Source organism: Chiloscyllium plagiosum, unplaced genomic scaffold (genome assembly GCF_037043375.1).
Source record: "Chiloscyllium plagiosum isolate Xiang-an unplaced genomic scaffold, Cpla_swu_hap1 HiC_scaffold_18, whole genome shotgun sequence".
Classification (NCBI taxonomy): domain Eukaryota; kingdom Metazoa; phylum Chordata; class Chondrichthyes; order Orectolobiformes; family Hemiscylliidae; genus Chiloscyllium; species Chiloscyllium plagiosum.
In genome coordinates, this window is record NW_028270156.1 from 35,298,349 (window position 1) to 35,370,437 (window position 72,089).

Here is a 72,089-nt window from a genome sequence, read left to right on the forward strand (position 1 = left end):
ATGCTCTGGGCCTGCTTCCCCAACATCGGCCGCTGCTCTTCGTCTGCTTCCCCCACATCGGCCGCTGCTCTAGGTCTGTTACCCCCACATCAACCGCAGCTCTGGGACAGTTTCCCCCACATTGGCCGCTGCTCTGGGACTATTATTCCCACATCGTCCGCTGCTCTGGGTCTGTTACACCCACATCAGCTGCTGCTCTGGAACTGTTACCCCCAAATCGGCTGCTGCTCTGGGACTGTTACCCCCACATCGAACACTGCTCTGTGTCTGTTTCCTCCCACATCGGCCACTGCTCTGGGATTGCTTCCCCCACACTATCCACTGCTGTGGGACTGCTTCCCCAACATCGGCCGCTGCTCCGGGTCTGTTTCCCCCACATCGTCCGCTGCTCTGGGACTGTTACCCCCACATCAGCCGTTGTTCTGTGTCTGTTTCCCCCACGTCGGCCGCTGCTTTGGGACTGTTACCCCCACATCAGCCGCTGCTGTGGGACTATTACACCCACATCAGCCACTCCTCTGCAACTGTTTCCCCCACATTGTCCGCTGCTCTGGGACTGCTTCCCCCACAGTGGCTGCTGCTCTGGGGCTTTTAGCCCCACATCAGCCGCTGCTCTTGGTCTGTTTCCCCCACATTGGCCGCTGCGCTGGAACTCTTACACCCATGTCGGCCGCTACTCTTGGTCTGTTACCCCCACATCGTCCGCTGCTCTGGGCCTGTTTCCCCCACATCGGCCGCTGCTCTGGGATTGCTTACCCCATCTTGTCCGCTGCTCTGGGACTGCTTCCCCCACATCGGCCACTGCTCTGGGACTGTTACCCCCACATCGTCTGTTGCCCTGGGACTGTTACCCCCACATCGACCGCTGCTCTGGGACTGCTTCCCCCACATCGGCCACTGCTCTGGGACTGTTTCCCCCACATTGTCCGCTGCTCTGGGACTGTTATCCCCACATCAGCCGCTGCTCTGGGACAGTTCCCCCCACATCAGCCGCTGCTCTAGGACTGTTACACCCATCTCAGCCGCTGTTCTGAGTCTGTGTCCGCCACATCAGCTGCAGCTCTGGGTCTGTTTCCCCCACATCGGCCACTGCTCTGTGACTGTTTCCCCCACATTGGCTGCTGCTCTGGGACTGTTTGCCCCACATCGGCCGCTGCGCTGGAACTGTTACACCCATGTCGGCCGCTGGTCTTGGTCTGTTATCCCCACATCGTCCGCTGCTCTGGGCCTGTTTCCCCTACATCGGCTGCTCCTCTGGGATTGCTTTCCCCACATTGTCCGCTGCACTGGGACTGTTGTCCCCACATCGGCTGCTGCCCGGGGTCTGTTTCCCCCACATCGGCCGCTGCTCTGGGACTGTTTCCCCCACATCGGCCACAGCTCTGGGACTGTTTCCCCCACATCGGCCGCTGCTCTAGGACTGTTACACGCATACCAGCCGCTGTTCTGGGTCTGTGTTCCCCCGCATCAGCTGCAGCTCTGGGTCTGTTTCCCCCACATTGGCCGCTGCTCTGGGTGTGTTACACACACATCAGCTGCTGCTCTGGGACTGTTATCCCCACATCGGCCGCTGCTCTGGGACTGTTACCCCCACATTGACCGCTGCTCTGGGACTGTTACCATCACGTCGGCCGCTGCTCTGGGACTGTTACCCCCACATTGGCCGCTGTTCTGGGTCTGTTTTCCCCACATCGGCCACTGGTATGGGACTGTTACGCCCACATCGGCTTCTGCTCTGGGACTGTTACCCCCACATCGGCCGCTGCTCTTGGTCTGTTTCCCCCACATCGGCTGCTGCTCTGGGAGTGTTACCCCCACATCAGCTGCTGCTCTGGGTCTGTTTCCCCAACATCGGCCGCTGCTCTGGGACTGTTACCCCCACATTGTCCGCTGCTGTGGGACTGTTTCCCCCACATTGCTGCTGTGGGACTGTTACACCCACACCGGCCAGTGCTCTTGGATTGCTGCCCCCACAACGGCTGCTGCTCTGTGTCTGTTTCCCCCACATCGGCTGCTGCTCAGGGACTGTTACCCACTACATCAACCGCAGCTCTCGGACTGTTACCCCCACATCAGCCGCTGCTGTGGGACTATTACACCAACATCAGCCGCTGCTCTGGGACTGTTACCCCTACATCGGCCATTAGTCTGGGTCTACTACACCTCCTCCCACCCTGCCCCCTGTAAAAACGCCATCCCATATTCCCAATTCCTTCGTCTCAGCCGCATAGCTCCCAGGAGGACCAGTTCCAAATCCGTACAACCCAGATGGCCTCCTTCTTCAAGGACCGCAATTTCCCCCCAGACGTGGTCGACGATGCCCTCCACCGCATCTCTTCCACTTCCCGCTCCTCCGCCCTTGAGCCCCGCCCCTCCATCCGCCACCAGGACAGAACCCCACCAACTGGTCCTCACCTACCACCCCCCCAACATCCATGTACAGCGTATCATCCGCCGTCATTTCCGCCACCTCCAAACGGACCCCACCACTAGGGATATATTTCCCTCCCCTCCCCTATCAGCGTTCCGAAAAGACCACTCCCTCCGTGACTCCCTCGTCAGGTCCACACCCCCCACCAACCCAACCTCCACTCCCGGTACCTTCCCCGGCAACCGCAAGATATGTGGTAGATATATGTTGCATATGACAGCTCAACAGACAATTAAATTTCTCCTTGTCTAACCTAAATGACTCAACTTTATGAATTTCACTTCAACCCATAACTACCCAAGAATCTTTATAATTTGGAACGAGTTCAAGGATTGGATTATAGATGATTTGGACGAGCATTTTGTGAATGTGGTTGGCAATAACAAACATTGCATGTATTTTAAAAATTCTTGCTTCTTTGATGTTGCTTTTCTGGGTGTTTCCATGAGAAGCAGGTGACAGTTTCCATGAGAGACAGAGAGAGAGTGAGAGATAGATAGAGAGAGAGAGACAGAGAGAGAGAGAGAGAGGTGGAAAATTGCTTCCCTTTCAGTAATCCCCAAAATGTCTCAGATCCTCCCTTGAAATTCTAGTTTCAAGGTATATTTCCAAGTGCTAATTTCCAAGAGGGCAGTCAATACTAGCCATGGAGTCAGTGCCAAGTACTTTGCAATTTTTTACATCTCCCTGAGATTTTTCTAGGTTTCAATGGGGTCTGACTTGTTGGAGGCTCTTTCAGTAAACAGCCTGAGGGCAATTCATTTCTTTTGACAACTGACCTTGAGGTGACTTTGTATTTCTGAAGAGTTTGCCTTGGTCTCTGTCCAATTTGCAGCAGTGCCAACCAGCTGAAGTTTTTAAAAACACATTTTCAATGATAAAAGACTGTGGCCCAATGACAATGCTGAAAACAAACATGATGCTAACTGGTTTCAGATTAACTTGTATGGTGTCTTTCAGCTCAATGCACAGTTTTCATTGCGGAGGCTCAGAAAATCTTAGGAAGACAATTCTTTGCTTAACTGAGACATCTTGCCGACTATGTAGTCTATAGGTTTGGAAAGGGCGATTAGATAATTTAGGTAAGTTTGATTTTGTTGCATATGCACAATCAACAATTTGAAATGAACTTCTTCAAACAGTTTAGTTCAGATGCTTTGGGTTGAGAATAATGTGAGGAATGTCAGATCAGCCTGTTCTTATTAAATGGCAGAGCAGGCTCTAAGGGCCAAATGGCCTACTCCTGTTCCTATTTCTTATGATGTACAACCATACAAAGCAATATACTTAATTAATAACTAAGAAATCTTTAACGGACTAATGAAATATAAAAGCAGTTACACTCATAACAAGCACATACTTTAAATTGGATAGCCAATCCAGAACTTGGCTCACAGACAGGAAATCTCTTTCAACTCAAGGGCAGTGCTTTTCCCACAGTTGTTTTCTAACAGTACTTTTCAAATACAGACAGTTAACTTAATTAATAATAATTAATCATAGAAATGGATAAAAGTATAGACTATTTTTAGCTGCTGATTATTACTTACTCATACTTCAGACACAGTACAACTGAGGTGATTTTTCTAAACAATAATCAGTTGCTGGTTGATTGCTATTGAATAACTGTAATTGTTATGTTACAGTGTTATCATACTATAGCTTCATTGCTTTGTTAGATTTGTGGTAGATATATGTTGCAAGAACCTCTAAAAATGGTCAAGTTAAGCAAAATAAATCTATAACACAGATCTGCATACAAATCTTCTCTCAAGGACTTAGAAAAAGGGGTTAAATTATTGATAGATACCTAGAATATTCTACTGTAGCAGTAACTTAGATTTAAACTGGATTCTTTAATGGAAATAAGATGGGATTTGCTTTTCTTACAGAAAGCATTTAACATTGTTTTATTGACTGTTTCCATCTTACTTTGAAGTTTATCTTCATTTCTTTAATAAACCTCTGTATTAGTTACCATTTGGCAGTACAGAGCTTGATCTTGCTGAAAAAAATGACACATTTTGTGAAAATCGTTCATTGTGCTCTCAATGGGACAATTCACATTGAGACAATACCAAAGAAAAATAAAACCTATATATACATTACAGCATGAAAGGAGAGTGCTGATTAGTTGGTTAATAAACCCTTACTTGGCCATGGTGATTACATCAGTTAATGATGATAACTAGGCAGGTTGACCTTGATTAGACAAGGCAGAGCGCTGAAAAATGAACAAGAAATGGCTGTCACCAGTTTTGTTGAGTGGAGACATGTTGAAATATGGGGATTAGTATTTTTAAGCTACATGAAAGGATAAAAACATGTTTATAAATTTAAAATTTTACAAAAGTTTAGGGAAAAATTTAGATTATGGCTAAGTTAAAGAAGTTGTCATGTATGTTTCAAAGCTCACAAGTTGTCAGAAGTTTCATTTTTTAAAGTATTTTTCTGTTTTGAAAAGTTCAAGTTTTTATTTCACTGCGGAAGCAGAACTTTTCTTCAATAGATCTTTCAATAGTTAGGGAATTCACCTGAAGAGAGAAAAGTATGAGGTAATTTATTGGTGATCTGTGAAGCATATGTGCATATTTCTGTCACTGACTGTATATTTGTCTATTTTTTCAAACTGTGTTCAATATAGAACATGGGCTGAATAAAGTTGAAATTACTGAAGCTGATTAATCTACTGAACTGCTAAAACTATTTTCACATTGTTGCCACAGTGAAATTTTGGTTGTTCTAAATTGGTGGCAGTCTTTAGTACTGGACATAAAAAGCTCTCATAGGTAAGGAGTTTTCTATCCGGCTTCAAGAAGCCAGTGATTTGACTTGAATTTCATTATTTAGGTAATTTAGTGGTTCTGGAATATGCAAGAAACACAATAAAAAAGAAATTCTGCTACTGTAGAATAGCCATCTTGTGGTTGACTTTTTTAATAAAAATTGCAGGAAGCTGTGTGCCATAAACTGGCATTAATTGCCCATGATTGGGTTTGCCTTCTTTTGAAATGGTCTTAAGTTAATTTTCTCCAGAAGCAGCTGTATGTTTTGTTTGTACTTTCTATTGTAAAATAAACTCTGATTAATGACTCAACAAATTTTGGATTTAAAATTTAAAGTGAGTGTTTGACATTATCTTTGGATCCATAGGTGTTGACATGGTTAGTGAATTCAATGTAAAATTAGGGGTTTTACCAGCAGATGGATAAAGGTAAAGAGGCACTTGTGCAGTAATATTGACCAGGATAATAGTAATTTAACATCCTTTATGAAATGAGCATGTACTTTTTCATCTAGAACTTTGGATATATATATGATTTGTGTGCTTTTAACTGTTCTGGTGTTACTAACACCTAGTTGCAGTTGTACCTACATCTGAAATGCTCTCATGTCATGAAATAATTTTTAAAAATACACGAGATGGTTCAATTTTAAATGTGATGCAAAACATAGAGACTTTGGAAGAAACTTGTACAAACCTTGAAGGAGTAAGAGCAAAGGCAAGAAGGCACTTGGTACGCTTTCCTTTGGTGGGCAGTGCATTGAGTATAGGAGTTCATGTTGTGGCTGTACAGGACATTGATTAGGCCACTTTTGGAATACCACATTCAATTCTGGTGTGTCTGCTATAGGAAGGATGTTGTGAAACTTGAAAATACTCAGCAAAGATTTACAAGGATGTTGCCAGGGTTGGAGGGTTTGAGCCATAGGGAGAGGCTGAATAGGCTGGGGCTAGTTCCACGGAGTGTCAGAGGCTAAGGGTGACCTTGTAGAGGTTTATAAAATCATGAGGGACACAGGGTGAATAACCAAGGTCTTTTCCTCAAGATAGTGAAGTCCAAAACTAGAGGTCATAAGTTTAAAGTGAGCGGGGAAAGATTTAAAAGGGACCTAAGGGGTTACTTTATCGCATAGAGGGTGGTGCATGTCTGGAATGAGCTATCAAAGGAAGTGGTGGAGGCTGGTACAATTACAACATTTAAAAGGCATTTGGATGGGTATATGAATAGGAAAGGTTTACAGGGATATGCACCAAATGCTGGCCAATAGGACTAGATTAGATTAGGCGATCTGATCAGCATGGACGAGTTAGACTGAAGGATCTGTTTCCATGCTGTACAGCTCTATGACTCTACTGGCTCCCCACAATGGAACACCTGGTTGGTCCTTTTGACGACATCCCACTGAGCTTGAATCTAGCCTCCATGACTCATCATAGTGGACTGCTGAATTCCTAAGCATGTTTGTCCCACTTGGCAATGTGCTGGGATTAGAAAGCTACTGGCCATCTGATTGACTGGCTGTCCTTTTTGACAAGCCATTCACCAAGAGGAAGCAGAAGAAATTACTTCAACCACCAAATAGCCAGACCATCAGATAAGCTTTTTAAAGATGATGGCTCACTTTTCAGGCAGAGATCAAACTTAACACCGCTGGGAAAGATTCTGTCTTGCATTTTGGTTTCTATGTTTAACCTGTCTCTGTGGCTATTTCACACACTGTATACTATCAGGCATTCTGTTTATTTGTTTATTGAGTATGAGTGTTGCTGGATTGTCCCTAAATTGTTTTGCAGAGATAATGGTGAGCTGCATCCTTGAAGAGCACACTCCTATCGTGTAACTGTAACTATGATATTATTTATTAGGAAGTGAGTTTCAATATATTGACCCATCAACAATGAAGGATTTTGAGATATATTCCAACTCAGGATGGTGCATTAATTGAAAATAAACTTTGAGGTGATGTATTCCCTTCACCTTTTCTTGGTAGAAAACGCAGCTTTAGAAGGTGTTTTCAAACATTATGTTAGACAAACACTGCATGTTGCTGCCACTGTGGAGGAAGTGAATATGTAAATATTCCATGCGGAGAAAGCACCTTGTACAGACTATTGCATTATAGTACCAGCCAGCCTTAAGATTTATAAATCTAGTTGAATTAATTGTGTATTTATTTTCTTTTAGTCCAGATATTGAAAGGTTGTAGCATTATAAATCCAGAGTCCTCCAAAGAAAACAGACCTCACTTCTTCAAACTATCTTGATACTTGAAGTTTCTCATTCCATGGGCCATTCTTGCATACCTCTTCTGTACTCTCTCAATTCATTCACATCCTTCTAAAGTATGGTTTCCTGAACTGTACATAATTTTCCAGCTGAGGTCTAATTATTGACCTCTATGAATTTAGCATAACCTCCCTGCTCCCTATGGCCCTATTAATGAAGCCTGGAATACTAAATGCTTTATTAATGCTCTCTGTACATGTCCTGCTACCTTGAATGACTTATGCTTGTATTACCCAGTCTATTTGCTTTTGCACACACTTTACATTATTAGCCTTTTTTTCCTGTTGTCTCTCCATAGTCCAAGTGTATCAGCTCACAAGTCTCTTCATTGACCTTCAACTGCCACCTATGCTTTTACTCCACCAACTTTTCAAATTCTGCACTGCCTTCCTCACTATTTACAATGTGTCCCAAGTTCTGTATTATCTGCAAATTTTGAAATAGTCCCCCACAAGCTAAGACCTAGATCATGAATATGTATCAGGAAAAGCAAGAATCCCATTACTGATCCCTAGAGATCTCTGCTACAAACCTTACTCCAAACTGAACAGTACCCTCCGGTGGTATGCTTTACCTTACCTTGGGCAGCTTTGCCTCCTTAGCAGCACTTTGAAGTCCTTGCAGTACTTCTCACTTGCTGTTTAGTGAAGGCACAAAGCCATGTAGCCTGTTATACTGGTTAGCAGTCAACACTCAAAGAGGTGGATCTGTTGCTGAACACCACAATGTCACATCCACCTCACCACTGTACCGTGTGCCAGCCACGTATATATACTAACACACTGCATGTACTGCATGCAAATGTCCATGTCTCAAAGTCTAAAGGGGATAGTCCTCAGTCAATATTACAGACACACACTTCAGGCAAGGGACCCAGCACAGTATGTCAAGGGCAGTTCAGGAGCTTGGGCATGGTGAGTTTTCCACACAAGCCAGTAAGGGTCAGGAGGTCTATGTGTCTACAGTCTGGGAAGTGAGTAGCGATTAGCTTTGTGGGTCCAGTTCAACCAGGCAGTTGCTGGAAGATGTCAGGGGGCTGTCCAGATATCAGGCAGTGGCATATTCACTTGATGAGTCTGGGGCTGTGGGGAGAAGATGTGTCCGTGGGTGTATGCATCCATGGGTCTGTGTCTGTGGGTCTCTGTGTATGTGTTGAACAATTAAATGAAATCAGGAAATGGAAAACTGTGAGGTTGACAGGGGAGGTGACCAGGAAGGAGGTGCTTATGTTTATGTTTATGTTTATGTTCATTGATTGAGGAGCAGTCATTGTTGCTTCCATCTTTCTGAAAATACCAGTTGCGCACTGGAGATTAAAATGGTGGAAATCACACCCTGAATGGGCAGGGTACATGTTTCATTCTGTGTTGGAAAGGGGCTTCAAGGTCAAGTAATGTGGAGTGCTTCAAAGGGGAACAGCGCTACACCACCCATATACAGAAGATAAAACACACACTTGAGAATTTCATGTTATGGAAACCTTAAGCATTAACTGTCTGTGTGCAATCCAGATCTTTGCCCCAGCACTCATGATCATATCATACTAGATACTAATTAAGTCCACTAATGCTTGTGATGATGCAACAACAAAGTTGCCTACTGGAAAGATGGAGCCTAGTTGCCAAAACAGAAGTCTCTGACAATTCAACCACTGCCTGCCCATGGTGCAGGAGCTGCTCACTTCATATGCTGGGCCATGGATTCTCCTGACTGGATGCTGTATCTTGCACACACAAAGTGTGGTCAAAAGAAACCTAGGAGACAGTGACGTCTGCAAATGCTGGAGATCAGAGTGCGTTGCTTGAGAGTGTGTTGCTGGAAAAGCGCAGCAGGTCAGGCAGCATCCGAGGAGCAGGAAAATCTATGTTTCAGCACGGAGGAAGGGCTCCAGTCCGAAATGTTGATTTTCCTTCTCCTTGGATGCTGCCTGACCTGCTGTGCTTTTCCAGCAACACACTTTCAACAAAACATCTATAATTACTAAAGTGATAATATAGTTACATTAATGTTTCACTTGTCCCACTCAGAAGGTCTTCTCTTTTCATTTCCTCCCACTTCATTCTGGTGCAGCTGACGTTTCACAGCTGTGGAGGAAGGACCCTGCCCTACAGAGGTACCCATTGGCCTTGGAAGTCTGGTTGCACAACGCCAGGGTGTTTTTGTCTCAAGGGCCCAGCCACACTGAGTGTGAATTGCCCAGAGGCATGAACACCCCCTAGGGCTGAAGGTGAAATACATCCAGGGAAGTTATTTGGGTGGAACTGAGAAATAAGAAAGGGATGATCACCTTATTGGGATTGTATTTTAGACCCCCTAATAGTCAGAGGGAAATTGAGAAACAAACTTGTAAGGAGATCTCAGCTATCTGTAAGAATAACAGGGTGGTTATGGTAGGGAATTTTAACTTTCCAAACATCAACTGGCACTGCCACAGTGTTAAAGGTTTAGATGGAGAGGAATTTCTTAAGTGTGTACAAGACAATTTTCTGATTCAGTATGTGGATGTACCTACTAGAGAAGGTGCAAAACTTGACCTACTCTTGGGAAATAAGGCAGGGCAGGTGACTGAGGTGTCAGTGGGGGAGCACTTTGGGGCCAGCGACCATTATTCTATTCATTTTAAAATAGTGATGGAAAAGGATAGACTAGATCTAAAAGTTGAAGTTCTAAATTGGAGAAAGGCCAATTTTGACAGTATTAGGCAAAAAAGCTGATTGGAGGCAGATGTTCACAGGTAAAAGGACAGCTGGAAAATGGGAAGCATTCAGAAATGAGATAACAAGAATCCAGAGAAAGTAAATTCCTATTAGGGCGAAAGGGAAGGCTGGTAGGTATAGGGAATGATGGGTGACTAAAGAAATTGAGGGTTTGGTTAAGAAAAAGAAGGAAGCATATGTCAGGTATAGACAGGATAGATCGAGTGAATCCTTAGAAGAGTATAAAGGAAGTAGGACTATACTTAAGAGGGAAATCAGGAGGGCAAAATGGGGACATGAGATAGTTTTGGCAAATAGAATTAAGGAGAATCCAAAGGATTTTTACAAATATATTAAGGACAAAAGGGTAACTAGGGAGAGAATAGGGCCCCTCAAAGTTCAGCAAGGTGGCCTTTGTGTGGAACCACAGAAAATGGGGGAGATACTAAATGAATATTTTGCATCAGTATTTACTGTGGAAAAGGATATGGAAGATATAGACTATAGGGAAATAAATGCTGACATCTTGCAAAATGTCAGATTACAGAGGAGGAAGTGCTGGATGTCTTGAAACGGGTAAAGGTGGATAAATCCCCAGGACCTGATCAGGTGTACCTGAGAACTCTGTGGGAAGTGAGAAGTGATTGCTGGGCCTCTTGCTGAGAATTTTGTGTCATCGATTGTCACAGGTGAGGTGCCGGAAGACTGGAGGTTGGCTAACATGGTGCCACTGTTTAATAAGGGCGGTAAAGACAAGACGGAGAACTATAGACCGGTGAGTCTGACCTCGGCGGTGGGCAAGTTGTTGGAGGGAATCCTGAGGGACAGGATGTACATGTATTTGAAAAGACAAGGACTGATTAGGGATAGTCAACATAGCTTTGTGCGTGGGAAATCATGTCTCACAAACTTGATTGAGTTTTTTGAAGAAGTAAAAAAGAGGATTGATGAGGGCAGGGCTGTAGATGTGATCTATATGGACTTCAGTAAGGCGTTCAACAAGGTTCCCCATGGGAGGCTGATTAGCAAGGTTAGATTTCATGGAATACAGGGAGAACTAGCCATTTGGATACAGAACTGGCTCAAAGGTAGAAGACAGAGGGTGGTGATGGAGGGTTGTTTTTCAGACTGGAGGCCTATGACCAGAGGAGTGCCACAAGGATCGGTGCTGGGTCCTCTTCTTTTTTGTCATTTACATAAATGATTTGGATGCGAGCATAAGAGGTACAGTTAGTAAGTTTGCAGATGACACCAAAATTGGAGGTGTAGTCGTCAGCGAAGAGGGTTACCTCAGATTACAACAGGATCTGGACCAGATGGGCCAATGGGCTGAGAAGTGGCAGATGGAGTTTAATTCAGATAAATGTGAGGTGCTGCATTTTGGGAAAGCAAATCTTAGCAGGGCTTATACACTAAATGGTAAGGTCTTAGAGAGTGTTGCTGAACAAAGAAACCTTGGAGTGCAGGTTCATAGCTCCTTGAAAGTGATGTCGCAGGTAGATAGGATAGTGAAGTAGGCATTTGGTATGCTTTCCTTTATTGGTCAGAGTATTGAGTACAGGAGTTGGGAGGTCATGTTGCGGCTGTACAGGATATTGATTAGGCCACTGTTGGAATATTGCATGCAATTCTGGTCTCCTTCCTATCGGAAGAATGTTGTGAAACTTGAAAGGGTTCAGAAAAGATTTACAAGGATGTTGCTAGGGTTGGAGGATTTGAGCTACAGGGAGAGGCTGAACAGACTGGGGCTGTTTTCCCTGGAGCATCGGAGGCTGAGGGGTGACCTTATAGAGGTTTACAAAATTATGAGGGGTATGGATAGGATAAATAGGCAGAGTCTTTTCCCTGGGGTCAGGGAGTCCAGAACTAGAGGGCATAGGTTTAGGGTGAGAGGGGAAAGATATAAAAGAGACCTCGGGGCAACTTTTTCATGCAGAGTGTGGTACGTGTATGGAATGAGCTGCCAGAAGAAGTGGAGGAGGCTGGTACAATGGTAACATTTAAGAGGCATTTGGATGGGTATATGAATAAGAAGGGTTTGGAGGGATATGGGCCGGGTGCTGGCAGGTGCGACTAGATTGGGTTGGGATATCTGGTCGGCATGGATGCATTGGACCGAAGGGTCTGTTTCCATGCTGTACATCTCTATGACTCTATGGCTCTATGGTGAGCAGGGTGGAGTTGTAAGGCCCTTAGAGAGACACCTGTGGCTCCTCATCCTGCTGCGAGTGGTGGAGGGGAGGGTATTCACACTCCCCTGTCTTCTTATGTGGAAAGGGTACCTAGAGTGAGATCAAGGTCCCTTGCTCCCTAGTGCCTTGCTGTTTGCAGTGAGCACTAATGGTTAGAATGATGGAGTGCAAGTTTGTGAATATATCCAACATGCTCTGAGAATGTTGGACCATGGTCTCAATGGTAGCCACCTACCTGTTCATGGAGACAGCCATGTTTGCATGGTGGATGTGGCAAGATTCCAACTGTGTTGCTGCAGTCCTGCAGCCGCCTTCTCACCTCTGTCTTAAATAGCTGTGCCCTTCCTCAAAGCTCTCCCATAAGAGGAAACACCCTTTTCACATTCAACCTGTCAAGGTGCCCTCAGGATCTTCAATATTTCAAGCAAATTGCTTCTTGATGTCTAAACTCTACCAGATATAAGACTGATCTGTCTTCACAATAGGGACCAACTCATTTCAGGTATTATCCTAATAAATCTGGTTCTGTTTCTTTTATTTCTCCTGTTGTTTTTTAGAAATTCTGGTTTTGTAACCAAGATGGCACTGGAGAACGGCGACTTTGTACACTTTTTACTGTACTTTTATATTTTTATACTTGAGTACATGTGACAATAAAATCTAATTCTAATAAATCTTCTCTGAACTGCTTCCAACATATTGACAGTCTTCTTTAAATAAGAAAACTAATACTGTACACAGTGATCCAGATATGGTCTCACTAATGTCTTGTCTAATTGTGGAAAATCTCCCTACTTTTGTATTAGATTCACCTTGCAATAAGTAATAACATTCCATTAGCTTTCCTACTACTTGCTGCACCTGCATAATATTTTACAACTGTTTGCATTTCAGAGCTCCTTCATCTCTTCGTATTTAGTTGAAAGCTTTTTAATGTTCCCGTCAAAATGGACAATTTTACGCTTTCCCATGTCCTACTCCATTTACCAGACCTTTGCCCACTCAGTCCCATTCATCAGTGAGGCTGGTCTACAGTTCCTTTTATACTGTAAAGATGTGAGACTTAGCGTTGCCTGATCTGATTGTAGACATTCCTGAAGGTTTGATAGTTTGGATATTGTACTCATGGAATTGTGTAGGTAGCTGTTGTGCAGCAGGTTCCAGAACTAGGAGGCCACCTGAATGGTGAAAGAGTGGAGTTAAAGTCTAAGACATAGAATAGGGAGTGAAACTGAAGATGGGAAAGATGAGGAGAACCTGATGGTAGGGAGGGTTTTGCTGAGGCACAACTAGCAGTTGGAGGAGGTAGAATTTACCAGTAACAAGTCATAAGTGATTGAAATTATGCCATTATCTCAGAAATTATATTCTTCGCCATGCTGTACTATGAAAGAGTATTTTACAATCTGCTTTGTATGTGCAGCTAATCACAGTCTGCACCTCACCATGTGAAAGGCTGTTGGCACCATCCTGTTTAAGTGTAGGAATGTGTGGGATCTGCTTAGTCTAGTGAGATGGAGGAAAACCACTTGCTGATTTAATGAGATGAGTTTCTTGTATTCAACAAGAAATCATTTGTTGTGTGATAGCCTACTGATAGGTTACATTGACATGAAAGACTTCATTTGAGAAACTATGAAAAGGACCAAGATGTGAGCTCTTAATCCTCTGCGACCCTAAGCTACTCTGTACATAAATCAATATTGTTATCTTACTGCGTACCGCTTGTGGTAGTCCTCAGTACTAATTCTTTCTGATCCAAAAGCAACCATTGGCTAAGGTAAAGAAAACGGTAATCAGTAATAGATTTTCTAGGTGATTGCAAATGTTTTTACATGTAATTGCAGACACCTTCATGAAATATGTACTATTAATTGAATTAATGAAAACTACAATGTTACAGAGTTCATATAATCTAGAAAATACTACATGTTGAATAGATATTACTAAAAATGTCTTACCTATATTTAAAATGTAACCAACTAAGTGCATGATATTGTATTAATCCAAAAAGATATAAAAGCTACAGAGTCATGGAAATGTGAAGGTTAATTTGTCCTGACACAGGTTGAGAAAACAACAGTGTAAAATGCAAAGAGGCATTCTTTAATAATGCATACATCGGAAGTTTTTGATCAGATGTTTCTGACCCAATGGAGGAGGAATCAGGTACTAGATCTGGTTCTGGAAATGAAGTGGGACAAATGGATTGTGTTTCAGTGAGGAGCTCCTGTGAAATGGTGGTGAGCATAATATTGCTAGGTTGATTGTAGTTATAGAGAAGGACAAGGAATAAGCAAGGATTAAAAATACTAAACTGTAAGAGGTTACATTTCAGTGAGTAGATAGGGGATCTGGAGTGCACAAGCTGCCCTATGGGGCACATTTATTCTATTGCCCTTTTTGTTTTTATTTTGAAAAAAGGTGGTGGGGGGCAGGAATGAGTGACAATTGGAATGATTTGATCCTTTTAAAATGTTATGTAGAACACAGTGTCAGATATTAGACCAAGATCTTTACAAAAATTACTCATCCTTTGTTTTAGTGCACTGGAGCAGCTATTCCAAGACAGCAATGTGACTCTTACAGAACGTTTATTGTGTCTTATGTGTTATTGTAATGACTGTGTCCAAAAATGTAGTGTGAATATAATAGAAAATGATGTCCCCAGGATAATTGTGGTATGATCAACTAGTTATCATGGTATGTGTAGATGTACTTAATAGATAAAAGAAAAGGGAACTTCTGAATGATCTGGCAACAGTGTACTGGGCAGGGGTGTCAATGGTCAATATCCTTGATTTGGCTAATTTGGAAAATAAACTCATGAACTTGCCCCAACAAATCAAATGAGTGCTAGTAGGACTGAATACAGACAATCAGCAAGAGACTATGGGATAACTACAGAAAATCAGGCTAGCCACCACTTAAATGCCCATACTAGAGGGTCTCACCGCGATGATTAATCAGATCATCAGGGAGGACTGTGCAGAATCGACGGTAACTGGATGTTTGAACAGCTGAGGGAGGACCTCAAGCAGGCTGGCAAAGGAAATGTTCCATCCTGGCTCAGTGATACACGCTGTATGACTCTATGAACAGCTGGAACATGTGTTCCAGGAGACAGCCTACACCAACATCTCCAGCTGTCAGTTGCAGCAGCTCACCAAGGTGTGCCATAATGACAATTGCAAGGACACTCTTGGTGAAGTGTTGGGCTTGGTGCTAGGGATTGCAATTATCCCGAGTGACAAAGTTGGATTCAGGACCTTTGAAGTCAAAAATATTGGAAATATTTTAAAAAAAGGTATTTGGATAGGTTACCATGACACCCTCCCATAGGCTGTGGAGAGACAGGCGACATTGATAGGACCACTTTTAAGTAAATACAAACAAACAGTCCATACCATTGTGCTCCTAGCCTGTCATCCATGAACTCAGTTCCTCTCATATCTGGCTGTGGTCCTAATTGCACTCACTTTCATATACTGTATCTCAGGATACTGGCAGTTAAGGTTGCAGACTGGAAAAGACAGGTATCCCAAGAGACTAACCGTTCCCCCTGAATAATACTGTGCACATATAGGTGGATGGAACTTCTGGTTTCTGGTTTGCAGTCGGTAATTTGCTGATTTTTAGGTGGTTCAAATCTCCCCCAGATCCCCAGTTCTGACACTGGACTTATTTAGGGAATGTGAAATTGAGAAGGCAATAGACAGGTGTTTCAGGGCAAAAGAATCTCTGTGTTTATTTAACCACAAAAAGTAAGTGTAAAACAAGAAATTAAAAAAAGTCAAATGCAATAAAACAGTAAAATTGACACAATTATACAGAGCACAGTAATAAAATACATTATCAAATTGAACAGAGGTTAAAACACTATTTGAAACTAAACAGCAGCTTCAATCACTGACACTTTCTTCAGGTTTCCTACCCTTGGGGGTCCCTGCACTGTCACTACCCGCCTTCCCTCCCTGCTAGCTTGGTTGGAACCTTTGGGGTCTCAGAAGTTTCAGCTCCCCACTGGGGAAAACACAGTTTTAAAGTGCGTCTAGTTGCTGAGGTTCTTGCTGTTGGTTTTCTTGGCTTGGAACAGGCCTGTGTCTGGAAGCTGTTGTTTGGATTGTGCTTAGTTGGCTTCCTACCCTTTACAATGTCCTTTGTTCTGATGATGCTCTTGGTTTGTCCTCCTGATTCAGCTTCCCAGTTCAGCCTCTGGGGTTCTTGGTTCCAAAGCTGCGTGTTGGGATTAGAGTCTGTGGGGAAACTGTTTCTGCAGGAGCTTGATGTTGGAATAGGCTCTCTCTCTCTCTCTCTCTCTCCCCCTCCCCCAGATCAGGGCTAGCAGTCATACTGTGTGCCCCGTTATCTTCTCTCAAATCTGTGTTGCCATTGTGTTCCTGGTGTTCCCTTTGAGGTCAATTATCTTCTTGATATTTTAGAATAAGTGTGAATGTATTTTGACTGAAGTTGAATGACTGGTATTTATGTGCATGAATACCTGTATTGCTTGAAGTTGACTGTCTAGTATCTGCTGAGGCCCGTTCAGTCAGGGCTGGATGGAGTTTAGGCCTGGTTGATTGTTCTCTTAGACAGAATGTGAGAATTGGATTTTTGGGCTGAACATTGGTTTTAGGCAGTTGTGACGGTGTTTTCCCAGAGCATAGCCCAGTTGCCATTTTACTTTTACAGTTAATTTAAAAACTCCAGGACTTTGGTCCAGCATTTCAGAATAGGGGAATTTTTGCTCAATCCTACAGAGTTGGCACTATTATCACTTCTATTTGTTTTGATTACTCAATGTTTTCTATGCACTGCAATTCTATATTGATTATCGTGACGGAAGTTTCCCTTACATTTGCACATAAAATAATATAACCAGGTTGAGCAATGTACACAATGGCTTCCACATGAACATGTAGCCTCCCCGATAACAAATATAACCATCTTTTACAATTAGGTTTGAACTTCAGTCGCATTAGCTTTTTTCCATTCAAAAGGGAGGAATGTAGCAAAAACACTGGCTGCTAAAACACAGTTAAAAATCACACAACACCAGGTTATAGTCCAACAGGTTTAATTGGAAGCACACTAGCTTTCGGAGCAATGCTCCTTCATCAGGCGATTGTGGAGGGCTCGATTGTAACACAGAATTTATAGCAAAAATTTACAGTGTGATGTAACTGAAATTATACATTGAAAAATTGATTGTCTGTTAAGCCTTTCATCTGTTAGAATACAGTGATAGTTTCACTTCTTTCATGTTTGAAAGCTAATGTGCTTCCAATTAAACCTGTTGGACTATAACCTGGTGTTGTGTGATTTTTAACTTTGTACACCCCAGTCCAACACCGGCATCTCCAAATCATGCCAAAACACAGATTGCTAACTTGGCCAAACAGCAAGGGATGCTGGGTATAGTGCTGAAGTGAAACCCTGAATTCACAAAACCAGCACCCGGCCCTTATCCTTCTAAACTCTTCCTATTCATGTATCCATTCACATGTCTTTTAAATGTTGCAATTGTACAAACCTCCACCACTTCCTCTGGCAGCTCATTCCATACACGTACCACCCTCTGCAGTGAAAAGGTTGCCTCTTAGGTCCCTTTTAAATATTGCCTCCTCTCACCTTAAACCTATGCCCTCCAGTTTTGGACTCCACTACCCTGGGAAAAGATCTTGGCTATTCACCTCATCTATGTCCCTCATGATTTTATAAATCTCTATATGGTCACCCCTCAGCTTCCAATGCTCCAGGAAAATAGCCCCAGCCTGTTCAGACTTTCCCTATAGCTCAAACTGTCCAACCGTGGAAACATGTTTGAAAAGGTTCAGAAAAGATTTACATGTTTCACAACACCCTTCCAATAGCAGAGAGACCAGAATTGCATGCAGTATTCAAAAGGTGGCTGAACCAATATCATGGGTGGGGCGTGGATGTAAGGGGAGCTACAGGTAAAGGGGGTGGCATGTGCAGGGTGGTGAAGTGGGGATAGGGGAAGACAGGTAGAGGATACAACTTGATTGAACAATGGGAGAAATTAATCTGGTAGATGGCTGGAAGGAATGGAAGCGAGGGGGAGGGGTTGGAAAAGGAGTCGGGGGAATGGAATGGAGGTTATTTGAAATTGGAGAATTCAAAGATGAGTCCTCCAGACTGTAGGCTGCCCAGATGGAAGATGAGGTGTTGTTCCTTCAACTTGCGGTTTGGTTCGTCGTGGTAAAGGAAGAGGTCAAGGATGGTTACGTCAGAAAGGGAGTGGGAAGGGGAATTAAAATGGCGGTGACTGAGACATCCGGTCGGCCTCTGTGGGCCCGGCTGTGATGTTTGGTGTTTACATTTGGTTTAGAAGACCAAATTGGGAGCACTGGATACAGTCAACTCGGTTGGAGGAGAGGCAGGTGAACTTCTGTCTCATCTGGATGGACTGTTTGTGGCCCTGGGTGGAGGTGAGGGGGTTGCTGTGTTCTTTCAACCTCCTGCTTGTCCACCTTAGATTCCAGCATCTGCAGTTTTGTTGTCTCTAACCAATGTCCAGTACAGCCACACATGAACTCCCAACTCCCATACTCATATGCATTGACCAATAAGGGCAAGTACTCTAAACAGTTTCTTCACTATCCTGTCTATCCGTGACTCTGCTTTCAAGGAACTATGAACCTGCACTCCAAGGTCTCTTTGCTCAGCAACACTCCCTAGGACCTTATCTTTAAGTGTATAAGTCCTGATTTGCCTTTCCACGGCGGCACAGTGGTTAGCACTGCTGCCTCACAGCACTAGCAACCTGGGTTCAATTCCTGCCTCAGGCAACTGTCTGTGTGGAGTTTGCACATTCTCCCTGTGTCTACGAGGGTTTCCTCTGGGTGCTCCGGTTTTCTCCCACAGTTCAAAAATGTGTAGATTAGGTGAATTGGCCATGCTAAATTGCCCGTAGTGTTAGGTGTAGGGGAATGGGTCTGGGTGGGTTGCGCTTCAGCGGGTTGGTGTGGACTTGTTGGGCTGAACGGCCTGTTTCCACACTGTAAGTAATCTAATCTAAGCAAAATGCAGCACTTCACATTTATCTGAATTAAACTCCATTTGCCACTCCTTGGCCCTTTAGCTCTTCTGATCAAGGTCCTGTTGTACTCTAAAGTAACCTTTTTCGTTGTCCATTGCACCATCAATTTTGGTGTCATCTGCAAACTTACTCACCATACCTCCTATGTTCACATTCAAATCATTTATATAAATGGTGAAACACAGTGGAGCTAGCATTCATTCTTGTAGCATATCACTAGTCACAGGCCTCCAATCTGAAAGGGAACCCTTCACTACCAGCCTCTGTCTCCTACCTTCCAGCCAGTTTTGTATTCAAATAGCTAGTTCTTCCTGTATTCCATGTGATCTAACCTTGATAACCAGTCTACCATGAGGAACCTTAACAACGCCTTACTGAAGTCCATATAGATCAAGTCCACCACTCTGCTCTCATCAAGCCTCTTTGTTATTTGTTCAACAAACTCAATTAAGTTTGTGAGACATGATTTCCCACGCACAAAGCCATGTTGACTATTCCTAGTCAGTCCTTGCCTTTCCAAATACATGTACATCCTGTCCCTTAGGATCCCTTTCAAAAACTTGCCCACCACCACCTATGTCTGGCTCACTGGTCTATAGTTCCCTGGCTTTTCCTTATCACCTTTCTTCAGTAGTGGCACCACATTCGCCAACCTTCAGTCTTCTGGCACTCCTCCCGTGGTAATCAAGGACACAAATATCTCAGCAATAGGCCCAGCAATCACTTCCCTCATTTCTCACAAAGTTTTCTAGGGTACATGTGATCTGATCCAGGGATTTTTCTAACTTTATTTATTTTAACATGCCCAGCACCTCCTCCTCTATAATATGGACATTTTAAAGATGTTGTTTCTTAGTTTCCATACAATCTCTAGCTTCCATATCCTTCTCCACGGTGAAATGCAAAATATTCATTTAGTATCTCCCCCATCTCCTGTTGTTCCACATAAAGGTGCCTTGTGAATCTTTATGGAGCCATATTCTCTCACTAGTTCCTCTTTTGTCCTTAATGTACTTATAGAATCTCTTTGGTTTCTCCTTAACCCTATTTGCCAAAGCTATCTCATGTCCCTTTTTTGCCCTTCTGAATTCCCTCTTAAGTATACTTCTATTGCCTTTATAATTTTCTAGGGGTTCACTTGATCTCTGCTGTCTATACATGCTTCCTTCTTTTTCTTAATCAAAACCTCAATATCTCTAGTCATCCATCATTCCCTACATCTGCCAGCCCTTCACCCTAACAAGAACATACAGTCTCAGGATTTTTGATTCCTCATTTTTGAAGGCTTCCCATTTCCCACCTGTCCCTTTCCCTGTGAATATCTGCCCCCAATCAACTTTTGAAACCACATATATGCTGTCTTTGTCCTTCTAAATGGAATTGACTGTGGATTTGGAAGATGTTGTCTAAGGATTTTGGATTAATTTCTGCAGTGCCTCTTGTAGATAGTACACACTGCTGCTGCTGAGTGTTGGTGGTGGACGGAGTGGATGCTTGTGGATGTGGTTAAGTGACTCTTCATCAGAACTTGAAACGTTCAATCTGTTTTCACTCTACAGATATTGCCAGACCTGCTGAGGTTTATCAGCACTGCTTGTTTTTGTTTCTTTTTCCTTCTTCACTTCCTGACTTCTTGATCTGACAGCAACAATTACATTTAAAACAAAAAATAACAGTTGAGATACATAAGATCGATCAAAGACTTTGAGAGACAAGTAGGCAAAAAAAATACACTAGCCTAACTATTCATTGCAACGCATATAAGAGTTCAATAAAGGACATTTGAAGAAACACCTGGCTTAAGGTCGAAGTAAAAAGGAGAGTACATTTAATGATTACGGAAAGAACTGTATATATATTCAATAGTCAACTGAATGCCATGCAATCTCTTAAACTATCTCCATAAACAATATGAGCAGGCATTTTTGAGGTCTACGGGAATGGAAGAACAATACAAAGTGCCCTGGTACACTGCCTTGCAGGTCTCAGCTTGTTGCAATGTTATAAATCTGGAACTTCCTTCCTTACTGCATTTTGGATATCTACAGCCACAAAGGACAGTAAGTTAATCAAGGTAAATTCAAATGTGCATTAAAAACTGGCTTAGGTGGTGACACCCACATCCCATTACATGATGAGGAAAAATAAATAAACTCTCAACAAGATCTGACTTCTTTTTGGAATTCCTCCAATACCTCACTTGTGATGACTTGTTTTATCACACAGTAGTTTTTCAGCAAACAGAAGTCAAGCTGAGCACTAGAATACTGGTTGACAATTTTACAATTATAATAACTTATCCTGTTTCCTGTTGCTTTCCAGGGGAAAAATGCAGAATTATTTCATATCTCAGCTGGAGATTCTTGTGAAAAATGCCAGGAAAATGAGTAGTGTTTTTAATCGTAAAGGACATTTTAAAATTAATTAATTGGGGTATACAGAAAAATTATCCTCACAATGCCATATGGAAACCATCCCATGTCTTTAGATTAGATTAGATTCCCGACAGTGCGGAAACAGGCCCTTTGGCCCGACAAGTCCACACTGACCCTCCGAAGAGCAACCCACCCAGACCCATTCCCCTACATTTACCCCTGACTAATGCACCTAACATTACGGGCAATTTAACATGGCCAATTCACCTGACCTGCACATTTTTGGATCGTGAGAGGAAACCCACGCAGACATGGGGAGAATGTGCAAACTCCACAGACTGGTCCCTGGCACTGTGAGGCAGCAGTGCTAACCACTGAGCTACCGTGCCACCCTTCATCAGGGATCGCTGTACTCCCATGACTGCCATGTTTTTCCAAGGCAGTGATATTCCAAGAAGAGAATAATGTACAATCATTGCACATCAGGCCAAGAATTAGATGTGTTGGGTCACTCCCTAGTTTGTCATGCTTTACCGCCATCATTCCACCTTTGGCATAGTGACTGACTAGCACTTTCACTTCCCACTGGGGGATTTCCTTACAGTTCAAGAATATTTTATTACTCAAAATGTTACTCTGATTCTATTGAGAACATTTGGGGTTATAATGGAATGGATGGGATTGATCACATACTCATTAAAGACAGTTAGTCAAAACATTTGTATTTGTCAAGTTACCTTTAATACTTTGACAGGGCTTGGATACTCTAAGTTTGGAATTCCAATCATGCCAGCCAACATTTTGTCAGGAAGCTTTATGACACAGACTGTGCACACAAAATCCCTGAAATGTCTTATTACTTAACAAATGCAGCATTAAGGATTCAAAATGCTTATCATCCAATAAATAGAAGTGTGAAGAATTTAAAAGTGCTGTTCTCTTTTTAAAAAAAGCAATGCCTAACAGCAGGTGCTGGCATATAGATTTGCACATTTTACTGCAATGAAAATATCCCGATCCAAAACTGCAATCCAGTGTTTGTTTTGTGTAATGTCTCAGGAAAGACAACACAATGTAATACTTGATAAGACAGGGTTAGACCACACCTCTTGGATTTTTACAACCAAGAACCATTTTGAAACCTAAAATGCACGCTCCTGTGGCTAGATTTTATGGGGCATTCTATTCCATGCACTCTTCCATTCTCATCTCTTCTTCCAATTAAAATATCAACAGGGAGCTCTCAAATCAGAAAGCTGGCTGGACCAACGGCCATATTATGCTAAATGCAGCATTAAGTGTTTAAGATAGAGGTTTCCACTTCTCCTGAGGAGGATGTTCTGCTGTAGAGAGTTGCCTGTGATTCTGGGTTGGGCAGCAGCACCAAGTCAAGTGGAGCTATCTGCTGAAACTACAGGTTGTCCTCAAATAAGTGAGACATTATGGAGCTGAACTTCAAGCTAATCTGGTGTATCGGCAGGCCTGGCTGCTGTTGTCTAGAGAGGGGGCTTTGGGAGTAGTTTCTGGGTTTGAGAGGTTGCAGAGAGCATGAAGGGTATAATCTTAATAGGCAAATAGACACTGTTGGTTTGGAGGGTTCATCCTCACAGTTATCTAATAAAGTTGTAGCAATGATTGTTTCTTGAGTTTGTTAAGATAGTTTGGTAGCACAGTGGATAGCACTGCTGCCTCACAGCACCAGAGACCTGGGTTCAATTCCTGCCTCAGGCAACTGTGTGGAGTTTGCACATTCTCCCAGTCTCTGTGTGGGTTTCCTCCCCCAGTCCAAAAATGTGTAGGTTAGGTGAAGTGTCTGTGTAGGTTCCTGTTTGGAGGGTCAGTGTGGACTTGTTGGGCTGAAGGGCCTGTTTCCACACTGTAAGTAATGTAATCTATATTAGTTCATTAGACATTGAAAGTTCTAATATGGGTGGGATGGTAGCAGGAAGACCATGCACTGCATTTAATTTAACCCACTTCAAATACACCATTTGGGTGATGGTGAAGGTAAGGTTTGCTGTAAAGTCATTTTGAAGTGCTAGCATTGTAGTGCAAGCATCAAGGTTGCCCACTGGGTGATGTTTAATCTCTCTACTGTGGCAAATTTGACTGCTTCCCACAGTTTCGCATTCTAGAATAATCTCTTAAAAGTAAATCACACAGATCACTTCCAGATCAAAAGAAAGCTCACAAAATTGAACTAAAAAAAGTAAATAACAAGCAAGTTCCATATGTTTTTGGTCAAGTGGATATTATTTTCCCTACAGCAGAAGGTGATGTTTTGGACCAGGGTTATTCATCAGTGACCTCAAATCAAGAATTCTGATACTGTGGTTTTCCTTGACTCGGGAGCAGCTACTACTGTGCTGCCTGTCATGTTTTGAATGCCGTCAACCATTAGAAGATTAAAAGACGATATCTTCCAGTTAAAAACCATTTTGAAGCAGTAATTATTTACAATGATTAATTCATTAAAGAGCCTGTTTTAGTCTTACAGATTGATAACGAATCCTTGTTGGGTGTTCTTTACTAGCTACCAGACATTCCAACCCAAATTAAAGGCAATCCAGCCAAAATGACCGCTGTATTCTGTTCTATGAGGAACTGTTAGTCCAAGATAAGGATTGCATTCCATTTTGTGAGGTTTTCCTGAGCTTTTCCAAAAGTTTAAGCAGCAATATGTTCCCTCTCTATTAGTTCTGTTGGAAGAGGATGATCTTCTTTCTTCTTCAGAGATTCCAGTCCATGGGACATAACCATGAGTGATCCTGATAACATGCTACCATCAGGCTTAGTTTCCTCATTGAGACGTATAAGATTATGAAAGGATTGGACACTCTGGCAGTAGGAAACATATTTCCACTGATGGGTGAGTGCCGAACCAGAGGACACAGCTTAAAAATATGGGGTAGACCATTTAGGACAGAGCTCAGGAGAAACTTCTTCACCCAGAGAGTGGTGGCTGTGTGGAATTCTCTGCCACAGGGGGCAGTGGAGGCCCACACTCTGGATTCATTTAAGAAGGAGTTGGATAGAGCTCTCAAAGATAGTGGAATCAAGGGTTATGGAGATAAGGCAGGAACAGGACACTGATTAGGAATGATCAGCCATGATTATATTGAATGGCGGTACAGGCTCGAAGGGCTGAATAGCCTACTCCTGCACTATTGTCTATTGTCTATTGTCTCATTTCAGGAAGTAAATCCTATGATATTGGTTATTTGCTTCTTGATGCTGAACATAAACGTTCCTACGATATTCTTCCAGGTCAAAGTATGATCTGGACAGAATTCTTCACCTAGACGTACAATGAAGCCAATCTGTATAACTAGCAGTGCAAATGAAGAAAGCCTACATATGGAAGGAGTGATGGATGTTCTGGAATCTTCAGCTTTATGAGGTGGTCAGACTAGCTTTTCACTGGACAGCACAAAATGTATGTTCCTTATGCATCTGTCGAAGAGTGCTGCAGAAAAGGAAATTCTGCTGATGCAGAAAGATCTCTCAGAAATACACAAGTACAAGAATGATGTTTTACTTTGATATTTGAGACCAGAAAAGCCTTAGGGCTGAATTTTACGGTTTTGGATGAGTCTGAGTTGTGTCACTTTATTATAAGATTATTTGCTGTGAATTCTCTCATTGTATCTTGCCAAACTCACCTCTTTAATTACACACAATGCCTCTATGGCATCTCTCGCATCCGACTTACACACCACTTTACCATGCAATATTCTCAGAATGACACACTGTTCAGCACATATCCACTAAATGACTGACACCTTTGAGCCCATGCTATCTTTAAAAGGCTGCAGTTAACCCGGACAAGCACTGGCATTCTGAAACTGCTCCACTCAGTCAAGGACAGAGTCTAGGCATAACGGAGTAGAGGGAAATGGCACCATGTTTTCCAGCAGGGACCTGGAGCTGCCAAAGGAGAGGCATTCTGGAGAATCAATAATGGAAGCGACACAAGCAGAACCTGCAAAGCTGGTCCCAAGTCACCCACCCAGGTCAGTGCCATATCTGGGGTGCAGGGAATTAGTCTGCAGCAGAGTTAAGAAAATCAATGACTTTCTCTCTTCTGCTAGGGTAAATACTCCATTTTTCTTTCTGATACCTCATATTCACTCTATTTCTGTCACTGCATCCACCTCCCAACCAAGGTTCATACAACTTTCATGATTGTTTGCAACGTTTTCCCTCACTTGCTCACAAACCCTCCAAAACCTTGCACGCCAGCATGCCCTTTGCACTGCCTCCTCGGTCACTCCGAAAACCTCACTACCTTTTCCCCACATGCACCAGTACGAACATCCTGTTACCTTACTCATTCCCTTGCTTTCTATTGTTACAAGGAAAGACAGCCCATAACCAGACAGAAAAAGCCCAAATGGCTAAGAGGATGGCCAACATTCAGATCTTCACCCCTACATAGAGTGCTCTCATGGTAGAACTCTGGGAGCATTCCTGCAGGATGCCTAAAGGTCAAAGTCCTGCCAAGTGAGTAAATACTATGCTTCAGTCCACTGCCACTCTCACATTAATCACACTTCAGTCCCATTCAGTGCACATATTTCTGACCATTGGCCATGATGTTGTCTCTGTCTTATGCCTTACAGCCAACCTCCCCAGGGTCTCAGCAAAGAAATGCCTAGCTCCCTCAGGAGTGCCTTTCTGCACCTCTAAGGACAAGAGGAACCAAGATTGCCTCCAGTACCCCACCCTCCTCCACCCACTCCAGTTGCTCAGATACCGGTTCTGTTTTGGGAATGTAGGCTGGGAGAGAGTAAAAGTACATTCTGGGGAACCCCTTTCTGTGACAGCTCAGCAGCTGGCCGAGGAAAAAATGACCCAGGCCCCTGGCACTTGGAGGATTGCCAGAGACCAGGCACCTGCTCTGGAGACCAGACAGAAGATGACCCCGTAATGTCTGCAATCAGGGACTGTGGAGCAGAAGCAGCAAACAGGAATGTGGGGTGCTATGGCACTCATTGCCCAGAAGCTGCAGCAGTGCAGCGAATCCTGTGATTAAGTAGCTGCTTCCATGGACAAGTCAGTGGCTGCCAAAGGAGTCAAGCCAGGCCACCCTCTGAGGCACCTGGAAAGGTGTATACACCCCCTCAGCCATTGGCCCTCAGGAATGCATGGTGGCAGTTGGCTGAGAAAGTGTGACCGCTGACCAGGTGTTCCCTCCTCAGGAAGAGATAGGGTAGTGCAGGAGACATGCAATCTGGTGGCAGAATAATACACAACTCTTCGGCTGTTTCCACTCAGGCAACTGGATGCGATGGCTGGGTCATTCACCACTGACCCTGGGAAGTTGAACTTGCCTCTGGATCTTGCTCTGACAAAATCCAGCGCCAATGGTCACCACAGCAAAGCAAGCTGCATCCACCCTAGCTGTTGAAGAAAGAGGTGCACTAAGATGCAGTAGAGAGGAGAGAAAGAACAAAAACACATTGACAGCACTTTGGGTGACAGGGGCTTAGATTACTTATAGTGTGCAAACAGGCCCTTCGGCCCAACAAGTCCACACTGACCTGCCGAAGAGCAACCCACCCAGACCCATTTCCCTACACCTAACACTACGGGCAATTTAGCATGGCCAATTCACCTAATCTGCACATTTTTGGATTGTGGGAGAAAACCGGAGCAAACCTGCACAGACACGGGGAAAACGTGCAAACTCCACACAGTCACCTGCGGCAGGAATTGAACCCAGGTCTCTGGCACTGTGAGGCAGCAGTGCTAACAACTGTGCCACCGTGCCACTTGTTTGTCACTCTCAGTTTATGTATACACGTTTGTGATTTTACCTCACATGGTTGTTAGTCTCTCTCTGTGTTGATGTGAAACACATTGTCAAACCAATTGGCATGACTTCAAGGCCACAGACAAGGCTCAATGCAGGTTCTGTTCTGAGAGCCTATTGACCCAGCTGGAAACACAGAGGCAATAATGCAAATACATGGTATTGAGCCATATTGAGACCTTAGGGCCCCCTCATCCAACATCGCTAAAGTTTTGCTCCTCTTGTGTATAATGGTGTAACTGTCCATGAGAATATCATTGCTGTAGAATTTCCAAAGAGCAGGCAGCTCGCATGCCTGTGTACTGTACATTGCCAGGGCTTGTCAACAACATTCTTTCCCTTCAAAAGCACGACAATTGTCAATTGCTACAACCCTTTTCTGTCACAAGCTGAGTCACTCACTTGGACCACACTGGGAGTGCTTGCAGGTATTTTCTTAGTCAGGATGTGTTGATGAGCTCCAATGAGCCACATCCCCTTCCTAGTAGCTATCCTAGTAGCAGCAGGGTGATACAGTTGTTGGCATTAATGCCTCACAATGTCAGGGATCCTGATTCGATTCCACCCTTGGGCAACGTCTATTTGGGGTTTGTATATTCTCCCCGTGTCTGCATGGGCTTCCTCCAGGTGCTCAAGTTTCCTCCCACAGTACAATGATGTGCAGGTAATGCATGGTTACGGGGTCAGGGGTCAGTCTGAGTAAGATGCTCTTTGGAGGATCAATGTTGACTTGATGGGCTGAATGGCCTGCTTCTACATTATAGGAATTTTGTAAATTCAATTTATGCCATTCTAAAATATGAAATGCTTATCTGTGTGGGTATGCTGTTTCTTAAAATGTGTGTGGTGATAAGAACAATGTTAGGAAACAGAATCAAAACTGATCCTCCCAATTTCTAAGGAAATGAAAACTGAAAGTGAGAATAAAATTTGTGGAGACTAAACTAATTGCAACAATTAAAATGAAGTAGGGACTTCAGAGCTCAGTTGATGTTTTCAGTTCCAGTGCAGTACAGGAAGGCTGAAACAAAAAGGCTAGGTCCAGAGTCTGAGAATAAGTAAACAGACAGCTACTACAGCTGTTTTTGTTAGTTGAAGATAACTGAAGTGGGTATTTACCATTCTGTGATGTTTGCCTTTATAACTTGCTTTTCTGACTTCCGGTTATACTATCTATAGCTGTAATATAACTTTTTTTCTTCATTTCTCAATTCTGTACTAAGGATGAAGGGCTCATGCCCGAAATATCTATTCTCCTGCTCCTTGGATGTTGCCTGACCTGCTGCACTTTTCCAGCAACACATTTTCAGCTCTGATCTCCAGCATCTGCAGTCCTCACTTTCTCCTATTGTATTTAGGTACTCTGTACCTAAGATGGCGCTGTTTGTTGGTTCCATTGTTACACTAACTAATCTGTAACTGAAAAAGCTGTACCTTTGTACTTAAGATGGTGCTGTAAGTGGGGACTTATAGCTTTTCACTGTACTGATTTGAGTAATTGTCACAATAAAGTGAATTACTTAATTAATTAATTAATTAATTAATTCATGTTATCTTTGATGAAGACAGTTCTGCTTTTAGCTGGATTGGTTGTGTGCTGCTGTCAGCTGGGGATCAGACTGGCTCCTTGAAGGAGAAGACTTTGTGAAGGAGACTGAGTTTTGAAGGAATTTGTGACTGAGATTTATGCTGAATATATGCTGAATGGACCAGTCAATCCTGAGATCTTTCTCCATTGCGTTGTCTACTCTTTCCTTCAAGCAATTTAGACAGCTCTGACCAGATTGTTATGAATGAATTTGCCCAGGTGTCCCACAATACCAAAACAGCCAAAACAACACGAACACAAGCCGGACCAATGCAAAACAATCCCAACTTTATTTGGAACAAAGCTACAATAATCTTTTATATGAAACATACTATCAGCTAATCCTGTTTGACTCCTTAAGGTTACAACACTTCCCGAGTCTTTTATAAATTTACACAGTCTCTCTCGCTCTCTCTCTGTCTCTGGGTCTGCAAAGCTGTTTTCTTCCTTTCTCACTCTGTTAAAAATCACATAACACCAGGTTATAGTCCAAAAGGTTTATTTGGAAGCGCTAGCTTTCGGAGCGCTGCTTCTTCATCAGGTGGTTGTGGAGCAGGACCATAATACCCAGAATATATAGCAAAAGGTTACATGCAACTGAAATCTTGGATACTTATTAAAAGAATGAAGCCACAAGATTCCATAATTTAAAACTGAAAAATCTTTACTATATAAGAGTCAGACAAGGGAAACAGCAACTACTTTCCTAGGCAATCTCTTATAGTCTAAAAACCTTAAACAGCATCATTCAAACATGAAGTAACAAACTATAAATTGTACATTAATTGCACAGTTGTAGCAGCTGCTAAAACACAGATAAGTTGCTAACTTGGCAAAATGAGAAAGGATACTGGGTACATTGGCCAAGTAAAACTCTGAAATTGCAAAACCCACACACCAGACACTGTGCTAACACAGCAGCCAGGTGCTAATAACATTAGCATAATGCAAAAGAAAACAGTTATCCTGAACAGACATACCCCAACAACTTGGTGAAAGTGAGGAGTGCAGATGCTGGAGATTAGAGTTGAGAGTGTGGTGCTGGAAAAGCACAGCAGGTCAGGCAGCATCTGAGGATCAGGAGAGTCGACGTTTCAGGGAAAAGCCCTTCATCAGGAATGAGGCTGTGGGCCAAGGGGATGGTATGATCCCCCAACACCTTATGCACTGAACAAAGGTGGGCCCAGACAGGAAGACACAGGGTCCTGCTACACAAAGAAATGAATGGTGGTGTGCCATCCAATGGTTGCCATGATGTGGAGGTGCCGGTGTTGGACTGGGATGGTCAAAGTTAAAAATCACAGAACACCAGGTTACAGTTCAACAGGTTTATTTAGAAGCACTGGCTTTCGAAGCACTGCTCCTTCATCAGGTAGCTTTGGAAGAGGATCATAAGACACAGAATTTATAGCAAAGGATTACAGTGTCATGCAACTGAAATGATAACTGCGTGGATCAGAGATTGGTGTGGGAATAATGGATTTGAATTCATGGGACACTGGCATCAGTACTGGCGAAGGAGGCAACTGATCCCATGGGATGAGTTCCACCTGAATCATGTTGGGACTAGAGTCCTGGTGAATCACATAAATAAGGCTGTGGATAGGGCTTAGAGCTGTGGGTTCAGTTGCATAGAAAATTATGGAAAAAGTTAAATTGGGTGGGGGGGCTTAGCAGAGGTTATTAACATTTCCAGAACAAGTAATTTGACAGAGAGTATGGAAGGGATCAGGAATCGAACTTCAGACACAGCAAATAGGGGACGACTATGGGAAGGGGAAGGGTAGCTGAAACTTTATTGCTGGAACAGCACAGCAGGTCAGGCAGCATCTAGGGAACAGAAGATTCGACGTTTCGGGCACATAGATGCATGAAGTCTGCGAAACAAGGTAAGTGAGCTTGTACTGCAGATTGAAATTGGCAGGTCCAATGTTGTAGGGCATCACTGAGACACGGCTGCAAGGGGATCAGGCCTGGAAGCTAAATATCCAAGGATACACTGTCCTATTGAAAGGAGAGGCAGATGGATTAAGGGGGCAAGGTCGCCTTGTTAGTAAGAAATGAACTAAATCAATAGCAAGGCATGACAAAGAGTCAAAAGGCATAGAATCTGGGTGGGTGGAGTTGAGGAACTGCAGAGGGAAAAGATCCTCATGGGAATTCTGTATAGCCCTCCTAGCAGTAGTCAGGATGCGGGATTGAAAATAAATCAGGAGATAAATGTAAGGAAGGCACTATTACATAATCATGGACGACTTGAATATGCAGGTGGACTGGAAAAATTAGGGCGGTAGCGGATCCCAAAGAAAGAAATTTATAGAATGTCTACAGGATGGATTTTTAGAGAAGCTTGTGGTAAACCCCTCATGGGAACAGCCACTTCTGGATTTGGTGAAGTGTAATGAGGCAGACTTGATCAGAGAGCTTAAGGTGAAGGAATGTCGAGGGGGCAGTGAACACAATAAGATAGAATTCACCCTGCAGTTTGAGGGGGAGAAGCTAGAATCAGATTCAGCTGGAATGCCATTTCATGTTGCCAGCAGCAGGAAGAGGAGGAGCTTAGACCAGGGGCCTACCAGAAAAGGTGAGTCACGATTAGAAATCTTTAAATGTTTACCTCGAACATCAGCAGCAGCAGCACCTCACAGAGCAGAGGTTTCTGGGAAAGGAGGGACTCTTTTTTTTTCCCCCTCAGCTTTATAAGAGAGTGTTTTCTAAACCCAAGGCCCAACCCTTGTCGGGCCTTCCACCTATCCACCTCCTCTAACCTTAAACACTAGGGACACTAAGCGTTTCTTCTTTTACATTCCGATAAGCGGATTAGCAGGGATGGCAGTGCAGGGAGAGGAATGTTCATCCTGCATGATGTTTGAGGTGAGAGTCGCCATTAGTGTCCCATCCAAGTACATCTGCAGGAAATACACCCAACTCTCGCTCCTCCACGACTGTGTTAGGGAACTGGAGTGGGAGCTGGATGAACTTTGGATCATTCGGGAAGCAGTGGCTGTGATAGATAAGAGTTAAAGGGAAGTAGTTACTCCTAGGCACGAGGAAAGCTGGGTGACTGTTTGAAAGGGAAAAAAAACAGTCAGTGGAAGGACCCCCTGCAGTCGTTCCCCTGATAAACAAGTATACCAGTTTGGATACTGTCGGGGGGCATAACTTACCAGGGGCATGCACTGGAGTGCAGGTCTCTGGCACAGAGTCTGTCCCTGGTGCACAGAGGGGAAGAGGGAAAAGGAGGAGAGTGTTAGTCATTGGGGACTCAATAATTAGAGGGTCAGATAGAACATTTGTTGGGAATGAAAGAGACTCACGGTTGGTGTGTTGCCTCCCATCCGTGATGTCCTGGATCATGTCTTTGGGAACCTGAAGGGAGAGGGTGACCAGCCCCAAGTTATGGTCCACATAGGTACCAATGACAGAGGTAGAAAGAGGGATAGGAATGTAAATCAAGATTTTAGGGAACTAGGGTGGAAACTGAGAGTGAGAACAAACAGAATTGTTATCTTTGGATTGTTACCCATACCACGTGATAGTGAGGCGAAGAACACAGAGAGATATCAGCTGAACAAGTGGCTGGAAGGATGGTGCGGGAGGGAGGGTTTCAGGTTTATGGATAATTGGGGATCATACTGGGGAAGGTGGGACCTCTACAAACAAGATAGTCTTCACTTGAACCAGAGGGGTACTAATATCCTGGGTGGGAAATTTGCTAGTGCTATTCAGGAAGGTTTAAACGAGCTCAGCAGGGGAATGGGAACCTGAGGTGTAGTTCCAATGTACAGGAGGATGAGATTAGTGAGGACATGGACAGGATTTCACAGTCACAGGAATGTGCTGGCAGATAGCAAGCTGGTTTGAAGTGTATCTACTTCAGCGCCAGGAGTATCCAGATTAAGGTAAGTGAGCTTGCAGCATAGATAGGTACCTGGGACCTTGATGTTCTGGCCATTGCTGAGACATGGATAGAGCAAGGTCAGGAACGGATGTTGCAAGTTCCAGGGTTTAGATCTTTTATTAAGATCAGGAAGGCTGTGAACATAGGGGAGGTGTGGTCTTGTTAGTCAAGGATGGTATAACGGTGGTTGAAAGAACTTTTGACGAGGACTCATCCACTGAAGTAGTATGCACTGAAGTTAGAATAAGAAGAGGAGAGGTCACACTGCTGGGAGTTTTTTTAGAGGCCTCCACAGGTTCCAGGAATGTGGAGGAGAGGATTGGCAAATCAATTCTGGGCAGGAGTGAAAGGAACAGGGTGGTCATTATGGAGTCTGTCAAAGACAGAAGTGGGAAATTGTGTGTGGACCTTGTGGAGATCAGAGAGGTGCTAAATGAATATTTCTCATCTGTTTTCACTCAGAAAAAGGAGAATATTGTAGAGGAGAAGACTGAGATATAGGCTATTAGACTTGAAAGGATAGAGGTTAGTATGGAGAAAGTGCTATCAATTCTAGAAGGTATGAAAGTAGATAAGTCCCCTTAGCTGGATGGGAGTTTTCCAAGAATTCTCTGGGAAGCTAGGAAGGAGATTGCCAAGCCTTTGGCCTTGATCTTTGAGTCATCATTGTTTGCAGGTTTAGTACCAGAGGACTGGAGGATTGCAAATGTTGTGCCCTTGTTCAAGAAGGGCAGTAGAGATAACCCAAGTAATTATAGACCAGTGAGCCTTACGAATGTTGTAGAAAAAGTTTTGGAAAGAATTATAAGAGATAAGACTTATAATCATCTAGCAAGCAACAATTTGATTGGAAATAGTCAACATGGATTCGTCAAGGGCAAATTGTATCTCACAAACCTCATTGAGTTTTTTGAGAAGGCGACCAAGCATGTGGATGAGGGTAGTGCAGTTGATGTGGTGTACATGGACTTCAGCAAAGCCTTTGATAAGGTTCCACAGGGTAGGGTACTGGAGAAAATGCAGAGGCATGGGATTGACGGTGATTTAATGTTTGGATTAGAAATTGGCTTTCTGAAAGAAGACAACGAGTTGATGGAAAATATTCAGCCTGGAGTCCAGTTACTAGTGGCGTGCCATAAAGATCTGTTTTGGGACCATTGCTGTTTGTCAATTTTTATCAACGACTTGGACGCAGGCATAAGTGGATGGATTAGCAAGTTTGCAGATGTTACTAAAGTCGGTGGACTGGTTGACAGTGTGGAAGAATGTTGCGGGTTGCAGAGAAACTTGATAAACTGCAGAATTGGGCTGAGAAGTGGCAAATGTTCAATACAGGTAAACGTGAGGTGATTCACTTTGGGAAGAATAACAGAAAGGCAGAATACTGGGTCAATGGAAAGATTCTTGGAAGTGTGGCTGTGCAGTGGAATCTTGGTGTCCATGTACATAGATCCCTGAAAGTTGCCATCCAGGTTGATAGTGCTATTAAGAAGGCATACGGTGTGTTAGGTTTCACTGGAAGAGCGATTGAGTTCCAGAGCCATGATTCATGCTGCAACTATACAAAACGCTGGTGCGGCTCACTTGGAATATTGTGTACAGTTCTGGTCGCCCCATTACAGGAAGGATATGGAAGCATTGGAAAAGGTGCAGAGGAGATTTACCAGGATGTTGCCTGTTCAAAGCGAAGACTTTATGAGGAAAGGCTGAGGGACTTGGGTCCGTTCTCACTGGAGAGAAGGCGACGAAGAGGCAATTTAATAGAATCATACAAGATGATTAGAGATTAAATAGAGTGGACAGTGAGAGTCTTTTCTCCTAGGATGATGACATCTGCTTGTACAAGGGGGCATAGCTGCAAACTGAGGGGTGATGGATTTAAGACAGGTGTTAGAGGCAGGTTCTTCACTCAGAGAGTGGTAAGGGCATGGAATGCCCAGCCTGCCAATGTAGTTAACTCAGCCACATTAGAGGCATTTAAACAGTTCTTGGATAAGCATATGGATGATGATGGGATAGTGTAGGGGGATGGGCTTAGATTAGTTCACAGGTTTGCACAACATCGAGGGCCGAAGGGCCCGTTCTATGCTGTATTGTTCTATGTTCTAATGGTATTACAATTGAGCAAAGGTAACTACAAAGGAATGAGGGAGGAGCTCACCAGAGTTGATTGCAAGTGGACCCTAGCAGGTAAGATGGTGGAGCAGCAATGGCAGGCTTTTCTGGGGATAATTCGGGAGGTACAGAAGAAATTCATCCCAACAAAGAAGAAATGTACGAAGGAAAAATTGTGGCAACAACAGCTGACAAAGGAGGTCAGGATCAGTGTAAAAGCAAAGGAAAAGCTTTGTGGTGAAGGTTAATGGGAAGTCAAAGGATCAGGCAGCCTTTAAAAATCAGCAGAGGGTAACTAAAAACGTAATGGTGGAGTGGGGAGAAGATGAAATAGGAGAGCAGCTAACTGGCAAAATAAAAGAAGGTTGCAGGAGTATTTTTAGTGATCTGAAAGGTAAGACAGAGGCAACAGTCAACATGAGACTGCTGGAAAAAGAGGCTGGAGATGTAATAGTAATAAGGAACAAAAAGTTGGAGGAGGAACTGAATAGGTACCTTGCATTAAATGCACAGTTGAAGACACCATCAGCATAACAGAACTTCAAGGGAGCCAGGGGGTGGAGTTGAGCGTAGTGGCCATCTCTAAGGAGAAGTTGCTGGGGAAACTGATATATCACTTGGAGCAAATGGATGTACTGAAGCAGATGCTGATGAGATTGCAGAGGCATCGTTGGTGATCTTTCAGAAATCAAAGGGAGTCAGGGTCGATCCTAAAGTACGGGAAAATGGCTAAATTAACACCCCTGTTTAAGAAGAGAGGGAAGTAGAAGACAAGAAACTATAGACCAGTCATTGGTAAGATTTTAGATTATTTTGGATGGGCAAGGCAAAAATACTAGGAAGTGTAGCAAAATACAGCTGACTCAGCATGACTTTGTCAATGGGAGGTTATGACTGACAATCTATTAGAATTCTTTATGGAGATAATGAACAAGCTAGACAAAGGAGAGCCAGTAGATGTGCTCTATTTGGATTTGCAGATGGCCTTTGACATGGTGCTGCACAGGAGTCTGCTAAATAAGATGAGTACATTGTGTTATGGGCAGGGAACTGGCAGGGATAGAGGATTGGCAGAAGGCAGAGACTAGGAAAAAAGGAGTCTTTTTCAGGATGGCAGGTGATGACTAATGGAGTTCTGCAGGGGTCAGTGTTGGGACCTCAACTATTCACATTATACATTAACGATCTGGAAGAAGAAACTGAAAACATTATGGTGCAGTTTGTAAATTATTATTGAAGGGACAGGAAGTATTGAGGAAGTGAGAAGGCTGCAGAAGGACTCACTGACAGGCTAGGAGAGTGGGCAAAGCTATGGCAAATGGAATACAATGAGAAAGTATGTGGTTATTCACTTTGACTGGAAGAAGGGACACAGATTTCCTAAATGGGAAAAGGTTTCAGAAGTCTGAAGCATGAAAGGATTTGGGAGTCCTAGTTCAGGATTCTCTTAGGATTAACATACAGGTTCAGTTGGCAATAAGGAAGACAAATACAATATTAATATTTATTTCATGAGGGCTAGAATACAAGAGCCGAGATGTACCTCTGAGGCTGTATAAAGCTCTGGTCAGACCACATTTGGAATATTGTGAGCAGTGTTGGGTGTAACTAAGGAAGGGTGTGCTAGTGTTGAAGAGGGTCCAGAGGAGGTTCACAAGAATTATTCCAGGGATGAAGGGCTTGTCATTGGTTGAGGACTCTGGGTCAGTTCTCAATGGAGTTGAGAAAGATGATGGGGGAATCTGATTGAAACTTACATTCAGAGACAGATGACACATAGGAATCACCCACCTCTGGACATGTAACCTGTCTCTTGGGATGTTACTCATCTCTTGAGTGTCGAATGCGTCTCTGGATATTTCACTGTTTGCATCACTCGCCTTTGGCGGGAGTCCCAAGCCCTCGCCCCGCCCCGCTTTATACAGCCTGTGGTGCCCAAGTTCACACTCAGTTTGCGCTCTCGCTCGCACTTGGTTTGAGATGGAGTACAGAACTGGTTATCCGCCAATGAACCCCGGTGGTTGTCCTTACCCGGGACCGAAGGAGGATTCCCATGTGGTCACCACCACCGTCGTTAACGTGGCCCCGAATGTGACCTCGGTCCGGGACCACTTCCTCTGGTCCATCTTCAACTTCGCCTTCATGAACTTCTGCTGCCTGGGCTTCGTGGCACTCGCCTTCTCGGTCAAAGTGAGTGCGGGCTTTGGGGCTAAGACCTGGGGGATGGGGGCAGGGGAACACGGGACACTGGGGAGGTGGAAAAAGACCCCGGGCGAGGGGATGGAGACTGGCGCTGGTACAGAAATGTAACTGTGTCTGAGTAACTCACGTTTTCTGTTGAAAGTGAAGAGAGCGCCGGTGATATTCTAGGTCCTGTGCCCTAACGAACTCCCCGGGGACACAACATGCAGCACGTAAAAGGTCCGTTTGGCCCATCCATTCTGTCCTGGCTCTCGGAGTGAGCAGTTATGCTTCGCCCCGCAGTTCTGCTTTCAGAACGGGGACTCAGTTCTTCATCCTCAAATTCCCGCCTCAAGTTATTCCACGGCTTCAGCGTTTGGAAAGTTTCCAGACAGACAATACCCCATCCTGACAACAGAGTAAAAACACTTCTTCTCGCTTCCCCTCACTTTATTCATCAATTTTAAATCTTCATATCGGGGGTGGTGGAGTCTTTTTTTCCCCTACGTCATCAAAACCTTTCATCTTGAAAGCTCTATTTAGTCATCTCTTGAGAAGGAAAGCTGTCCTGATTGTTCCAAACTCTTCTCAAAACCGACTCCCTGATTATATGCTTCTCTGTTATTTTACTAAACGATTCAATCAGTTTAGATATCAGTTAACAATCCAATTCGACTTTGTCTGATTTACCCATCCCAATACATTTGCTAACATCTGTAATGAAGAAAGTGTTCTAGATTAAGTACATGTAATCTACAGATTCATGGCAATTAAAGTTAGAAGAGAGTTTGGTAGATTTTACATGTTTCCTTTTATGGTAGAGCACAGTCCCACAAAAACAACTGAACAAACATAATAACTGAATAGGTAATCCGTCGATTTGGGGAATAGCTGCCGTCTAGAAAGTCAGGAATAAATCTCCTTCAGAATAGCACCATTGCATAATTTATATTGAGCTGCGAAGGCAGGCGGAACCTCTCTAAGATGCAGTTCTAAGAATTGCCGCATTCTCTCTCCAAACGTTGATTGAGTGAAAACTGTTCCCATTTGCAGAGAGTTTAAAAATGGAAGGACACAGATTTAAGGTGACTAATAAAAAAAATGCTAAGTTGAGAAAACCTTTTTTTGTTCAGTGTGTGGTTACAATCTGAAAATAATGCACTGCCTGAGAGTTGAGACAAAGTCAATTGAGGATTTAAAAAGAGAATTGGACAATTATTTGTAAAGAAAATATGTACAGAGCTACTTGGAAACAGCAATGGCTGTCTTGCTCTGGTACAGACATAAAGTCTTGAATGATAACATTTTGTATTCTAACCATTCTATGTTAGTGCTCCCTCAGTACTGATCCTGCAACGACTCAGCCCCTCCCTCAGGAATGCGCTGCTTTGCCAATCTTTGCGCTTAATGTCCTTCAGTGGGACTTGAATCCCACAACCTTCTGACTGAGGGGCTCGAGAGCCACTTGTCTTAAAATAAATCTGCTTGGTAGCTGTATGTTATGAAACATCCAGCTGAGATGTTTTACTTGTGAAACAAAAACAAAGTGCTGGAGAAACTGAGCAGGTCTGGCAGCATTTGCACAGAGGAAAACAGTTACGGTTTCGATTCCAGAGACCCTTTGGAACTAAGAGTTGGGATAGGATGGCATCTGCAGTTCTTCGGGGTTTATAATAAGACTTTACTCACGCAACAAATGTAATACAGGGTAGGATTTCATTTTCCGGATTGGTCGAAGTTTGTGCTCTTCTCTGAATTTTTCAGAATACTTGCGCCATTGGTTTTTCTTGGCTGAATACCTAACCACTTCAGTAATTCCCTCTCCTGCTCCACTTCTAAAGATAAGCTACGTTCCCTGACATCAGTCTTCTTCTTTAATGGAGCCTCCTACAGAGATTGTAGAATAGGTCTGGAATGTTTGATTTTTAAATAAGCATGCAATAGATTTCGTAGATTGTGGGATCGTTTTTGGCTCAACGTCAATTCATTAATCATCAAATGTCCCAGTCTAATAATTTGTCAAGGGGTCCCCAGTACTCACAATCTAGCATTTCACAACCCAGCATTTCACCTTCACGCCTTTTTAATGGACAATTTTGTTAATACATTCTCTTGCAATATCCCCAGTAATATATTTGAAGGTTTTGGACCACTGTCAACACTTAGGGTAGTACAGTGGCTCGGTGGTTAGCACTGCTGCCTCGCAGCGCCAGAAACCTGGGTTCGATTGAAGTCTCAGGTGGCTGTCAGCGTGCAGTTTGCATGTTCTCTCTGTCTCTGCGGTCATTTCCACGCTGTGCTCAGTCTCCCCACAGCCCAGAGACGTGTAGATTAGGCGCATTGGCCATGCTAAATTGTCCATAGTACGCAGGCTAGATGGATTGGCTACGGTAAAATGTGGGTTTCCGGGGATAGGGTGGGAGTCTGGATGGGATGCTCTTCAGAGAGTTGGGTCCACCAATACCTCCTCCGCCTCGCCAAACTGGTCCTCATGCTCAATAACCTTTCCTTTAACTCCTTCCATTTCTCCCAAATCAAGGGGGTGGCCATGGGTACCTGGATGGGCCCCAGCAACGCCTGCCTCTTTGTTGGTTATGTCGAACAATCCCCCTTCAGTACCTACACAGGCACTCTGCCCTAACTCTTCTGCTGTTACATCGATAACTGCATCAGTGCAGTGTCCTGCACTCAGGCTGAACTGTAGCAGTTCATCCACTTCACCCACAACTTCCACCCCGCCCTCAAATTCACTTGGTCCACCTCCCTCCCCTTTCTTGCCCTCACCATTTCCATCTCCGGTGACAGTCTCCAGATGGATGTTTAGTACAAACCCACAGACTCCCATAACTATCTGGACTACACCTCCTCCCAGCCACTATCCTGCAAGAACCCCATCCCATTCTCCCAATTCCTCCGTCTCTGCTGCATCTGCTTGAATGAGGAGACATTCCATTTGCGAGCATCCCAGATGTCCACCTATTTTGAACAACGTGCTTTTCCTCCCTCCGTCATCCAGACAGCCCTTCACCGCACCCCCTCCATTCCCATTCCCCTGCTCTAAACCCCCCCAACGCAATAAAGACGGAGTCCCCCTTGTCTTTACCTACCAACTCGCCAGTCTCCGCATTCAACGCATCATCCTCAAACACTTCTGCCAACTCCAACTCAACCCCACCATCAAGAATGTTGTCTCCTCCACCCCTCTCTGCCTTCTGCAAGCACTGTTCCCTTTGACAGTCCTTGGTTCATGCCACCCTGCCACTGAACCCCTAGTTACCTTGCCCTGCAACGTGAAAAAATTGCAAAACCTACCAGTACACACCCCCCTCACCTCCATCCAGGGCCCCAAACTGTCCTTCGAGGTGAGACAGAGGTTCACTGGCCTCTCTTCCAACTTGGTTTACTGCATCTGGTGCTCCCGATGTGGTCTTCTCTCCATTGGGGAGACTGAACGAAACTTAGGGAACGATTCATCGAGCATCTCAGCTGGGCCTGGAGGGGCTGATCAGACCTCCCAGTCACCACCCATTTGAATTCTCCTTCCCACTCCCTTTCTGACATGACCATCCTTGGCCTCCTTCATTGCCAAAACAAACCTCAGCTCCTATTGGAGGGACAACACCTTATCTTCCGCCTGGGCACCCTACAGCCCACAGACTCAACATTGAGTTCTCCAATTTCAAATAGCTTCCCTTCCCTTCCCCTGACTCTCTTCCCAGCCCCTCCCATTCCCTCCCACTTCTCCCAGCCACCAACTGCATTCATTCTTCCCAGTGACTAACCATGTTGTACCCTCTACCTGTATTCACCTATCTCCACTCCACCACCCTCCCCCCCCCCCCCCCCACCACCTGCAACTCCCTTTACACCCACCCCAGTCAGATGTGAGTCACTGTCAGTTGTTCCTTCGGCCATTTGCTGGGGTCAAGCAATAGTTTTGAGGTGAATTTGACAAAATGCAGTGTGTGAAATTACTGTGTTCATTAGCTGTACTTTCCTGACTGACAGCAAAATGAAGATGATAACACAAAGCCAACTTGAGCACTGCTCACTTGAAAACTTCTTGCACAGTTTGTAACCTTTCAAAATGATCAAAACTTGTGTCTTCCAGCATAGAGACCTTTGAATCTTATTGTATGAATCCACCCTTTATTTTCTTTTAGTCTAGAGATCGGAAAGTTGTGGGAGATGTGGAAGGAGCTCGGCATTATGGGTCAACAGCCCGAACACTCAACATTGTAATCGCAGTGATCGCCACCCTATGCATTGTACTTTCCATTGTGATACCATTGGCTATTGTGTTAAGTGCACGTTGAGTCCAAAAACAACAGGAACAGCAGCAAATGATTATATTGGAATTGAACCAATTAAAGCTACATTTCTATGAGAACTTTTATATCAAAACTCTTGATACATTTTGCCTATTCTTACTTCTTTCTATGTATAATCTATATGTAAAGTTGATAAGTTTAAAGTGATCACTAGCATCAATACAGAAGTATTTCCAACAAAAACTGGCTAAAGTATGGCTTTGATTCTATTAATAAAGCACATGGTAACAAGATGGAGGTATCATGGATTTTAATGACTGGCTTCTTGTGTTTAACTGTAAACATTTCATTTCAACAGTAAAATAGCCTTGTACTTGCTCAGTATTTGCTGATTTAAATAGGTACATGGTTAAGCTCATAGTGAAGTGTTGCTGATCCGTGACACTGGTACACTTTGTACTGGGGAGAATCAAATGTGAAACTTGATTTGTGGAGTGTCAGTCAATGCCACTGATCTGAACTTCTTTACATTTCATATGTACTAATTAAACAATGGAGATGCCTTGTCGTGGGAATAAGGGGTCAGTGTTCTGATTTATAAATAAATTCAGTTAGTTGCATGTAACGATGAAAGAAACTTCGTTGGAGGTTACAAAACTTTACGTTGGTACAGAATGTCTGAATTATTACTGCTGTGTGGAACTGTCTGAATGGACCAACTGGTCATTTCCTATGATGTATTTGTAAACTTATTTTTAATCCATCTGCTCAGATACATTATCACATATTTTACAGCATGGCAAGAAGCCTTGAAGCATCAGTAGCAAGCATTTAAATTGAATCCTGTTTTTCCAACACTTAGCTCTTGACCTTTTAAATTGTGGCACTTTAAATAATCATCGAAACTGTTGTTAAATGTGGTGATGGTGACCACTTCTACCATTCTTTCAGGCAGCGAGTTCCAGACATTGTACCTCATTGCTGTTCCTAGCTAAAATATGCCAGCCTGTGCAACATCCTGTTGAATCTCCTCTGTACCCTAGCTTTTGCAATCACATCCTTCCCATAATGTGGCAATGAGAGCTGCCCACAGTACTCCAACTGTGGTCTTAACATCTTATACAGTTCTATCATTACTTGCACTTGTAATCAGTGCCTTGACTAATAGAGTCATAGACCATGGAAACAGACACTTTGGTCCAACTCATCTATACCAACCAGGTATCCCAAACTGAACTAGTCCCATTTGCCTGCAATTGGTCCGTCCCTCTAAACCTTTCCTATTTGTGTACATGTCCAAATGTCTCTCAACTGTTGTAATTGTACCTGGCTGTACCATTTCCTCTGGTGGCTCATTCCATATACGCACCACCCTCTGTGTGAACAAATTGCCCCTCAAGTTTCTTTTAAATCTTGCCTCTCTCACCTTAAATGTATCCCTTGAGTTTTGGAAAGGCAAGTATCCCATTTGCCTTCTTACCCACCTTGCCCGTTGACTAGCTTTGCTGGGTTCATTGGATACCACACTTAGTCAACTGTGGCCTTGATTTCAAGGCCAGTCAATTTCACCTCACCTCTGGAATTCAGCCCCCTCGTCTATGCTTAGGCTAAGTTTGGAATGATGTCAGGAGTTGAGAGACCTGGCAGAACCTAAAATGGGCATCAGTAAATAGGCTATTGCTGACCAAATGCTGCTTGATATAGAAAGCTATTCTTGACTGAGGTGCATGTTTCTCTGAATAATTGTAACTCATTCCTTCCCTGACTGTACTTCCTGAAGCTGAGGGGTGGCCACAGCTAAAAACGTTTCAACCATATAACTTTCCAGCATTGCAGATGCACTGCAGTGCCTCAAACTCAAAACCTCAGTGCTCAAGACAATCAAACTCTGCAGTCCAAATCTTGCATCCTTAAAATACTAAATCACTTTCTGCATATATAGTCATCCAAACTGCCAGGAGCATCTAAGTTTTCCCATATTCTGCAAACCATGAACCACTTGGGCCTGAGTTCTCCTGCCATATCTTCAATCTAAAACAAAATCTTTACCCTAAACATACGATTTTTTATAAAATTAAAAAGCAGCTCAAGCTCATATGTAGTATAAGTGGCAATTGAAGCCAGGTCATCTGGCACAGAGATACCATGTGGAGTCTGGACTGAATGGTTTTTATTTGTGTACGAGGGTTGAGTTGAATAGATTGTGATACTTGCAGTATAACAAGTTTTGATGGCTTCAAGGATTGCCTATTCCTATTCATCAGTGAGGCATGCGCTAAGAAGCAGAATTTGTAATAGCCTCCTTCTGTGCAGGTAAAACTGTGACATTAAGAGTTGCCCGATTTGATTAAGTTATTCATAGAGGTTGCATAATTGGATGTCCTACTCATGGATTTGGATTAACAACCACTGTATGACAGGTTAAAGAACTAAGAGGTCATTTGCGAAAGATTGGCATGGTGATGGATTGGGAGAAATAGAGGGTTGAGAACCTAAGATATGGAACAGAGGAAGAAACTGAGACTCGGGAAGATGAGCATCTGAGAGTGGAGAAAGATGCACAGAAACAACTGTAGCTGTGGAGAAGCAGCAGGAGCTATTTTGAGTCCAATGATCCTTCTTCAGAACTGATAGAAACTAGAAAAAAGTGGTGTTTACGCTGATGATTGGGGGAGACAAGGGAGCTGAGAGGAGTTCAGAGAGAAAGAAAGTTAGGTAGAAAAAGCATGGTTCATAAATTGCCAGGGAATGAGAAAAACTGATAATGGGGACAATGTATTGGTGAAAGTGGGTCGGCTGAGTTGAAAGCAGCCCATGCCATGATAGGGCCTGGGGTGCGGAGATGGATAAAGGACATGGAAAGAGGTGTTCAGGCTCCAAAATCAATGAACTCAATATTGAGTCCTGAAGGCTCCAGGGTCCCCAAGTGGAAAAATGCCAGAGAAGGTTCAAGCATATCTCTGGCAAACTGTCAGCAGTGGCTGATTAGAACAGTCTCGCAGAATTTTAGGGTAATATTTTGTCATGCATTCTGGTAGAGGTCTAAAAAAGAAGGTGCTCAGACTTTATAATTATATTGCGGCCTGAAGGCTGCAGGGTGACCCAAATGGACCATGAGATGCTGTTCTTCCAGCACTGGTTCATGCTGGAGCACTGCAGCAAGCCCGAGGTAGACATGTTGCGGTGTATTGACGTGGGAGGCAACTGGAATCATGAGGTCATTTTTACAGACAGAACGTCTCTGTTTCACAAATTGGTCACCTAATCTATGCTTCGTCTCCTCAATGTAGAGAAGATCACATTGTGAGCAGTGAACACAGTGGACTGGATTGAGTGAAGTGCAGGTAAATTGCTGCTCCACCTGGAAGGTGTGTCTGGGCCCTTGGACAGTGAGGAGGGAGGAGGTAAATGGGCAAGTGTTGTACCTTCTGCAATTGCTTGGAGGGTGTCATTGCAATGTAGGGAGGTGCTGGCGGTAGTGGAAGAATGTATCATGGCATCCCTGGAGGGAATGTCCATGTGAAATGCTGAAAAGAGTGGGAGGGGAATATGTGACACCCCCATGACACTCTTCTTGTACAACCACACTTGTCTTCATGAACTTAACACTTGTCTTCATGAACTTAACTCAGTCTAGTCTACCGTATTTGCAGCTCACAATGTAGTTTTCTTTACATTGGGAGGACAAAATGCAGATTGGAAGTCCCCTTTACAAAATATCTATGTTGTCTGTAAAAAAGACCCAAGTTTCCAGTTGTCTGCCACTTAAGTTAGTTTCCGAATTATATTGGGAAATTGCTCCTACTCCACAATACTGGCCCAATGGTTCAGAGAAATTGAGAAACAGAAATTAAGAAATAACAGTAATCATTACAAAAGAAAGTATTGGTGTGGTGGTTCCACCTCAGTCCCACTGTGCTGTATCATTCTCTCCCCCTCACATTGCTGTTGCCTTTATTTGCTTGTTTTCACTAATGATTACAAAGGATCGAATCAGGGACATTACCCAGGGTCTAGAGAATTCAGAAATGAAACTGGGGACAAATCTGTAAGTTTGGCTGTTTCTGGATGCCACTGTTAAATGGTGACTGATGTCAGGAGCACAAAACAATCGTGTGAATACCAAAGATCCACATTCTGAAAAAGAGTTATCTCAAAAAATCAAAAGCTCTGGCCTAGATATTCTGAGAGAGGCAATGTGACTGCACTACAAGGTTTCCTGTTAGTATTCAGCTTTGCATTTCTAGCTTGGAGTTCCAGTTTCAGCTCCTTCAGGAGCACAGCTGAAATCAACACAGTTCCTTCAGAGCAACTCAAACCGCTGCCCCCTTCTTCAGGAAGAAGGGCTCATGCCCGAAACATCGATTCTCCTGCTCCTTGGATGCTGCCTGACCTGCTGCACTTTTCCAGCAACACATTTTCAGCTCTGATCTCCAGCATCGGCAGTCCTCATTTTCTCCTGCTGTGCAAGAGTAAGCATGTAATGTAAATGCAAAATAATTTCACTGTTGATGATAAAATCCTGTCTAATGTCATCTCCAATCAGGTCAGGTCTGCATTGGCATTGGTGATTCATCCTATTGTACTGGGTCAGGATGATCTATGAAAGCCTCATGCTCCTCAGGTATAGCATTGTTTATGTTCAGAACATGGGGGTGGATTTCATCAGCTTGGATCAGGAGAAGGCCTTTGACAGGATAGCGCACACCTACATGTGGGACATACTCTCCAAATTGGCATTAGGAATGGAATTTGCAATTGGGTCCGACAGGTCCACACCAATATCATTAGTGCAGTTTCAATCAATGGGTTGAAATCAGATCTGGAATCAAGCAGGGCTGCCCACTCTCTCCTGCCTTGATTGCATATTTTATGGAGCGCTTTGTGAACTCCATCAGGAAGGATGCAAGCCTGAGAGGGGTGACTGTTCCAGGCAGCAGGTCAAAGCAGACAATTCGGTCCAACTCATCCATGCCAAATACATGTCCTAAATTAATCTAGTCCCTTTTGCCAGCACTTAGCCCATATCCCTCTAAACCCTTCCTCTTCATATACCTATCCAGATGCCTTTCAAATGTTATAACTGTACCAGCCTCCACCCAATTCCTCTGGCAACCCCCTCCATACACACAGCACCCTCTGCGTGAAAACATATCCTCTTAGGCCCCTTTTAAATCTTGCATGGGGGTGAGGGTGCATGGGAGGGCCAGGGCTGCACGGGGACAGGGGGGGGCTTGCATGGGGGCAGGCGGGGGACGGCGGGGGTGGACGGGGTGTGGGCGGGTCTCACGCTCAGTGTGCTGCTGCCTCATCTCCTGAATGGTGAGCAGACTTACCAAGTGCTCACTGTGTCAACCCCACTGAACTGATTTAGTGGGAGGGGGGGAGCAGAGGGTGCTTCAGCAATGCTGCAGGTCCATTACACACAAGTGTTTGTCTGCTCAGAAACAAACCCTGAGACAGAGAGTGGGAGCAAGGTAGGCACAGCCAGAAAAAAGGAAACTTCAGAAAACTCTGAGCCCCAGAGGAGAGGCATTGAATCGATTAACCAAATAATCAATTATCCGAATGAAATAGTGCCCGCCCATCTTGTTCAGATAATCAAGATTCCTCTGTATACCTCCTAAGTTCACACCCAAATCATTTATATAAGTGACGAAAACCAGTGGACCCAGCACTGATCCTTGTGGCAGTCTGCTGGTCACAGGCCTCCAGTCTGAAAAGCAACCCTCCACACCAAACTCTGTCCTCTACCTTTGAGCCAGTTCTACATCCAAATATTTAGTTTTTCCAATATTCCATGAGGTCAAACCTTGCTAACCAGTCTCCTGTGAGGAACCTGGTCGAATGCCTTACTGAAGTCCATATAGATCACATCCACCACTCTCCCCTCATCAATCCTCTTTGTTACTTCTTCAAAAAACTCCATCAAGTTTGTGAGACATGATTTCCCACACACAAAGCCATGCTGACTATCCTAATCAGTCCTTGCCTTTCCAAATACATGTAAATCCTGTCCCTTAGGATTCCCTCCAACAATTTGCTGACCACCAATTCAGGCTCACCGGTATATCGTTTCCTGACTTTTCCTTACTACCTTTCTTAAATAGTGGTCTCACGTTAGCCAATCTCCAGTCTTCTGGCACTTCACCTGTGACCCTCGATGATACAAATATCCCTGCAAGGGGTCCAGCAATCCCTTCTCTAACAGAGTTCTAGGGTACACCTGATCAGGTCCTGGGGGATTTATCCAACTTTATGCATTTTAAGACACTCAGCACCTCCTCCTCTATAATATTGTCATTTTTCAAGATGTCACCATCTGTTTCCCCACATTCTATATCTTCCATGTCCTTCTCCACAGTAAACACTTGTGCAAAATACTTGTTTAGTATCTCGCCCATCTCTTGCGGTTCCATACAAAAGCTGCCTTGCTGACCTTTGTATATTTCTACTGACTTTATACTTTTCTAAGCACTCAATCTCTCCTGTCTATACCTGACATATACTTCCTTCTTTTTCTTGACCAAAACCTCAATTTCTCTAGTGATCCAGCATTACCACACCTACCAGCCTTGCTTTTCACCCTAACAGGAACATACTGTCTCTGGACTCTTGTTATCTCTTGTTATCAAAGGCTTTGCATTTTCCAGCCATCCCTTCACCTGCGAATATCCACAACCAATCAAGTTTTGAAAATTCTTGCCTCATACTGTCAAAATTGGCCTTCCTCCGATTTAGAATTTTAACTTTTAGATCTGGTCTATCCTTTACTATTTTAAAACTAATAGAACTATGGTCACTGACCCCAAAGCACTTCCCCACTCTCAGCTCAGTCATCTGCCCTACCTTATTCCCAAGAGTAGGTCAAGTTTTGCACCTCCTCTAGTAGGTGTATCCACATACTGAATCAGAAAATGTTCTTGTACACACTTAACAAATTCTTTTTCAGCTAATCCCTTAACACTATGGCAGTCCCAGTCTATGTTTGGAAAGTTGAGGTCCCCTACCATTATCACCCTACTATTCTTACAGATAACTGAGATCTCCTTACAAATTTGTTTCTCAATTTCCCACTGACTACTGGGGGGTTGATACCAACATTTAAATAAGGTGATCGATCATCCCTTTCTCATTTCTCAGTTCCACCCAAAAAACTTCCCTATACATATTCCCAGGAATATCCTCCCTAATATTCTCATTTCTGCTTGAATGTGGTGTCATTGACAGACTCATGAGCATCTGTGACCAGTTCGAACTGACCTTGGGAGCCAAGGTAAATTGAGGCAAAAGTGAGGCTGTATTCTTTGGGAACTGGGCCAACTTATCCTTTATCCCCTTCAATGTCAGGAGAGATCATCTGAAGTTGCTGGGAATTTGGTTTGGATGGGCTGAGGAATGTGCCAAACTTTTGGAGGAGTGCATTACTAAGGTGAGGCAGTAGCTGGGCAAATGGGAGCACCGCTGCCTTTCCATTGAGGGTAAAAACCTGGTGTATAGGTGTGAAACAATTTCTGTTGTTTTACGTAGCATAGGTCTGGCCCATTCCCCTAACCTGCGGCATTGCAGTCACCCAAGTCATCTTCCACTTCATGTGGAAGTCAAAGATGGACCATGTTAGCATGGACACCATGTACAAAGCTCTGGATAAAGTGGGGAAGAATGTACCCAATGCTGCCCTCATCCCGATGGCTACGTTTGTGTGTGGCTGCATCAAGCTGTGTGTAGACTCTTAGTACACAAATGTCAAGTGTCACTGTGTACTGAGGCTGTACCTGTCCCCAGTGTTGTGAAGGATGTGCCTGGCCTGACCATTCTGTATCACTGATCCCTCACGGAAAAATGTGTAAAGGAAAACATCTTTGACCACAAATCCATCAGGAAGTGGTCAGTACATAGTGCTCTCGAGACCATGAGGAAAAAGGGTCCTGGTGTATGTTTCCCTGAGCAGACTGTTGAAGTGTTTTGGCAGAATGTCTCATCACTAGAACTTTCCAATAAGTACCCAAGATGTACCTTGGCTGGTAGGGAGAAGGACACTACCCGTCAGATCCTTAATGTGTGTCCGGTCTCTGTTTGCCATCGCAGGCTGTGCTGGAAGCTGCAGCATTGGTGAAGAGACTGTCACATATTTTCTTCTGGAACGTGCCTTTGCAAAGAAGGTGTGGAGAGAAATGCAGTGGGTTTTGTGGAAGTCATCCCAAACAGCTCCATGTCACAGACATCTGTGCTCTACGGGTTGTTCCTTAGGACACACATCAAGATAGACATCGACTGTGCTTGGAAGGTCATCAACTCTTTGAAGGCAAAAGACACATTTTAGTTGTTTTGGGACCAAGTTAAAAATCACACAACACCAGGTTATAGCCCAACAGGTTTATTTGGAAGTACTAGCTTTCGGAGTGCTGCTCCTTCATCAAGCAACTAGAGGGGCAGGATCATGGACACAGAATTTAAAGTAAAAGGTCAAAGTGTCATACAACTGATGCGAAGTATTGAACAAACTTAGACTGCTGTTAAGTCTTTCATCACTTAGAATGTGGTTCAGGTTTCGATTGATTAATATGTAAATCCCAGAACTTCTTTCAAGCCACAGACTTGAAATAACTTAAGGTTTGATCAGTATTAAAAAAGGGTGACAGCTCAGCTCAGACAATGCATTAAAGACGTGAGGTAGAGCCTGTCTGTATCCCAAACTTGAGTCAGACTGGTTCTATTTCTAAAGTAGGAATTTATAAAATGTCACATGGACTGAGTGCCTCCAGATTGTGTGCTTTTTGAACAAAGTGGAATGTATCTGTAAATACATATCTGCAAGTGCAAATTCACCATAGACTTGTCTGTGTGTGTTTGTGTGTGAGAGAGGGAGAGAGTATGTGAGTGTGTGTTCGTGCTTAATAGAGTGTATGTGTGCATGTAATGGAGTATCTGCCTGTGAGAGACTGTGTGTATGAGAGAGTGTCTGTGTGAATGTGTGAGTGTGAACGTGGCCTTCGGAACACACCACAGAGTTACCGAGCAGAGGCTGATAGTCAAGTTCAGTACTATGAGGATGGCCTCAACTGGGATCTTGTGTTCATGTCACACTACAGGTGACCCCACTACACTATACACTCTCTTCACACATATATACACACAAGCATGCATACACACACACACACACACACACGTCTTTGGGGTGAATTTGTAATTGCAGGTACTTTCCATTTAGTTCAAAAAGCACACAATCTGCAGGCAGTCAGTCCATGTGACATTTTATAATTCCTACTTTGGAAATAGAACCAGGTTGGAAAATAGACAGACTTTAACCTCACACCTTTAATGCATTGTCTGAGCTGAGATGTCACTTTTTTTTATAAAACCTTAATTTATCTTGGGACTGTGACTTGAAAAGAGTTCTGGGATTCACTAAAGCTTCCAAATAAACCTGTTGGTCTGTAACCTGGTGTTGTGTGATTTTTAACTTTGACCACCACATTCCAACACCAGCTCCTCCACATTGTTGCTTTTGATGTTGGTCATTGAGTGCAAAAGGTTGTTGCAGATTGACACATTCCAAGGTCTGGGACTGTGCTTTGCGACACAGTAAAGCTTGGGGCAGCTGCTGCCAAGGCATAATTAGGAAAGACCACGATTTAAGATCTTTCTGCTGAAGTTAATGGGGTTCCTTTCTGATACCAGACCCTCTCAGTATCTCAGATGTACATAAATATTGTTTTGCATAAGTAAGAAATGCCTTCGATTATTTTGCAGCTCCAGGGAATGTCAAATTCCAATGTTTGTTTTTCATCTGCAAGACTGTACATAACTGCTTCAGAATGATAAATGTACATGAAGATTATTTCATGAAAAATGTATATTTTTGCATTAAAACAAGTGCAGGGTTAGGGTGGCAGGTAGATAAGAAAGGTGCAATGTGGAGCAAGTGTCAGAACAGTAAAGGATTGCTGAGGGTACGCTGGGTGTAGCCTAATAATTACCCGCAAGTCAGACTGGGTTTTCAATTGTCTGCCTTTTCCTGGGTAACTCATGTAATCTCTTAGACTATTCCTATAGCGTCAGCTCTGTCTATACCACATGGTCCTAACACACAATGTCAGCCTGCCCTGTTCCAAAGACTGTCCAAAATATTCAAGCCTCCAGTTCTCCCTCTATAGATATGACTGGAGAAGTTCAGTTTCTTAAGAACTTTATGTTTTATTTCTCATTTCCTTCACAGTTGCTGTGAAAGAATAAGTCCATAATATAAGTATTGGGTTGGTGTGGCAGTTGGCAAAAAGGTGCCAGGGGATTGGGTGCCAGGTAAATAGAGTGGCAGATGGACAGAATGCCAGATGGGTAAGGTGATAGAGTGCTTAGGGCTGGTCAGCTTGGGTATGAGTGTGTCACTGAACCCAAACAATGGGGCTACCTCCTGAGGGATGTTGTTGGTTAATCTAACTGCAGTGGAATGTGGACTTGTGGACTTGTGTCTAGAACATAAAATGTTTTCCAACATGGGAAGAGCTAGCAGTGAGGAAGATGCCCCAATATCTGCCGCTGAGCACATGTAACTGTGGACTCCTGGAGGGCGAGATAAGCAGATGACCCATCAAAAACTGCTGAGTCTAACTTAATTCATTTATTTTTCTAGTTAAAATTAAGATGGACTTTAATGTTAACTATTACCTATTTCTTTATTTTTGTACTTATTCTATGAAGATAATGCTTAACTTTTTAGCTTTGTTTCTCTTACTACTTTGTATGTATGTTTTTTGTATCCAGATACCTTTGTACCCAAGATGGTGCCATGTGTGGTGACATTAGACACTTTTTGCTATACTCCTGCTCTTCTGTACTTGAGTATACATGACAATAACATCTAAATCTAAATTACCATTCCTTCTGAGACAGGCTGAATACTTTCCGCTCTGTGGCTGAGCACCCTGTACCCACAGTTCATGGAACAGCAGTGCTTACCTGAACAATGTAAAAAACAAGAAAAAAACAGATTTGATTGATTTTTTTTCTACATTTCCTTAATCTTGAGCAATTATAACACAAAATTTAGGACTTTACTGTTCATGCTGTTGCTTTTGAAAATTGGGCAATAAGTTGTTTGAAATGTGGTTTTGAAACAGTAGCTAATGAACTTAAAAGACCCAATACAGATAACAAGCAAAATGAAAGTCATTTACAAAATGCCTTGCAAGAAGAGTGGCACGGTTGCACAGTGGTTAGCACTGCTACCTCACAGCGCCAGATACCCGGGTTCAATCCCTGCCTCAGGAAACTGTCTGTGTGGAGTTTGCACATTCTCCCCATGTCTGCGTGGGTTTCTTCTGGGTGCTCCAGTTTCCTCCCACAGTCCAAAGATGTGCAGGTTAGTTGGCCATGCTAAATTGCCCATAGTGTTAGGTGAAGGGGTAAATGTAGGGGAATGGGTCTGGGTGGGTTGCTCTTTGGAGGGTCGATGTGGACTTGTTGGGCCGAAGGGCCTGTTTCCACACTGTAAGTAATCTAATCTAAACTGTAACAAACAATACATTGTACAACAGGCAGAAAACTAGCCACCAGGTTACATAAACATCAACTACCCACAAAAAGACATGACCCACTATCACTAGTATCGTTCCATACAGATGAGGAAGGACACCACTTTAAGACAAGCCAAACAGAGACACACACAAGAATTCCTAGAACCATGGCATTCCAACCAGAACTCTATCAACAAACACATCGAGGTAGACCCCATCTATCAGTCTCTGAGCAAAAGAACAGGAAATGACATCACCAACACAGGAAACGACATCACCAACCCAAGGAAACCTAAACACATAAATAGAAAGCAGGACATAACATCAGTGCTTCACCAAGACTCACTGATGATGTTATCTAGTATGGTGACAAAGTGTCTGAAAATGAACTTTTTAGCTCAGTGAGTAAACTTACATCCAGAACCTCAGCCTGCACTACAAATCTTCTTAAAAACTCACTAATAAGCTTTAATTCTTCTTCTGTTAGTGTACACCAATGCCTTGAAGTGCCTTGGCTCTTATCCTCTTTTGTAATAAGGTACTGTGTTAGAACATAGCCCAAGCTCTCTTACACAAATGGCTGAGCCAGATTCATAATCTGTTTTCAGTTCACAAGTCCTCACAGGTTTCCCTGTTTTTCTTACTAGTTTCTGCAAAATAATTCAAAAGTCACAATTCTGATTTGTCTTTCAAAGCTCAGATTCTAAATATTTTAGAAAATATGCAACCACATTTCTTTTTTAAAGGCATTGATACATTTTGTAAGGTAATTGATTTATTTCTGAACATAATAACTTGTTCCTTCACGACATGTTATAAATCACAGTGCTATTTCAGCAGGTGGCGTTAGAGAAACCATGCTTACAATCGTCCACTTAATCATTTTTATCCTTGCCACAGCTTGTTTTAACCACATTACTTAACAATTGTAATGTTTTTAACCACATTATTAAACAGTCATGATTTTATATTTTCCGGTCAAAATTAACTATCAAATTTTGAGATTGGCATAAAGATTTCACTAATATCAAAGAAAAATCATAAAAAATGCCAACAAAACAGTACACCTTGTTGGCAGCAGGTTGCAGGTATCCGCTAAGTGCTGCATTAAGAGATTTCTCCTCCCTTTCACCTCTTGCCAAAAACTTTAAATCTGCCTCCTTTATTCATTAGTTATGAATGTGCTGCTGGAAAAGCACAGGCAGGTCAGGCAGCATCCGAGGATAAGCAGAATCGACGTTTTGGGCATAAGTCCTTCATCAGGAATGAACCTAATTTCTGATGAAGGGCTTATGCCTGAAACATCAATTCTCCTGTTCCTCGGATGCTGCCTGACCTGCTATGCTTTTCCAGCAGCACACTCTCAACTCTAATCTTCAGCATCTGCAGTCATCACTTTCTCCTCCTTTATTCAATTTACTGTTAACTAACAGGAAAGATTTCCTTTACCTTCCTTATTTAGACCTGTTTTAATTTTGCATACCTTGATCAAATTTCATTTAGAATTTCCTTTGTTCTGAGAAGAACATTCCAAACTTGTCTGCCTATCCCACCAGTCCACTTTGTATCAAACCCACTTATGTACCCTACCTGCGAGATGTTTATCACCAACAAAGTTTGAATTTTTATGCTGTATTCTATTATCAATATTATTTAAATACATTTTTAAAAAAGATCTGTAGCTTTGGTATTGACTCTTAAAGAACACCACAGCCAGTCAGAAAAATATCCATTTATCATAGCTCTGTTTATTCTTAATTCCTGTTTTTTAACCAAAGCTGACACGAGCCCTCATTTTCCATGAACCATAATTTTGGTAATCAATGATCCATGTGATACTTTATCAGAACATTTCCTGAAGTCGATACAGGAAAAACATGGCAGGCCTTTCCATTATTTCCACCCTCATTTCCTCTAACAAACAGGATATGATCCATTCAAAACAAATGATTGTGTACTCTAAGCATATCCAGCCTTTCCAATATGTCTTACTTAAATATTTTCACACTACCTTTTATGTTAAATACTTCTACCAATAATTTATCAGCACCTCCATCTTCATTAAATACCATTACAAAGGAGCTGCTAGTCCAGATCTTCTGGTCTTTGGAATATCCATGATCCATGATGAATGTTGGAACGCTGAGAGGTCCTAACATACTGACTGTCTCACAATTGCCTGGGAAGTTTGAATTTCAGGGTAACTTCCCTGCTCCCGCGGACCCTCCAAGTCTGTTTTTGACTTTCATAGAATCTCTACAGTGTGGAAATAGACCATTCGGCCCAACAAGTCTACACTGACCCTCAGAGTAACCCACCCATACCCATTGCCCTACACTCTACATTTCCCCTGATTAATGCACATAAGCAATACATTCCTGAACAAGATGGGCAATTCAGCATGACCAATTCACCTAACCTGCACATCTTTGGACTGTGGGAGGAAATTGAAGTACTCGGAAGAAACCCACACAGACACGGGGAGAACGTCCACACAGTCAGGCGCCTGAGGCTGGATTCGGACCCGGGTCCCTGGCACTGTGAGGCAGCAGTGCTAACCTCTGAGCCACCATGTCACCCTTTGTGTTAAAAATCAGAGATTTTAGGCTGTTCTATTCTTCTACCCTGGGTAGTTACCAGAAAAAGTTAAACAGAACTATGCTAGTTTATGGCCTGGATAACTATACATCTGACTCCTCAGTCAAGTTCCTTCACTTAGGGGGTTTGGTACAGTAAGTCAAATACATGCTCTGATACAGGTCTCAGGGATTGGAAACAGCCACCTGCTCAGAGCAGTCAGGATGCTGTCAACATAAGGGGTGAGGAGGAGTTGGATATTGGGCAAACCACCACCCACCTGAAATCTTTCTGCCCTATTGGAAGGCTGTATTCCTTCTGGAATGAGCGAGAGGGACAGGTCAAAAGGAAATGAAAGTGAGTGTCACAGCTATTACTTTGATGAGGTGGGGAAGTGTCCTGAGTAAGCGCCAGGTCCCTGCTGCAGACCAGGGGACCAATATCCCCCATTTTCCATACCCAGGCAAATTTCAAGAATCGTGCAGGGCACTGCAGTCTGACTGTTCTTGTTCAGGTGCACAACAGCCTTTTGAAGACGACATGGTGCATGGGATGCCAGTTAATTCCAGGATATCTGTTGAATGGTGACTTGGTCTGGGAGCAGACAAGATGGAGGTGGAATTGGATGAGAAAGGTGCCGTAGGGATGGGTAAGTAGTTAACGAGGCAGTTTTTGGAAGATATGGTGAGAAATCTTGCTAGAATTTGCTGTGAGAAACCCTCCAAAAAAACTCAACACATTCACTCTTGGCCAAAGAAATGTAAAATGTGGGATTTGTGGTATTGTTTTGATCGTGTTATGGACCAGGCCAGACCCCCTCAAGACATTTCAAGAAAGTAACCCGGACCCTAACTTTGCTCATTGTTTTAAACAGATGTTAAGTGGATATTCCAGGAGTGATGCAGCTGGCCCAAACACATAGTTTTAAACAAAACAGCATTTATTTGCAAGATTACTGAATGAAACACAAACAAAAGAGAACTAAATACAGAATAACTTAACCCATCCAAAAGCCCAACACACTATCCCAATTTCTTGGTGCTGTTTGAAATTCTTGCAACAATCCTCATAAGCACCCCTTTGCAAAAAATGTAAAATTAAACACAGAATCTTACAGGAGAGAGAGTGAGAGAGAGAAAGAGAGAGAGAGAGCTGGCAGAGCAATTCAGCATGGAACACTTTCTTCCATGGAGCTGTTTCTTGGACCAGCAGCCTCAAAACTCACTGCCTGCTTTCAGTGAACAGCCAGACCAAACCAGGGTAAAGCTGAATTGGGAGAACTGGCCACTCCCCCTTCATTGTACAAGTGTCTTTTTTTAAACTTGAAAGGCTTTTGCCTGAGGCAGTATCTGTTAGCTATCATCAAATTGGCCCTAAAGCCCATTCAAGCCAAACCTTTCAGAATCATTGCTTTAACAACCTTTCTGAAAAAAAAACAAAGGCAGCATAACTTGTTAAAGGAGCAGTTTGATCACAATAGTGACAAACTTTGTATCACCATTTCTCTTATCACTACTAACATATCTAGAACTTGCCACTGTAAAAGTAGAGCTGAAAAATGTGTTGCTGGAAAAGCGCAGCAGGTCAGGCAGCATCCAAGGAGCAGGAGAATCGACATTTCGGGCATGAGCCCTTCTTCAGATTTCTGAAGAAGGGCACATGCCCGAAACATCGATTCTCCTGCTCCTTGGATGCTGCCTGACCTGCTGCGCTTTTCTAGCAACACATTTTCAGCTCTGATCTCCAGCATCTGCAGTCCTCACTTTTTACTGTAAAAGTAGATATGAGCTTTGTGCAACTATTCTGTTTTGGGTCATAGAGTCAGAGAGATTTATAACTTTGTAAATATTGACTGGAAATACTGTAGTTTTGAGTCCTTTAGATAGGTTAGTTTTTGTCCAATGCATGCAGGATGGTTTCCTGTCATAGTATGTTGATAAGCTAACAAGAGGCGAGGCCATATTGGATTTGGTATGAGGTAATGAACTGGCCAGGTGTTAGATTTGGAGTTAGGTTGGCACTTTGGTGATAGTGACTACAATTCGATTATGTTTACTTTAGCGATGGAAAGGGATAGATATATAATGCAGGGCAATAGTCATTGCTGGGAGAAAGGCAATTATGATGCGATTAGGCAAGATTTAGGATGTATAGGATGGGGGAGGAATACAGGAAGGAATACAGAAGGAATACAGGCACACTTGAAATGTGGAGCTTATTCAAGAAACAGTTACTGTGTGCCCTGATAAATATGTACCTGTCAGGCAGGAAGGAAGTGGTCAAGTGAGGAGGCCGTGATTTACTAAAGAAGTTGAATCTCTTGTCTAGTGGAAGAAGGCGGGTTATGTTAGGATGAGACGTGAAGGCTCAGTTAGTGCACTTGAGAGTTACAAGTTAGCCAGGAATGACCTAAAGGGAGATCTAAAAAGAGCCAGTAGGGGACATGAGAAGTTGTTGTCAGGTAGGATCAAAGAAAACCCTAAAGCTTTCTATAGGTATATCAGGAATAAAAGAATGACTGGAGAAAGATTAGGGCCAATCAAGGATAATAGTGGAAAGTTGTGCGTGGAGTCCGAGGAGATAGGGGAAGTGCTAAATGAATATTTTTCATCAGTATTCACATTGGAAAAAGACAATGTTGTCAAGCAGAATACTGAAATACAGGCTGTTAGACGAGATGGAATTGACATCCACAAGGAGGAGGAGTTAACAATTCTGGAAAGTGTCAAAATAGATAAGTCTCCTGGGTCAGATGGGATTTATCCTAGGATTCTCTGAGAAGCCAGGGAGGAGATTGTAGAGCTTTTGGCTTTGATCTTTATATCATCATTGTCCACAGAAGACTGAAGGATAACAAATGATATTCCCTTGTTCAATAAGGGGAGTAGAGGCAACCCTGGTAATTATAGACCAGTGAGTCTTAATTTGGTTGTGGGTAAAGTGTTGGAAAAGCTTATAAGAGATAGGGTTTATAATCATCTAGTGAGGAATAAGTTGATGAGGGATAGTCAACATGTTATTGTGAAGGGTAGGTTGTGCCTCACAAACCTTATTGAGTTCTTTGAGATGGTGATCAAACAGGTCGATGAGGGTAAAGCAATTGATGTAGTGTATATGGATTTCAGTAAGGCATTTGATAAGGTTCCCTCATGGTAGGCTGTTGCACAAAATATGGAGCCATGGAATTGAAGGTGATTTAGCAGTTTGGATTAGAAATTGGCTAGCTGAAAGAAGACAGAGGGTGGTGGCTGATGGGAAATGTTCATCCTGGAGTTCAGCCATTGCTGTTTGCCATTTTTAATAAATGACATAGATGAGAGTGCAGAATGATGGGTTAGTAAATTTGTGGAACACACTAAGGTCAGTGGAATTGTGGATAGTGCGGAAGGATGCTGCAGGTTAGAGAGGGACATAGCTAAGCTGCCGAGCTGGGCTGAGAGGTGGCAAATGGAGTTCAATGCGAAAAGTGTGTAGTGATTCACTTTGAAAGGAGCAACAGGAATAAAGAGTGGGCTAATGGTAAGATTCTTTGTAGTTTAGATGGGCAGAGAGATCTCAGTGTCCATGTATGTAAATCCCTGAAAGTTGCCATCCAGGTTGATAGGTTTGTTAAGAAGGCATACAGTGTGTTGTCTTTTATGTAGGGGGATTGAGTTTCAGAGCCATGAGGTCATGCTGCAGCTGTACAAAGCTCTGGTGCAGCCGTACTTGGGACTAATCCATACAGTTCTCGTCACTGCATTAGAGGAAGGATGTGCATCAGAGGAGATTTACTACGATGTTGCCTGGTATGGAGAGAAGGTCTTACCAGGAAAGGTTGAGGGCCTTGAGGTTGCTTTTGTTAGAGAGAAGAAGGTTAAGAGATGACTTAATTGAAACATATAAGGTAATCAGACGGTTAGATATGGTGGACAGTGAAAGCCTTTTTCCTCGGATGGTGATGGCTAGCATGACAGGAGATAGCTTTAAATTGAGGGGTGATTGATATAGGACAGATATCAGAGGTAGTTTCTTTACTCAGAGAATAGTATGGGTGTGGAATGCACTGCTTGTAACAGGTAGTAGACCCACCAACTTTAAAGGCATTTAAATGGTCATTGGATAAACATATGGATGAAAATGGAATAGTGTAGGTTAAATGGGCTTCAGATTGGTTCCACAGGTCGGTACAACATCGAGGGCCGAAGGGCCTGCACTGCGCTGTAATGTTCTATGTTCTGGATGTACAGCACAGAAACAGGCCCTTTTATCCAACACGTCCATGCCTACCAGATATTCTAACACTTGGCCCATATCCATCCAAACCCTTCCTATTCATATACCTATCCAGATGTCTTTTAAGTACCGCAATTGTACCAGCAACCACACTATATTGATTCGATTACTTACAGTGTGGAAACAGGCCCTTTCAGCCCAACAAGTCCACACTGACCTGCCGTGAGTGCAACCCACCCCCCTACATTTACCCCTTCATTTAGCATGGCCAATTCACCTAACCTGCACATCTTTGAACTGTGGGAGGAAACTAGAGCACCCGGAGGAAATCCACACAGACACGGGGAGAATGTGCAAATTCCACACAGTCTGTCGCCTGAGGTGGGATTTGAACCTAAGTCTCTGGCGCTGTGAGGCAGCAGTGCTAACCACTGTGCCACCATGCCACCCACATTAGTTAGTGGACTAATGGTTTCAGCATCATGATGTGTTGTTATCTGCTAATGGGGATGACAGAGCCAGTAAAACAAAACTTGATTTATGGAGTGTTAGTCAGAATCACAGAGTTGAAAGTATTTATTATACCGACGCTGCTAATTGCACATTGCAGTTGCCTTGGATATTTTCTTGGGGTAAGGTGTTAGTGTTTTGAATTGGCTTGTTCAACAAGTCAATCAAATTATTACTGCTATGCAAGACAGAAATTCTCCATTATAGCCACAAAGCTGCAGGAATGCTCCATTAAAGCAGCTGAGATAGTGGTAATGCCACTGGTCTAGTAATCCAGCAGTCTGTGCTCATGAATGCATAGACTTTGGCTGAAATACCCCCATGGCAGATGAAAAAATATAAACTTAATAATGACAACCACTTCTTGTTGTCTTAAAGCTTCAACTGTTTCACTCATGGCCTTTAAGGAATAAAATCGGCCATCTTTTTATTGCATCTGGCCTTCCATATGACTCCAGACAGGCAGCAATGTGATTGACTTATAACTGTCCTCTAGACAATTAAGAATTGACAATAAATATAGTCACAGTCAGCAACACTCACATCCCATGAACAAACATTTTAAAACTACCTCCAGCATCACAGTAATGTTGATGTCCATGATTACAAATTAAAATATTTTGTAAAATATAAAATATCTAATCACATTAGGGAACCGTTGTATCAAAAATAATATTGCCAAGAAGATGTAATTTCACAGATGGACCAAATACAGCACAAGATTGGATATCCCAGCGAAAATTAAAAACAGTTTTAAGGTATAGAATAGCTTCTGAACCAGATGCTAAGTCAGATTCTGAACCATAAACATGCTCTGCACAAATTAGGAGTAAAGCAGATTATGTTATTGCTCACCAGTTGATAAACTCAGCATTAGATGCATTTGAAGAAGTGTTGAAAGTCTTTGACAATTGTTGACGACATCAAAACTAATTGTATTCTTGAAAGAGTGAGGGAATAACACAGCACTCAGAGAAATCCAGATATAATGTCATTAATGACCTTTACAGGACCAGTGGAGAGATTTAATGTCAGAAGTCATAAGGAACTGAATTGCTGTAGCCATCACTGATGAGTGTTTACCAGAGTTTTTACAGTCTAAAGAAGATCTAACTCTGGATAAATACATTCAAATGGTGAATGACTCAGAGGTCTGGAAGCAACTCCAATCCCTCCTAAGGGATGAAGGCCAAGGAGAAATTTCCATAATTGTTAACTCCTCCTTGTGGATGTCAATTCCATCTAGTCTAGTAGCCTGTATTTCAGTATTCTTCTTGACAGCATTGTCTTTTTCCCTTGTTTACATATGCTAGAATTTTGGAAAGCTAATTACTGCTGTAACAGCTTTAAAATTAAATGTCATATTACTCAGCAAATTTTAGGAATATTCTGTTTTTAGGGACCTTGATTTCCAATATAGGGAGAATAGTGAAAAAGTTATATTTGTTTGAATTTGTAAAGACCTGGGTTGGGCGAGCTGGGGCTGTTGTAAGTGTAATTCTTTAAACAAATGAATAATAATAATACTTATCAGAAAAGCAGCTGGTGGGAAGGGTGGATGGGGTGATATTGTGGAGGGATCTGGAAAGGGTTCATATTGGAATGAGTGCAGTAAGCACCACACACTGAGATAACATCAAGAGGACTTGGTAGGACAATGAAGAATTATCTGTGGGAACAGATTTAAGGCAAGCTCCTTTGGCAGTCTGTGTGGTAATGTGGAGTTTATTCTTACAACATGCAAATAGTTGTTGAAATGCAATAAACTGCATTTTATTTGTGCTATGTTATAAAGACTTAATAATTAACTCTTCGAGGAATCTTTCAAAGAATAGTGACAATGGTTTGTGATGATGCTATCACTTTAAAAAGGTTATTTTGTCCTGGATATCTTCAAAGGCAGAAGTGCCAAAGTGGCTAGGGAGCCAACCTAAATCAATTGTGTTTTCTTTAGATAGTTTAACAATAGAAGGGGAGTCACCAGTTCTCCCAGTTCAGGTTCTAGTTTTGTTTTAGCTGTATCAGTCACAGGATGTGTGAGTACCAAGAGGGTTGCAAGGTTCAGAAAGTGATTCTCTGAAATCTCTCTGAATGTTGTTTCCTCCTGCCTGTAAGAATCTGTGTCTGAATTTACCTTTTTGCCAAGGGGTGTGATTATTGGATGCTACTACATTGGAACAGTTAACTTGTTAAGTTACTCTACTGAGTATTCAGTTGTGTTTTCCAATAGTTAAGTTAATCTAAATTCCGCTTTCCTTTGTTCATGTTTTAACTATAGTGTTTAAATTAATTGTATTTTGCTTAAAGCCGAGTGGTTCGAGCAGTTGCATCACACTTGGAACACCCACTTCCCATCTACCTTTAAATAAAAAAAGGTTAGGGTCTAGCCTACCTTCTTAAAATATTTTGAGGGGGTCTGTCCTGGTCCATAACAGTTCATATGAAAAGAGTTAGCTGAACTTTTTCTTTGTTCCTTCCAGTAGAAAGAATTATTGGCCCAAGTGCTTTATTTTATAAAATTAACCTGTGTAGACAAAACTCTTTTATCTTTTTTACATTGATGTCTGTTTTGGGTTTATGTAGAGGAGAAGTATTTTCTGATCTCAAACTGTGTGAAAAGTTTAATTCATCTTCGCTGAGTAAGTACTGTTTTTTCGATGCATAAAATAAATAGAATGTCATTGTACATCTAAGAAAGGTGGTTGATTTTTAAAACCTTCTGAACCTAACATAGATAAAGGACAATCAGCCATATTGGCAACTGGGTAAAATATGATCTGCAGAGTTTGCTCCATTTCACTACTAACAGAAAATGTAGGTCAATATCAGTGGTTAGCACTGATATCTCACAGCGCCAGGGACCTGGGTTCAATTCCCACCTTGGGTGACTGTCTGTGTGGAGTTTGCACTTTTTCCCCGTGTCTGCATGGGTTTCCTCTAGGTGCTTCGGTTTCCTCCCACAGTTCAAAGATGTGCAGATTAGGTGAATTGGTCATGCTAAATTGTACATAGTGCTAGGTGCATTAGTCAGAGGAAAACAGGTCTGGGTGGGTTACTCTTTGGAGAGTCGATGTGGACTTGTTGGGCCAAATGGCCTGTTTCCATAATGTAGGGAATCTAATCTAATCGAAAATATTATATTTGACCTGGTTCTCACTTGAAGACTTACAGCAGGGATATTGGGTGTACTGGCGAAGAAAAACTTTGAAACCACAAAACCCAAACACACGACATACAGCAAACACAGCAGCCAGGAGCTAATGACATTAGCATAATATAAAAGGCAACTGTTATTCTGAACAGACAAACAATTAATATCCCTGATTGGTTGAAAATGTAGAAAGCTCCACAAAATCATCTGAAAGGTATAAAAACAAAGTTCATCTGCAAATCTCTCTTTTGTAATCTCCCATGGATCAGCTCTCAGAATCTCTGGTATGATCTGAGGGCGACGGAGGAGCCAATATGTCAAGAGGCAAAAACCAGCTGACCAGCCAGGGAGCGAGAGGAAGAAAGCAGCTTTGCAAACCCAGAAACAGAGTCACAGAGAGTGTGACTGCATACATTTTCAAGAGATTTGGGAAGTATTGTCACCTTAAGTGGTCAAATAGGATCAGGGATAGTATGTTTCATATTGGAGATTATTGTAATTTTATTCCTAATAAAGTTGGGACAGATTTACATTGGTACCAGCTCATGCTTGTACTGATTTGACCATTTCGGCATTATAGGACACCTGGGCAAATTCATTCATAACATTCTGATCAGAGTTATCTGTCACTTGTTTAAAGAGGAAAGACATCATTATTATGTCGAGCTCACTCATGATCCATAGAGCTGTGGCTTTTGATGGAAAAGACCTAGCCTGGACCAAAAATAGTTCAAAGATCAGCCAGTGTTCTGTCACAGCTTTATCTGTTAATCTTCAGTTCCACTTATCATTGTCAGACCTTCTCTCATTACCCTTGAAATTAGACCTCCTCCAATTAAGGATTTTTCCTTTAAATTATTCCATTTTAATCTACTCTTTATGAGGCAATGATAGTTCTTACTCAAAACTTGTTGCACAACTGTCTTGTCCACTTGGCCCACTTAATCTCATCAAAACCTTTAATTCCTCCATCCTCATTCAACTTACCAGGTAGTCGAGGAAGTTCTGAACATATCTTAAAGATCCCTTCTGTTCATTACCCATTCTTCTGAAGGTATCCCATTTGATATTTGGGAAATCAAAGTTCCCTAATATTACCACTCATCAGTTCTTGTACGCATTGGTGATTTCCATCCAAATTGATGATTTGGGGTGTGCTGAATATTTTAGTCCTGCTCTTCTCTGTAAACATGGAAAGGAACTGAAATATTTTTCAGGTAATAATAGAAAGTGCAGAAAAATGCTGTAAATAAAGAGCTAATGTCGTAAATGGAATTGCTTGAAATTGTATGTTCCTTCAACTTAAAATTGGAAAACAACAGAAACATTGGCAATTTGAGTTCATAACCCATATAATGGATCAATATTTTGAATGCATTTCCAACTACAAAGTTGTAGATGTAATTATTCAATCTGCACTGCATCTTGTTGATAGTATACACTACTGCTACTGACTGTCAGTGGTGGATAGAGTGGATGTTTGTGCTTGTGTTGCCAGTTAAGTGGGCTGCTTTGTCCTGGGGGGTGTGACAGCATCCTGAGTGTTGTTGTTGTTGCATCCACCCAGGGAAGTGGTGAGTTTTCCATCACACTCCTGACTTGCACCTTGTAGGTGGTGGACAGGCTTTTGGGAGTCAGGGCGTGAGTTGCTTGCTGCAAGACTCCTCTGACCCATTTTTATAGCTACTGTATGTAGAGAGTGAGTACAGTTTCTGGTCAGTGGTACAATGGTAACCCCTAGGAGGTTGATTGGGGTGAGAGTGGGTTTCAATGCCTCAGAGTCTCTATCAAAGAACATTTTTCAGCCTGGGATGGAAAATCTTGTAGTTTATGGTCTTTCAGGGATCAAGGATATAGGGATCCCTATAGGGATATAGGGTTTGAAAATGGAATCAAACCCCACGTTCAGTAATGATCGAATTGAATGATAAAAATAATTAGTGTACTCCTGCTTCTCTTTCTTCCATGTTATCATAGAATCCCCACAGTGTGGAAACAGGCCCTTTGTCGACCCTCCGAAGTGTATCCTACCCAGACCCATACCTCTACCCTATTACTCTACATTTACCCCAAATAAGGCACCTAATCCCCGACACATCCCTGAACACTATGGGCAATTTAGCATGGCCAATTCTGCACATTTTTGGATTTTGGGAGGAAACTCACGCAGACACGGGGAAAATGTGCAAACTGCACACATCCGAGCCTGGAGTCAAACCTGGGTCTCTGGCACTGTGAGGTAGCAGTACTAACCACTGAGGCACTGTACCACCCAACCTAGAGTCATCTCCTTCATCCCCATTGACGTTCACTTCCTTGGCTTCCTTGATACCATTTCTGTCAGATTCTCATACTAAAGAAAGTTACTGTCATTTCCCTCTTGGAATTCGGGGAAACTCCAGCTCACTGTATCAATATGGGATTGACAATGTTAGCTTAAAGGACAAGACAAACTACAAACTACAAATACACCATCTGGAAGGAATAATATGCTTATCCTATAATCGTGCAAAAACCAAAACTGGCAGAAAGACCCAACTGTTCGAGCAATTGACAAGGTCTAGCAAGATTAAAATTAAAATTAGATTATCAGAGAAATGAACATGGGAGGGTGCTGACGTTCACAGAAGGAAAGCAGCTGATTGGCGAGTATTTAATTTAAATCCTTAATCCAGAGCAGTTCACGTTCAGTCTGTGTTCTCCTTGACCGCGACCAGGATGGATTGTAAAACCGAGCAAGTTCCCCTGAATCTAAACAACTACCCGAACCAGGGACCGAATGCCCAGATGGTGACCACCACCGTCGTTAACGTGGCCCCGAGTGTGACCTCGGTCCGGGACCACTTCCTCTGGTCCATCTTCAACTTCGCCTTCATGAACTTCTGCTGCCTGGGCTTCGTGGCGATGGTCTTCTCGGTCAAAGTGAGTGCGGGCCTAAAGGGCAGACAGCCGGGGGGGCGGAGGGGGGAGACTGAGACCCTGGGAGTAGCCCGAGTTACTGGGGAATGTGATAGGGACTGGCGATGCTGCTTGTCATCAAACTTGCTGTGAAAGGAACTAATGCAATTGACAGAGCCAGAATGCAGTAACAAAGAGCTCTCTGAAATCTGTAAGTTCTGCACCAGTAGAATAATCACCAAGTACCGCTTTGAAATTCTTTCTAAGTAATCTCCATGATCTCCTCGCTCTATTTTGTCTCTGCGTTATAAAGTGCTGTATTTGGTTTAGCAGATAAGCGCTCTTGGTTTACAACCATAATATTTTTGAACAGTTTTAGATCATTTTGTGCTAAGCTGAATTCCTTTTTATGTGAACAACGGACATCGACCTCCGGACAACTGAGAGACATCATTCGGAAGATATTTCAAAAAGGTTGACCTCTCTTCAAATGTCAGTGCCATTGACTTAACTGTAGATATCCCCAAAATACTCACAACTAAAGACTGAATAGTCAAGTGTATTCGATGTCGATGCTTGCAGGAATTGTAGCCAGCGGAATTCCAGAGGCAGCATGGAAATAAATGACTAATCCTTGTCGGTGTTTGACCAAGGATTTAATGCTCAAGTGGGCATAAGCAGAACCCACTACAATATTTCCAATCATTTCGTTGGATCTTTTATACCCCCCTGGATGATAGGTCTGGCAAGCACTGCTCCCCCAGTCAGTGTCCCATGGGGTTGGGTGCAAGTCCTAAGATGGTGTGGAGCGACAAACAAGCTGCATAAAAATATAGATAGGTCCTTGAAAGTAGAGTCGCAGGTAGATAGGATAGTGAAGAAGGCGTTTGGTATGCTTTCCTTTATTGGAGGTTGGTACAACTATAACAGCAAAAGGCATCTGGATGGGTTTATGAATAGGAAGGGTTTAGAGGATTATGGGCCAAATACTGGATTAATTTAGGATATATGGTCGGCATGGACAAGTTGGACCGAAGGGTCTGATACCGTGCTGTATATCTCTCTGACTATAACTGACTGGATGGAGTTCAAGCCAATGGAGTATAATTTGGAGGACATTGTCCATTTTGTGAGGAAAAATAAAAAAAGTACGTTTTCTCCTCCAAAGATTGCAAGGATTAGAGTTGCAAAGAGACCTGGGTGTCCTAATGCATTAATAATAAAAGGTTCATGTGCAGGTAAAGCGACTAATTAGAAAATCTAACAGAATGCGAGCATTTATTAGGTTGGTAATTAAATACAAAAATAAGGATGTAATGCTTCATTGGTGATACCACACCCGATGTACTATATACAGCATTGGTTAACTTATTTAAAAAAGGATACAAATGCATTGGAAAAAAATCAGGGAGCATTTCCTAGACTTGTATAGAATGGGCTTTGAGTTGTGCGCAACAAAACATAACGGTATTTGTTGTCGAAAATTACTGTGTGCAACGGACTTGTAGTTTTCCAATTATAAACATAAATGGGAAAAAACAGTGCTAACATGAATAGTTTAAATGCTACTTAATGGAATGAAATGTTGTAGATATTATATATTTTCCAAATTAAGGTATTATATTCAGATAGAATTGAGATTTTCAACAATAACCACAGGAGCTGGAGAGTGCAGTATAAACTCCACAACTGTGGTGAGAGAAACAGAGTTGAAATTTCAAATCTAAAAGACTTCTTCAGAACTAGGATTTGATTTCCATACCCTGTTCTATAAATTCACACTTGTTTTCTTTTTAGTCCAGAGATCGGAAAGTTGTGGGAGACGTGGAAGGAGCTCGGCATTATGCATCAACAGCCCGAACACTCAATATTGTAACGGCAGTACTGAGCTCTCTTCTTTTCATAATTTGCTTCGCGATGCTACTTGCTGGCACATTTCATGCAGCGCGAACAGTGCAACATTCTGATCTTTGGAATTGAAGTGATGGTGGCATTTCCGGTGACAGAAGCTGTTTTTGATAGAATAGTTTTCCACATTTCCTGTACTCTAAACTGCTTTCTTTCTGTAATGTTTATCTAATGCTAACATCCTTTGATGCAATCGCCTGACAGCAATTCAGATTTATTCATGTAAAATTTGGCCAAAATGTGGTCATGATTGTATTAATAAAGCAATTTATAAAAGTTGGGTATTCTTGGTTTTTAATGACAACTTTTCAGTGTCCAACCATAAGACAACAAAGAAACAAAACTTGTAGTTGCAACCACATAGCATCAAACAGAATCATGGTTGATTAAACCTTGAACAGCAATGATTCCCCAACACTAAGGTATTTTGTTGAGGGTGACAATAATTTCTGTAATTATGAAACTTGATTTATAAAATATTAAAGTCTCAGGAGTTGAAGGTCTACACCATCCCGATGCTCCAATTTGCTCATCAGAGTTGCCTTGATATGTTCTGTGAGTAAGATGTTAGCACTTTGAATTGGTCTGCTCAATAAACCAACTAGATGGATATAGACATTAGAGACATTTCTCTCCTTTGAGGTTACAGGACTCCAGCAAGCTATGGGATCTCACAGTCAAGAGATGAAATGATCAAGAACCCTTGACACAATCTGTATGGGTCAGCTGGTTCATTCCTGATATGCTTCACACATGTTTCACGAAGGGCAAACTAGCCCTAGCAAAATTGAAGTCATTGGGAATAAAGGAGGTTGAAAACTCCCTATTGTTTCAGGATATACCCTAGCACAAAGGAAGTTCGTTATGATTATTGGAAGCAAGAAATATCTTCGTCCTACGACATCCCTGCAGGAGGTTTTCAGATTAGTGTCTTCAGCCCAACCACCTTCAGTATCTTCTTCAATGACCATTGCTCCATCATTAAGTCAGAAGTGGAGATATTTGCTGATGGCTGCATAACATTCATGACTTCTCTAATACACAAGTTGTTCAAGTTTATATGCATAAAGACCTGGAAGATGTCCAGGTCTTTATGCAGAAGTAAATAGGTGCCACACAAATGTCAGGTAATGACCATCTTGAACAAGACAGATTCATCAATTTCCCTTTTATGTTCAATGGTATGACTGTTGCTGAATTCTCTCCATCCCTCCCCTCATTCTCAACATGATAGGCTTACTACCGACTAGAAACTGAACTGAACAGCTACATAAATGATGTGCTATGAAATATGGTCAGACATCAAGACTTCTGTTGTCAGTAATATCTCCCAATTCCCTATACCTGCTCATCATCTGCCAGGCACAAATCAGGAGTATGATAAAATGTTCTTTTGTTGATTGCAACTCCAACAATGGTTTAGGAGATCAAACCCATCCATGATAAGGCAGCCTCTTGATTGGTTTCCCATCCACCAGCTTCATCACTCACTCCCCTTTGTAAATATCTCAGCTCCAGCCTGTCTGCAGTAACCCACTCTCTCTGTTTCCCCAAGCAACATTGTAAACAGCATTTACAATGAGTGTTGGTAAACTGCTTTTCAAAAGTACAGCAATCCTCTCCAAATCCTTGGCTTTAAAACAATTCTTTTCCCATTTCAGGCCTCAGTCAAATGTAGAAAAAGTAACAAGGTATGTCTTTACATAGTAGTTTCCCTCATTTGAGAATGGCACTTGTCTTGCAAGATTCAAGATCTCTGCTGGATTGATGACTTCCAGAGTACGTTGAGCTGCTGCTTCTGATTATATCTGGAAGATTTCAAACTCTGTTGTAGCTTGCCCACTCACTTTATTCATATGGCGTGTTGCTGTCAGCAACATGTCAGCAAAATACAATTGTTTCCCTTGCTTGTTCTACTTTATTGTTAGTGTTGTTTCTATGTTACTTTAGTTTTTGGGATCCAGGCAAAGGCCTTTCGTTGTCAATTATTGACCTGTGGATTTGTCTTTGGGCATCTTCAATTGCAATTTTTTCTTTTTTGGCTTCAGGTTAACATGTGCCATGGAGGAAATGTAGAGAATCACCAGGAGAGGCAGGGAGTTCTTCAAGGAGTAGGTCTTTTATTTGCAAACAATAAACCATGACACTCAGAAAGTAAATTCTTGGATGCCCCCGAACCTCAGGGTCTGTGACTCTTTATACCTTCTTTTATCATGTTTTTGTTAAATTACAGCATGTCCAACTGTGTTAATCAGAATTACCTCACTCCAGCTATACAATAAACCAATTATGTTAGTTCTCATTATCTTTCTACTACTGCCACTATGGTTTTTCCTACATTCTACTTAATATTGTTCTAATGTCACGAGTAGATATTTTACTGTCATCTCTGCAACAATAGAGATTCCATCCCAGACCCTACTGAATATTATTCTAATGTCATGATGAGATATTTTACTGTCAGGGGTCTCAAGTAGGCTGACTCTACTAACTATTAATTAGATATTTATTGTCAGGTCCTAAATATTTATTGGCACGACCTGTCCTAACCTGCCATGATGATATTTAGCAGGTGAGGCTGACTTTACTAACTGTTGTTATCTCAGCCTGCCATAGTGACCTTTCAGCCCCAACCTTATACTACTAATTGGTGTAAGAGCATTCCACTATTCGTATCCCATTCTGCCACAGTGACCTTTTGACTAGTGTAGCATTCCACAGACCCCTTGTAACAGTTCACCAGTAGTCTTCATGCTTTAACCCTTCCCATGCTTTCATGCTCTTTATTTTCCATATGCCCCCCTTTGAGACCTACTGGTCTCTCCTAGAGAAAGAAGACAATAAGCTCAGATCCTCTGGTGCCCAATACAAATAGTGTAGGTCCCAATAGGCATTCAATAATTTTTGGAGTCTGACTTTTAAAGCATTCTTCCTCCATTCCTGGGGTCCCTTGGGTCAAAAGGCTGTCCTCCAATAACTAGTACAGGAAAAAGACCGAAACTCCCTCGCAATCTAGGATCCGTGCGTTCTTCAGAAGTATCATCGATGTCCTGATGTGGACATATTCCTCATACTGTGGCAGTTGTCAGATCGTAATAGTAGAGCGGTGGGCCTTTGTCAGATGAGAAAGCACTTCTGGGGGTAGCTGAAATGACCACAAGTTACCGTGCAGTTACGTAAACTAAAAAAGACTTAATAAAAGGCAAGGCACAACAAAAGACGAAGGCAACATAAATAAAACCAAACCTATAATAAGACCAATCTTGACAAACCATACTCCCCAAGACTCTAAGATATTATTCAACCAATCTGATGACAAAACTACGCATTGTCTTTTAGCTCCCATCTTAGATTCTTTAGTTTTTTTCCATTGCTTTAGTAAAAGATCTCCCAGGGCTAGGTATAATGGTACAGCAATGCTCCCCAAACATCACACAAACCCTGCTTTTTTCTGCCAGTATCCAATCTAAGGCCTGTCTGTTTTGCCATGTCATTGTGATAGTAGCATCCAATTGTCCTCCCAAGGCCACAAGGGCATTGTCAATATAGTTGATAAATTGTTGCTGGTTATAATAAATGTAATTAATCCATTCAGTATTCTTGCTAACCCCTAT

At 42.7% G+C, this 72,089-nt stretch overlaps 2 protein-coding genes and 1 long non-coding RNA gene across 3 annotated transcripts; 2 read left to right on the forward strand and 1 right to left on the reverse strand.

The window, feature by feature from the left end:
- Positions 1–15,987: 15,987 nt before the first annotated feature.
- On the reverse strand, positions 15,988–38,342 carry LOC148146878 (uncharacterized). The gene is made up of 3 exons (XR_015760147.1): positions 37,578–38,342; positions 35,744–35,958; positions 15,988–21,092 (listed from the first exon to the last, which is right to left on the reverse strand). It is a non-coding gene; the product is annotated as an uncharacterized LOC148146878 (long non-coding RNA).
- On the forward strand, positions 37,190–41,993 carry LOC122557763 (dispanin subfamily A member 2b-like). Its single transcript, XM_043705726.2, has 2 exons — positions 37,190–37,438; positions 41,593–41,993. Exons 1-2 carry the CDS (start codon positions 37,229–37,231, stop codon positions 41,743–41,745), a joined length of 363 nt encoding a protein of 120 aa, XP_043561661.1. The 5' UTR covers positions 37,190–37,228; the 3' UTR covers positions 41,746–41,993.
- A 24,359-nt stretch (positions 41,994–66,352) lies between these two features.
- LOC122557762 (dispanin subfamily A member 2b-like) lies at positions 66,353–68,755 on the forward strand. The gene is made up of 2 exons (XM_043705725.2): positions 66,353–66,591; positions 68,365–68,755. Exons 1-2 carry the CDS (start codon positions 66,388–66,390, stop codon positions 68,545–68,547), a joined length of 387 nt encoding a protein of 128 aa, XP_043561660.1. The 5' UTR covers positions 66,353–66,387; the 3' UTR covers positions 68,548–68,755.
- The last annotated feature ends 3,334 nt before the right edge of the window (positions 68,756–72,089 follow it).

Coding starts and splice junctions, on each gene's coding strand:
- LOC122557763 (XM_043705726.2), top strand. CDS start 37,229: ATGGAGTACAGAACTGGTTATCCGCCAATGAACCCCGGTGGTTGTCCT. Junction 37,439..41,592: donor CACTCGCCTTCTCGGTCAAA/GTGAGTGCGGGC, acceptor ATTTTCTTTTAG/TCTAGAGATCGGAAAGTTGT.
- LOC122557762 (XM_043705725.2), top strand. CDS start 66,388: ATGGATTGTAAAACCGAGCAAGTTCCCCTGAATCTAAACAACTACCCG. Junction 66,592..68,364: donor CGATGGTCTTCTCGGTCAAA/GTGAGTGCGGGC, acceptor TTTTCTTTTTAG/TCCAGAGATCGGAAAGTTGT.